Genomic DNA, 72,089 nt, shown 5'->3' with positions numbered 1-72,089 from the left:
CAACGCTAAGTGTCATCTTGATGCTGCAGTCCTATCTAAAAATTTGCCATGCTTCACTAAAGTGCTTTATGCCAATATTATTACACACTGGTTGTATCCATGATTTCCTTGGCCTGTCATAAGCCGGGCAGAAGAAGAGCAAACGCTGCACATCCTCTGAGCGATAATTGCAAAGGGGACAATTGTGCATGCCTAGGTTGGTAGAAGACAACTTGTATGTGAATTCTTTTAATAGCAAGGTACCAACCCTCATTTTTATCAGTAGGTTGCGGGCTAGGGGTGGAACAAAGGCATCCATATAAGGTTCTAAAGTGGGACAACTTTGAATAGCACTCCTGGCTTCGCGTTAAGATGATATGAATTTAGCATTTGAGCCAAAACTGCCCTTTGACTATGGTTTTGGAAATCATATTGATTTGGGAAGGGTAGAGGAGAGGCCTAATTCTAGCTTGGTCTGTAATTCTTTTTAGCCCAGTGTTAAAGAACAAAAGGGCTCTTGGGGTGCTACTTGGAAGGCTAAACAGAGATGTAATTAGTTTGTTTTCGCTTGAGACCAGCCCACTAAGGTTTTCAATTCCCCACTCACAGTTCTGCACCATACAATGCCGCTGAATGAACCTTCACCCTATATTCCTTAATGGCCAGGGACAATGATTACGGTGGGGCTGCTAGTATGATTAGTGGCTAGTATGACTTTTGAAGGATTTTATTAAGACTATTGCCAGATTGATTTTGTATTTATGTATCATAATGCTGATTATAATGTTCTGTATGCATCTTTTATGGTTTTAGGTAATCAAATAAAGATTATTTTGACAGACTGACTGTCTTCCATTGCAGATTCCGCATCTGAAGATAAAACTGTTCACTGGAACAAACCTGGTTCTTTGTTCGGACCCGCTCTCCATCATGGTTGGCCTTAAACCTTAACATTGTCTCTGTCAAGTACAACCAGATGACCGCTGTTGGTGCATGACTGTATTTGGCACTATTTTGACCCTCAAAGTATAAAAATTCATAACTCCAGTTCTACTTCCTGCACTTTTGTTTCTGTCATTTTATTTTTTTAAATGTACTCTATGCTTCTAAATTATTTTACAATTTGTCTTCTGTTGTGTTTTGACTTTATTTCTTTTTCAGTACTGCCTCAATACTTTACACATTACCTCTAAGTTAAGCCTGTTTGCTCTGTGCCATAGCTACCCGGTGGTTGGGCTCATATTTATTTAGTTATTTTAGGGGTTAATCCTGACAAGGATTTTGAATATGACTTGGGGTGTGTACTTACCTTCCTCAACCAATAACCCAGTTTCTTACAGATATCAAGATTAGTTAATTTGCATTTTTCAATGAAAGCCCTTCTTGCACTTGACAATGAGACTGGGGAATTGATTACAAGTGTGTACCAGGTGTGTCTCTCATTATGCAGGTTTGTGTAAAGCAATGTGCAATATCATGTATCTAAATACAGAGTGTGCGACTGACGTTTCATTTGCTCTGTCCCGCTTAAGTTTGTAATTTTTGCCACAGTCTGGACAATATTTCTCACTTCATGTATGAAAGAGAAAGCCATTGGCCTTTACTAGTAACAATCTGTTTTTGATACATGCTGAAGCATCTGCTCTCTATTATGATTTCCAAAATGCAGTGAACATCAGTTTTAGGAAAGGTGCTAAGTATTGCCCCTATATCTCCACTACTTTCTCTTTTAAAAAGGAGGAATATCCGAAGAAATGTAATTTGCATCTATTTTTGCAAACTCATTTCTAAACAGAGTTTACGAAAAATATTCTTTGTGATTGTGCACTGTTACTATGATTTAAGTTCACGCTTACGACGTTTAGCTTTAGGTCAGATGAATTTTCATTATCCTGGACTCTGTTGTATTTTTCCGTGTTGTAATATTTGTTCATAACATTTATATTAAGCAGATCATTGTATTAAAGGACAAAACGCATCTCTTAGACGATCAAATACATTGTTTTGCAAGCTAAGGTAACACGTTTGTTTTTACAGCTTTCCTCGGTTTTATTAGGCTGGGAAACGTTCTGAGGGAAGCGACATCTGGTTCTATACTTTCAACACTTGAACAGGAGTCTCTGTTTCACGTTCCTTCCGTGGTTTATGTGAGATGTGAGAAAGTGAAGGGTAATAACTGAAGAGAAATTTGCTTCTCAGAAGTCTGCACTGAATGCTGCATAGTGAGTTTCATTCAGGAGGCTTATTCTTTTATCTCATCTTTTTATTTACCTATTGTATTCGTAATGCTTGTCAGGTAGTTGCAAGGTGCCCCATAGGATTTGAGCGGTGATAGAGCGTTCCGTCCTAATAAATTACTTGTATTTGGACGCTCTTGGGTCGATGAATCTTTTGACCAAGTGGGGCTCTCTTCACCCGAGATTAGTCAATTTAATCAAATCAATAATCAATAACGAACATAAGCAATGCCCTGATCAACATAACACTTCACAATTAATCCAGAAAACATTTCGGCGAACCATGTCCTTTCGGCCATGAATAACCACACCAGTTCATTCAAAGTTAATGAATTTATTTCCCTATATTAACAAAGTTAGCACGATATAAATGTGTCTCAACACCAAATGATATATGTAAATGAACATTAATAGCTGTCCATAACGGCGAAAAGATGCAATCTATGCAGCATTTGAATAACAATGCATTCGATAATAGCAACGCAAACCACTAAAACTATAATCTGTAATGGGCTAATTGCATACATTAGTCAGCATAACAAGGTCTCAAATTGCATCGTGCAACAAATGAATCCTCATCTAACCTCAAATTAGCATCTGCATGTGGGACTTCATGCAAAAAAACAATTTAGCAACATTGATTTGGAAAACTCCTAACTAGGGCTCTTATCAAAAATCAGCAGTTGGTTACCTAAAAAGAAACACAATGCAATTGTACATTTTCCTTTCATATTTACCAAATTCAATCAGCATTCAAGGAAGTCTTCGTCTCACAGGTACCGGTTTCGATCAGCATGGGACGGGGCAAAGGGGGCAGGGTGGACGGGGCAATTGCCTCACAGCGGCAAGATAAAAGGACAAAACTACTACTTTATGCAAAGGGGCAGATCAAAGTTAAAGTCTCTAGAGCGAGAATTACTTAAAGTCTCTTTCTCTCGATTAGAGAAAGCATCAAAGTCTCATTCAAATGGCGTCGAACATCAATTGGCATCGTAGAAGATGGCAAAATGACGAGGTCGGCAAGATGGGCCATAATGGCTGCAATGGGCAATAATGTCCTCAATGGGTGCAGTGGGTAATGGCCGCTTTCTTCTTGTGCACCAGGTTTAAATAATCAACAGTTCAAATCCAGTAGGGTCTTCCATTGGAGGGTTCATAGGTTGGCTTCAAATTGTCCAATCAAAAACAACAATTTACAAGCTTCTACCTAGGCCTACATTATCCTTGGAGTCGGGAACGTAAGTTGCAACATATTTTACCAATTAACTCACTTTCAGAGCTTCCATTGTCTGCACCTGCAGATTGACCTTGGAGCAAAGAAGAAGATGCCAGGCTGGCACGAAACCTTAAAGATAAGCATGTGAACCGATCTCACTGGAAAAGTACAGCTTCAAGCAGGAATACACGTTTTATTAGCACATTAGAAAAACACGAGCATCTAAACCGTGAGACAAGGCAACTAGGCCGAAGCCTCCACTAAAGTTATGCTAAGTTAAAACATTTCAAACAAGCAAATCATGGCACACGTTTACGGTTATGTCAGATTAGTACAATTCTAATACATCACGTTATATAAAGCACGCTTATAAATGTTGGCGAACTACTCTGAGGGCACATTTGTCCCCGTACAATCTTTATTAGTTCGGTTAAAGTCACACTTGATTATTGCGGCACTACGTTTATGCGCTAATAAATGTAAAACCTTCGTTTCTGCGTCATCTGCGGGAAGGCATGAAGCCACACGAATAATACTTGAGGATAACACAGGAAACTAACAGGTGAATGTGATTCTCCAAGGGACAGCTACACACATAAATATAAAACCTCACGAAAAACAATTAAGGCAGTTACCAGCCTTTGATTGTTTATGTAGTAGGACTCAATTCAGGAACTGATTACAAGTTGAGTGGTGTGAAATTACTATGTGGACCTCTGCTTCACCCAATCGTGAGTGGGACATTGTTCCTGCACCCAGACGTACAGGGTATTACAATGAGAAACTCTATTTTACCAACGGGAAAGTCCGCCCGGTTAAATCTACTTGACAATGGGTTGAAATTAGGTTGTTCCCTGGTCCCTGTTGAACTTGAAGTATTCAGTGTCGCTCATAATTAACAACATCCTCTCCCTCTCTTTGTCACCCCCAACCCCGCCTCGGACAACATTTACTACCATCTTGGAGCACGTAGTACATCTAAAGATTAATCATCGTGGGAAAGGGAATCCCATGAACAGCTATTTTCCCTTCTATGAGAATTAATTCATAATTGCAAGGTACTGATGTGGTGTTAGTACCCAGTACTAGTATTTACTGCTGCAAAGTTACAGCCGCACCAATACCGTGCAGCTCGCAACTGACGAGATTTGTTATGTCCTCCATTAAGATATATATTACACTCTTGCTAATATGATGTAGTGTTGGAAACGTGGATTAACAGGGGGGCAGAATTTGAGCAAGCAGCGACTCCATCGTCCCTACAATTCTGTCTCAAACTGTTCTACCTCAGGCACTGAGCCTATTTTGTGTAATGCACATATGGATTGTTATTTTCTAAATTTGGGAAAGCATGAGTTTATGTATTACCATATGGTGCAAAAAAGCATGAATACTGTCAATCCTCAGATGTTGCTTTATCAGATGAGGGTATAAGAAATGTCAAATGTTTGATCCATAACATGACCGTGATAGGCCATGCCATGTAAAAAACAACAATGTCTTTAAATAAAAAGATTTAATGCTCCTTTCTGGGTTTGAACAAGCTTGTGCATGAGATCATGAGAAAGCCCTTCAATATTTGTGCATTTAAATTCTGTTAGTGCAATTTTCAAGAGTTGTTTCTTTTTTGTGATGCAATTTGTTATTGAACATGTTGAGTGTTGGACCTGGCCCATTTTTACAGGGTCATCCCCAAACTTTTTGCCCTCCTCCTTCTATTTTTTTCTGACCCTTTTTGTTGACGTTAGGACTCTGGGCACTTTACCACTGCTTCTCAGTTGTAAAGTGCATGTGTTCTCCCTTTTATACTTCGTATGGTTGGCTTACACTTGATTGGCATATTTAATTTACCTGTAAGTCCCTTGGACACAGGTATCTCTATACCCAGGGCCTATAAATTAAATGCTAATAGTGGGCCTGCAGCGCAGCTTGCGCTACCCACAGAAGTAGCCTTTCAAACCAGTCTCAGGTGCAGTTTACAGCCATAGGAACCTGGCATCTAAATTTACTTTCCAGGGCAGGGCTGAAACTCCCCTTTTACTACATATAAGTCAACCCTAAGGTAGGCAGGGTGCTATGTATGTAAAAGGCAGGACAATAGCCTAGTTCTGTGACCTGTCCTGTTAATGACAAACAGCCTATTTGGTTTCTCACTACTGTGGATGCTGCCCTTCTCATAGGATTGCATTGGAAATGCCCTAACATATGTCTAAGTGGTATTGTCTGATCAATGAGGGGTAGCGTAGGCGTGTTTGGTATGGTTGCAATGGTAGTGAAAGAAGCTGCTTACTGGTGTAGGTGGATTTTTTTATTACCCTTATAGAAATGCAACTTCTAGAAAGTGGGCATTTCTATGTGCGTATGACTCCGGTGTTTTGCACTTCGACTCTAACCCATGTCTAGGGACAAAGTGACAGCTCTGCTTGTGCTTACTTTTCAGACAGCCTGTACACAGGGAGGGTGGAGGTGTCACAGAGGTGCTTCTGCATTCTGAATGGTCTTCGTGGGCAGAGAGAATCAAAGGTGGGGCACACCCTCATTTGTAAAGGCTGTGCCCTGGCCTGACACAAAGGGCTCATTTACCCTCAACTGATGTCTGGAGCCTGTGCTGGAGGAGAGAGGGGACACTCCTACAACCAGTTGGAACTGGTTGGAACCTCTCTCCACCTTTTGTGTAAAACATGAGGCGGAGACTGAGAATGAGTGAAGGGGATTTTTCCCCATAAGGTGAGACACTCTTGAACAACTGAAATGAACACAGAATGTTGCTCGAGGGACTCACCAGGAACCGCCTTGGATTGCTGTTGTTGGGCTGACCTGTGACCTGCTGGGTCACTAGGAGGACCTGTCTGACTGCAACTCTTTGTGCTGGCCTGCTTGTTGGGCCCTACCACCCTGTGCTCCCCTTTTACTCTCTCTGGGAGCTAGGTGCTGAGGCCCCTGTTCCCCTGCCATCTTACTGTTTCAAGCATGAGGACAGCACTAGATTGGAATTCTTCTGTGTTGGAACGTAGTGCGTGAGGAACGCTTTGCTTTATATGTTTAAGCACATTTGGACTGCTTTCTGACATCTCCTCGAGGGGGGATTCACTGCCGCAACCTGGGCGAGCTGCCAGGAGCTAGCGCGTCCAAAATTCACTTCGTGACATGCCCCGGGGCACGAGCAAACAAAGGCCGAAGGGTTCATCCTTTGCCTGGTGCCCCCGGAGCAAGGAGCTCTGAGTAAAGTTGCCCCAGGGGCACAGGCAGGCACAAACTATTGCCCAGAATTCACCACGGCGGCCCAGGGATTTGAAAAGCACTCGCACACCAGATTGGGTGTGGGCGAGTGTGTGTGTCAGGGCAAGGCCCCCAGGAGGGAGGGAGACCTCGTCAGAAGTCTCTCCTGCTCCCTGGGCCACCCTCGGGCCTGTGATGACGCCATAGTGCCCTCTGTGGAGACGCGTGGTCCCCGAAGGTGCAAGAGGCTGCAAGAACCTATCTCCTCTACTGGGCGGCAAAGAAGCCTCATAGGAGACTACACCCAGCAGAGAGGGTGTCCGCAGTGCCCCCAAGGGGGGAGGGGGCACCCGAGTGGCAGGACTCAGGGAGGCAAGAGTAAGTCCCTCTTGCCAGGTCACTGCAACAGGAGCATGAATGCTCCAAAAAGTTAATTGATCCTTCCTGCCCCCGCATGAGCCAGTCGTGGCCTACAGGGGCCATTAGGGCGATTTGCTCTCCTTTTTGGCATACATTTCTGTGTGGGGAGAGGCCTCTCTAGAGTATAGGAGGGGGTTCGTGCCACTCCACTCCCTCGCCCGTCATCAGACGGCCTAATGAGTAGGAGGGAGACCCCCACGTAGGCCCCATCCCTGCAAAGACAGTTTTGGGACCCCCCCCTGTGTGCTAAAGAAGCACAGGAGTCTCCCCATGTGGCCCCAGGCACTTGGCCTATGAAAGGTAAGGAATGCGTCATGGTTCTGGGCATTCCTGAGGATTAAGACATTTGCTCAGTGAAATGTTTCCTGTACAAGTAATGATAATGTTTTGACCTTGGTGGTAACGTGGTTGCCATGACATGTGCAGCGCTACTGTTATTTTTGCACAATATGATTCTGCCTGTACACATTCCTGATGCTGTGTGACTCAGTAAGTGACATTGGTTTATTATGACGTGTGCATTTATGATGATGACTTGCCATGTATTCTCCAATGTTCCTTTTATGGGTGTTTATGATGGTATGTTCATTATGACATTTACATTCTTTTAGCAATGTTTACCTGACAACTGCTTATGTTGCAGCATATACCAGTAACCTGGTATACTGGATGTGACTACTCCTGGGTTTTGCAGAGTAATAGTACTGCGTAATGTTCTGACAACTGCTTGGGTAGCAGGGTATTACTGACATGTTGTCTTTGGTCTAACGATGTTTTGTACAATACAGTTTATTTTTATATAACTTGGGGTTGGGTTTCCTTTGTGATGGGGCTAGTGCATCATGCGTGTGTTGTGTGTGTTGTGCAGTATAGCTTTACACATTGCCTCTGGTATAGGCCTGACTGCTCATGCCAAGCTACCAAGGGGGTGAGCAGGGGTTATCTTGGGTGGTTTCTCCCTCGTCCTGACTAGAGTGGGTGGGTTCTGCCTGGCTTAGGTACCTACCCTAACCAACCAAAAACCCCATTTCTAACATTGGGGCGTTTTTACAAAGAGTTAGCGTAACGCAGCTCAAGAAGTAAAGTTGCTGTGTTGCATTACATGAACATGAGAGAGAAGAGCTGCACCATATCTGTTTAGAAATGACACAATTCTGCTCTCTTCCTGCGGTGATGTATTTGTGGCTTCCATGCACAAATGGAGGCCTTCTCTCAACATAGTGCAAGTTTGTCTACATTGTACTCAGCTTAGTTTTTGGGAAAGACAGGGTCCCTTCCTGCACAAAAACTATGCTTTAAGGCATTTTCCTCTATGTATGTGTGCTGCTGAATTTCAGTACGAACGCAGAAAGGAAAGAAACAAAGAAAATGTAAACATTTCTCCTTGTTACACCTGCCTTCCGGGTGTGCAGGATTTTGTTTCTGATCCCTGCCTATGGCTCTTTGTAGATTGGAATTTTCAACAAAACCCATGTGTGGTTACATGGGAGCACTCATGCATAACCCCTGGAATGACTCCTTGATGCAAAGTGAAGAAAGGCAGTGTGTTGTGCTGTATTTTTTTCACTTTGGGTTACTGTAGTAAATTTGGTCATTAGTTGTGTGGCCTCCACAAGTAATAGGTCCACAATTGTCCTTACTGGGAATGAAGCACCCCATTGTAGCGATTGAGTCTCTCAGGGTCGCGAAGCAGAGCAGTCCAAGGCCTACTCAGGGCATGTGTTATGGGCTTGTAATCACCGTTCACAGGCATGGAATAATAACACTCAATAAATGATTGTCCAGTCAGTACTTTTGCTTTAGAAAAAAGAGAAAAGCATATATTACACACACGATGCTAAACACTAAACAATAATTTACAAATATGTACATTGGTAGATGGAAAACGCCATATATGACATTGTGTAGCCCTATAGGGCTCACACAACAGACCACATGTTAAAATCACCATTTTGTACTTAAATGCAATTATCACACATAATACACCAGCGTGGATGCACTTATTAATACTGATAAAACATATATACTGTGAGCACAAATCATTGACATTATTATAGTGAACCAATAAAACATTTAGAATGAGTAAACCCTGTGTCCCTGTATTCTTTATACATTTCTCACCATCTAACTACACTTAGAAAAACAGCACTAGAGAGCATCACATTGATATAACACTGCCTTGCAACTACACACTTGGCCCCTAGGGTGCACATCAATACAAGCACTGCTTTTAACCACCTTTAAGCCCTTCAGGCCATTATGATTAAAACCATACACATGGCCCCTCGAGGGTGCAGCTCTCCTACTCCTAGCTGTACAGAGAAAGCTCCAGCATTGGCAGTGTTTGAAATCCTAAGGAGAATCCAAGGGTGGTGAATGTTTTGGGGTACCCTGCCATCTTAGGTTGGGGACTCCTGAGATCCCAAATGTCCTCTCACTGAAAATGAAATGACAGCTCCTTTGCGCCAGGCCCTTGTTCACCCTGGGGGAAATTACAGGCTGGGTGGCAGAGGCAGAAAAAGATCAAATGTTTGCAAATTTTGAAATGCATTAACTCAGGCCCCGTTTGGCCATTTTGATGATCCTGGGCTAATTTTACTCAAGGTCATGATTTCTATCCACAAGGGACAGTTGCAGCACCCTCCTGGCCTCCTAAGCATTGCAGTCCTCAAGGAGCTGATTCTCTGGGCTCCCTACGAAAGCTCTCCTCCTGATCTTGGTTTCTGGGTGCAGAAAAGTCCAGGACTTCCCCAATGGGCCCTCGGGCTGTAACAGGGCCAGCCTCCATGGACCTTGGGAAGACCTAGTGGTCCCATGGTCTACTGGACATCAATCCTCCTTCCACTTCTAGGTGGCGGTCCCAGGATCCATCCGAGAAGTGTAGAAAAATCCACCAGCTAGCGAGAGTCTTCCCCTTGTGCAAGAGTTTTTAAAGGGCAGGGGAAGGTTTCAGAAGTTAGACACCACTGACCAATCCTAGGGTTCCACGTCACCTCTCAACCATGCCCAACCGTCCTGCACAGCAAGCTGGAACAGTCCAAAATGGCATCATCCAGGAGCCACTGGTCACATCAGCTCCTAAGGTCTCATCTCGCCCCATCACTGACATCACTGCCAGGGACTTGCACACTAGGATTTCAAAGAGAGACCCACTGTGGGGTACCTCCAATTGTCTAGGCACTCTCCTTTGCTCAGTGGTCTTGGGCAGCCCATACCTAGTGTAGTCTGATAGCTGAATGATGGATGCAGATCCTTTTACTCCACCTCTTTCCTCCCCAGGAGCTGGGAGAAGTACTATTAATTGCTTCTTTTGTGTGGGCAGCCTTAGTTCCTGCTGCTGGACAGAAATGTAATTAAGTGGGCACTGCAGGGTGACAAAAGGAATGGGCTCTAGTCCTGATATGAGCCAAGGAAATATGACCCACATAACCCACAAGGTGAACAGATATAATTTGGGAAGTTACATAATTGATTTTCCCAAAAAAGATATAATCCAATTCAAGAAATCAAGGCTCTTTGTAAGCCAAAGGGGAGTGAAACTGCACTCTAAGGTAGTTCTCTCCCTATGTGTATAATAGAGTATCACCATAGACAAAGCAGTAAATTACACTGACTTTTCATATTAGTGTACCCTCATTCCATAAGGCCTATCCCAAGTCAATATTTAATCATGCAGACTCCCCACTGTGCCAATCTCTCTGTGCGCAGTTATCAGGATGTGCACAACAGTAGTTTCCCCTGTGCAGCCCAAAGACATGTTCACACGTGTTCACATCACAGCAGCCTTATATAAAGGGCAGTGTTGGACCAGGCCCTTTTTGCATTGCCTTTTCTGCAAGGAAAGAATAGATCCATCACTTTCATTGCCAGTAAGGAACTGATGCATCGCTTTGCTTTTACGGCACCTCACCTCTCCTGTGGCGGCATCATCTTTGTTTTAGATGCATCCAGTGCTTAATTGAGCCAATGTTTTCCGGGGCACCAGCACTCCTTTTTGAGGGCCAACACTTATTTTTCTGCCTCAAGCATTTACTGCAAGTGAAAGACACACATGGGAAAGACATAGAAAAGAAAAATGAAAAAGCCTCACAAAGGGAGAAAGCAGAAAGCTGCAAGAGTGAGTTGAAGGGGTGGGGAGCGTATGAAAATGGATTAAAGAGGCCCACAACGACTTCATATTTCCACTACCTCTGTATTTATTCTGTAATCATTTAATTGCAGCAGCAGCATGTTTCAGAGGAAAGCTTTGGGCACCGGTACATTTGTTTTTACAAATTAAGCACTGGATGCATCCCAGGTACTTTGTGCTAAAGAGATGTATTAATTGCTTTCTATTGATTAGGACTTGCTTAAACGTATAAAAAGAGCTATTTTGACTTGTGTTTGTTGGATTTTTGCCGCTTTGGTCTTGTTTTACAAGAATAAATATGGCTAGTTTTCTAAACTGGTGTGGAGTTCCTTTGCAGTCTTTTCACTGTTTTCTGTGTGTGTGTGTGTACAAATATTTTGCATATTTCCTTTGAGATAAGTCAAACTTGTCGTGCTAGGCTACTAAGGGGTGGAGCAGGGGTTATATTAGCTGTGACTTCCTTACCCTGACTAGAGTCAACGGTCCATAGGTGAACAGGGTGCAAACCACTGCCAATTAGAGACCCCATTTCTAACAGGCAGACAGTGGCGGTAAAGATGAGAAGTTCATTTGCCATGTGATTAACATTGGAGAGACGTTGGTAGTAAGAGTAAAAAGTCCAAAACCAGGAGATCAAAAAAATGCAAATAAATCCTGGTGTACTGAATGGGAAGAACCCAATTGCAAGAGCTACTAACCAACATAAAGTTGTGTTTGTACTTCCCAGCAGATATCTTTCCATCGGGTTGCATTAAAATCAAGTGCAAACTCTTTGGAAATCTGGACCAGCATAGATCATAGACAATGACTGTAAGCATAAATAACAGGATATTGTCACCCAGTTAAATGACTAGAGTTGCTTACAAGAAATTAATATGGAAGTTGTAAGAAATTGGGTTATTGTTTGAGGATGTTGAAAGTCCCACTCAGGCAACAACCACAGTGTTGGAAAGTTAAGGGCAGGTAAGTACCTACACTTAGCAATAGGCAATTAACCTCCACTAGGTTCAGTAAGGTCTCAATAAATGAAACCCAGCTCAACCCTTGGTAGCTTGGCAACAAGCAACAAGGCTTAACTCAGGAGATAAAGTGTGTAAAGCATTCAAGTATCACAAAACAGTAATAAAATAAAACACTGGAAACAGTTCAAAAATCCAAAACCAATTAAGGAATATTTTTATCTTTAATTAACCAATATGAAATATTTCTATCTTTGATTTGACACCAAAATGAATAAGATCGGATAAGGGTAACCGGAGGTATGAATTTTTAAAGAATTAATGTTTTTTAACGCTTAGAAACTAAAAGTACCACTCTGGACATCTGGTCAAACCTCGACTGGGGCTAAGTCAAAGTTTAAGGCCAACCACAATGGAGCCCTGCTCAGCTACAATAAGCTCGAGGCCTTGGTCAAAGGTTTACTTTCAGACTTAGGGGGTCATTACGACCTTGAATGCGGCCGCACTCCTGCGGCCCCCATTACAACATCCCCGCTGGGCCGGCGGGCGCAAACCAAGTTTGCGCCCGCCGGCCCAGGGGGATGAGGCCGCAACATAGGAGCCGGCTCCTAATGGAGCCGGCGGTGTTGCGGCCGTGCGACGGATGCAGTTGCACCCTTCGCGCTTTTCACTGTCTGCTATGCAGACAGTGAAAAGCTGGCCGGGGCCCTGTTAGGGGGCCCCAGGACACCCCTTACGCCAGCCTCTTCACCGGGGCTAAAACGGCGGGAAACCGCCGGCCCCGGCCGTAATAAGGGCCTCCGTACCGCCAGCCTGTTGGCGGTACGGACGCCACATTACCCCTTCCGGTCTCTGACTGCCAGGGTCGTAATGACCACCTTAGTCTTTTTCTTGAAGATTTTCTTCAGCGGGATGAAGTAACCAATCTGATCTTACCGACCTGAAGCCCTCTTCGGTTACGTGTCGCAGGAGACCGCAGTGAAGAATTCTACATTCAGACTTAGATGATTGTTCGGGATGAAGATCTTCGTACGGGCCAAAGCTGAATCTTGATGTGACATCCCTAGAGCCCTCCTCCGATAAAGTGTGCGGGAAGTCCCAGTCAACTTTTTATGTTCGGACTTAGTCACTTTTTTGGAGCTTTTTCTGTCTGACGTCAGATGACCCTCCACAGCAAGCCGATTTCGAGTCAATATCGTTGCCTTTCCAGGAGCCCCTGGTGAAATCCTGGAAGTCTGGGGCTCTGGAGCTTTTCAGCGGGACGAATCTGCAGGTCAGGCCGGGTCACGGTCGATGTAAGCTGGCTTGACTCTCGACGGCTCGGTCCATTTATGGAGCTTTTTACCAAAAAATCATCAAACTCTGGATCTTCTTCCAGAAGGTCATTGAAGGTCCTTTAGGAGTACATAGTTCACCTCAAGGTTCCAGAAGATGTAAGTTGCTCCTTGAGGACTAGGACTCCAACTGCCAGAATGCACCAGGCTCAAAGTCCAAAATGGCCACTAGACAGTGGTCAGCTGCTCAGTTTCTTCAGGATTTGATGCAGGGGACTCTGGATAGCTATTTTTCACCAGTAGCAAGCAGGGAGTCCCCTCTTGAACCAGTTAAAGCCAGGCAAAGTCCTTCTTGTGGTGAAGCCCAAGTGTGCAGCTGGTGCAGTCCTTCAGGGTCCAGTGTCCCGGGGCAGGGCAGAGGTCCAGCAGAGCAGTCCTTCATTCTTCTGATGTTGTGCCTTGTAGGGATCTGAGGTGTGGGTGCGGCTCTGCCATATTTATCCTTGCTCCTGTGGTGCAAAGCAAGTGGGTTGACTGTCCAATCAAAGCCAGGCCACTTCCCCCTTGGTGACCACTTCTTGGGAAGTGTGGCAAAAATCAATCCCAGTGAGCAGCATTCTTTAAGAATCCAACATGTTTGAAACTGAATTTTGGAGGTTGGGTTAGGCTGAGGCCAACCAATGGTGTGGCTAAAAATCCTTAACACACCCTTCTCCTGCTCTCTCCTAATCTAGTCAAGAGGGCACCTAATTGTCTGGGGTTGCAGGAAATGGGTGAGGTCTTGATATGCTCCAAATGTCCTTTCCTCCTTTGAAGACCAGTTTGGCTGCTCTCTTCCCATCCTGTTTCACCATTTTCTGAGGCAGATCTCCTCCCCCGGCACATCCTTTGTGTTCAGCCCAGGCCACTTCACACCTTATCAAGGGAGCCTGACCAGGCTGTCAGAGGCTAGCCAATCAGAGACGGGCACTACAGAGCTAAAGTTGACAACTTTCAGGTAGAGTTTTAAAACTCTTTACCTGAACTAGTTATATTAAATGACAATTTGAGGGATTTATTCAAACAATTAATTTGATACCAAACTCGAAATATCTGGCTCCTATGGGGACTTTACTAATTAAAATAAAGTTTCCTCATTTTAGCCTATGGAGCCCTTTCACTACAGTGAGGGAAAAATGAACTTGGCTATTTTACCTCCTCAGGGCTTATAAAACAATGTTTAAGGTCCCTGCCTATAGCTAGGTTGAACCCAACCCTAGGGACACTTATGTTACACCTTAGGGATGACATATATGTAAAAATAAGGTAGTTTAAGGCTTTGTAAGTACTTTTAATTCCAAGGTCGAATTTGCACATAACTTTAGTTTAAAAGCAGCCAGCAAGGCAGGGCTGGCTTCATAATGACACTGGGCACCTCAGCTGTGCACCTATGGGTGCACTGCATATGTTGAGGTCCCTAAACCTACATGCCCTACCATATACTAGGGACTCATAGGTAGGTTGATATTGCTAATTATAGTTAGCCTAATTTGCACCTTCACTTTGCACAGAGCCCTGGCCCTGGGACTGGTAAGCAGTAGCCAGGGCACAGCCAAGAATCAGTAACCACCAGTATCGGTCCAAAATGTTCGGGGTGACCAGGGCAAAAAGGAAGACTTTCCTACACACAATACTTATCAGGGTGAACCACAAAGTCACTAAATTAACCTATGCTTAACCCTGTGGTAGCTTGGCACAAAGCAGGAAAGCTTAACTTAGAGGCAATGTGTACAGGGTTTTGCAGCACACAAACAGTGACAAAGTGAAAACACAACTCAAGAAAAATCCCAAATCAATTTAGTAACAGAGAGTAACATAGAGTAACATAGAGTACACCTTCATGAATGATACCAGAACCACAAAAGTCCATTTGATAGAACTGGATATAATCAATTTCATATATTTAGTTAGATATAGCATATAAAAGCACAAAGCACTTCTTCTGTTGGAAAAATCAGATACAACATAAGCAACAATAAGAGACATCCTACATGTTCCATGGGGGTGTAGGAGGAGGTAAGTCTGCAGAAGGTATGATAAAGTTTACTTACATTGATGCACATTTTTGCATCATTCACTCATCTGAATTTTCCATTAAGTGGAAAATCCACACGTACTCTCCCCAAACTTTAAACCCGAAAAAACATGACTGTAATCGATCCCCAGGAGTTCTTATGGTATTCTGTTTGCATGTCAGAAAAGATAGAACAAACTACAAACTAGAGTAGTAGATTTCTGACTTTTCCAACTAAAGTATTCAGGCCCAATGGGCTTTTGAACTGGCAGTCATCATGGAGACTGAAGTGATGTGGTCCAGTTTAATGAAGTTCAGTTGAAATCTGACTGTGTGCGGGGCAAACTTCTAGCATGGGATAGCATAACTGAGATATCCATGGTAAATCACATTCCTATGGTGAAGCAAAGAGGAATTAAATGTGTTTTGTACTGAAACAGATAGCAAACGAGGGACAAGAAAGAATATGTCGCAGGTTGCCAAAGTGAAACAAACAGGCCTTAATAAAAACCACTGACCTTTGAACAGTTTCAGTTGGAGAAGTACTCCTGTGTGTAGAAAATGTCCAAAAGATTGAGCCCCGGGGAGGTGAACTAGTGCAAATCAATAAATTCTCTGACTTAAGGCCTGGTTTAGAAATTGGTGAACAAGTTACTCTGTTATAACAGTGATGGATATCCTGTCTGCCAATATCTAAATCCCAATTATATCCCTTGGGATTTAGATGTTGGCGGACCAGATCTCTGGCAATGTTGTGATGGACTAACCCATCGGCCAATATCTATACGAGGCCCTTAGTCAATTTAAATTTTAGAAAGTTTTGCTGTCCCATCTTCTGCCTGGCTTGGCGCGATCCTTCGTGAGCGCAGCTGAGTGCCTCCCTTGTGGTCGGGAACGGATGTGCACAAACATCTACAAATGTCAAAGATTGTGACCTGCAGATCAAAGGGGTTTTGTAAACCTCCAAAAGACTAACTTTACCAAACTCCTGGGCATAAGATAACGCCTCAAATATGTACTAGTTTGTGAATATCTTCCTAAATAATGTCACAGTATGAGCAAATACTTGTAAACTTTTATCTTGGAAATCTTCTTCCATGTTGTAGGATTACAAGGCACACGCTGTTTATTATGACTTTCAATTAAAGCAGCGTAATTCTCATTGAAGCTTGTTCCTGACTTTCTCTGTTAACTGAATGAGAAGCAGAAACTTGTAATTACGTCTTTGAAAGTGTATGGGTTACTTTAAAGCAGCTTTTTCCTCTTTATAATTACATTTCATTAAACGAATTCACTTTAAACACAATTATGTCAAGTACGGACCTGCTCCAGTCGGTAATAAGGCCACACATCTCAACGAAAACTCATCTGTATGTATAATTCCAAAAACGTTTGAGACCATAGACATGTCATTAATCTTTTCAAGTTAATTTGTATGTTTAAACAGAGAAACTGTATTAGCTTTTGATGTGTACATCACGTGTAATTCCTCACTGGGCCAGCATCAGGTTTCAGCACCTTCCTTTGTTATGCACCCTTTTGTCTTCATAACTGTCTGTAATATGACAATCCTTTCTGAAGGTGTTCTAGTACACCACACCTTGATATACTGGGTTTATGCTTATATGGGACTGGGTATTAATGCGTTTAAGGAACTGAACCAAAAGAGTAAAGAAAAAAGTAAAGTAAAACAATAGCAGGCATTTACCACACCATTTACCTATCTATAGACTGCGGTAAATACCTTATCACCAACCATCCCTTTTCGAATCATGCCCAAAGGGTTTTTGCATGAGTCTAAAAAATACAGGAAACTTAATTTGTGCTTTAATTTTGCTGCGCTTCTATGTCACGAATGGAAGAAACACATTTCCATCTTTTTTTAATGGAAGTTATGAACTTTAGCTTGAAGCAAAATGGAGTTTCCCTGTTTCAAATTAGTAGTGACCTTAGTAGTTCAAAAGCAGTGACTTTATTTTATTTTTTAACAGAAGCCATATAAGGGATGTCTCTTATTTTGCCAATGGTTTTAGTATCCCTTTTTCCCTTTTGGCCCTGGTGCAAGAATGCTTGTGTAACAATTTGAAGGTTTATGCTTTATTGCGTAATTACTTAAAATGATTGCAACCGTACAAGCGGCGACGTTAAAAAACATCGTAAAACAATTAATACAATCTTGCTTTCTTTCTGGTTTTTATTCCAGTTAACCCCTGTTCAGGTGTTGATCATTGTGAGATGCATAGCCTTACATACTGGACAACATGAGTTACTGACTATTAAATTAGACATTTCTCAAAAAGACCTAGGTGAAAAACATCCAAAATCAATGTCAAACTGATAAAATATAAGTAGTTCAGTCCACAGTTGGAGTATGCAGAGTGCCTTTGGTGTGGAGACTGTGGTCATTACTCATAAGCCTGGGGCTGCCATGGTTCATTTCCTATGCCAGTTGAGGGTTTGTTTTCTCATCTTGGTTTTTGGTGGCATGTTTTAAGGAAAGTTCTGTTTTCAAAATACGTTTTGCGAAACAGGCCATGTGTTGTGGAGTCAATCCTTTCAGACTAAACAGAATAGACTGCTGGCATGTTCTGATACCATTGGTGTTGAAAATGTTTTTTAGATGCAGCTTTCTCTGGGGTAGTAGAGCAGGGCAAAAACAAAGGATGTGTATGAAGTCTTCCCGGTGGTGCGCACAAAGTCTGCATCATCTGTTGTTTGTGGGTCTAAGCCATTTTGGTTCGGTCTTTAATGCAGGCAGTAGTCTGAGTCTGGCGTGTAGCACCTTTATTTTTAGGGATGTTTTTAATATTTCTGCCATATAAGGTTGTGCTGTTGGAGCCTTATATGTGTAAATTGTCATCCAAGTGTGAGATTGATTTCTGAACTTATCTTTGACCTTTCTCCAGGAGAGCATCTTGATTTGTTTGTTTAGAAGTTGCTTGAAATTTTTATGGGGTAAAGACTTTTGCCATAACTCCTCTGCCTGCAGATGCTTCATAGTGAAAGCGATTCTCTTTAGACATGGACTTGGGACTTCTGCCTGGTTTGTGTTGATATCCTCCCAGATCAGTGCCTTTAGTGTGTTTGGTTGGGCCAGTCTTAGCATGGATGCATATTTGAGTAATGCCCCATCTTGTACTAATGTTTGGCCTTGTAATCTGAATTCCAACCTAATCTGCGTTGGTGAGGAGCTGTGTGGAAGACAGAAGGGAAGGCAAAAGACCTTGCTTTGTGCAATGTTCATGAAGTCGTTCAGTTTGCTTGGATACATTTCCAAACCGTATGTTAGGGCTGGCATGAATTTTGCTTTTATCACTGTAAGGAGTGGACACCAGATTGGGGTTTGTAGTTTTGAGGCCAGGGCTTGGACTGATGCAAGTAGCGATGCCAACCTCGCTTTCAGGGTGTTTAGGTGCAAGTGATGTGACCAGCGCTCCTGTAGCCAGATGCCAAGGTATTTATAGCTTCTTTCCACAGATTGATTCCCACGTAACCATTTATTTTTCTTAATTATCAGTTTGCCAAAGATGATTACCTTGGTTTTCTCCGTATTTACCGCCAGCTTATTAGTCGTACAATATTGAATGAAGGTTCTTAGCACTTTTTGGAGTCCCGTACCTGAGAGATTCAGTAAGACGATGTCATCTGCGTAACAATGTATTATCAGTGTGAGTTATATTTAATCCACCCTGTGTTAACCAAGAACCAAAATGATGCAAACAAACATTTACTGCATGGTTGCATCAGTGCAACATTTATGTAATCAAGTGACAGTGTTTTAAACCTTATAAAATTCAAGGGCCTGAATTACTAATGTTCCCCTAGATCAAGATATTATTAAGATGTTCTTAAGACAGACAATATAGGAGCTCGTTTATAGGATGGCAGTGACCTGTCAGCCTTCCAGGAAAGCAGTAGGTCAGCTGCTTCCCTGATAGAGAACGACCTGCCATCTGTAGCGACCCTGGCTAGGCAGGCTGGAACCTCTGTGCCTTCAGTGGAGCCACTGCTTCAGGGCCTAATAACTGAAGAATTGCTTAGTACAGAACATAGTTCCCCATTAGTACTATTTCTAGTATTCATTAATCTTATGTACACATTTGTGGCCTGAGATATCTGCCTGTACGACCTCTTTTATGCAGACATCTCTGTCATGAGTTTATTTAATGACTGTAAAAGAGGCAAGGGGGAACTTTTGCAAAATGGGAAATATACACTACTAAACACACAAAAGAATAAATCAAGTCCTACTCAAAAAAGGGATACCAAACTTCACTATAGGAATACTAAAGACAAAAGAGGCTAGCAGCCCTCCCAGCTAAACCTTGTTGTAAATTAAGCACCACACATGGCCAATCACTGGCACTGCAATACACACTCATAGAAGTCAATGGAGCCATGGCATAACGCTAACAACAGATAGGGTGAGTAAGAAAATTAGGTAACACATAATTTTGAATGTCTAAAACATGGATGTGCTATATTTCTATGGACTAATATCATTTTTAAATTGCAGAATATTGTTTGGTAGAAGTAATAATAAATTGTACATCCCAACAAAGCCTAAAAAGTGCAACACATGCTACTGCAAAGGGCAAGGCGGGGAGTGAACAGTCAGGACTCTGCCACACACATCGACAGGCGAAACTCATTACAAAAGCTGCCAATAACAAACAGGCTGCTCGGATAAAAAAAAAAAAAAATCACACACCAAAAAAATGTTAGCTCACCATTTTGGTGAATATATTTGTTGCTTTGCTCCTCATTTTGTATGCAAGCGTGTATGAAAAATCTGCAGCTTTTTCAATAAACCTACATTTTACAAAAAATATTACATGCCTTTGTTGAAGGTGATGCCGCTTATGCCTTCTCTCGCCATCTCCTCACCTTTTCTTACATATAGCCATACAGCTGCAACAGAAGTACAACAGGTCACACACATGTATATGAGTCATTGTTGAGAGTACTTTTGGCATCATCAAACTCTGCTTTAAATTGCTTGTTCTTGCTCGGGGATGCCTTTGTACTCCTCTGAATTTGTATGCAAGACAATGTTAGTCTGATGAGTGTTGCCCTACATCACCATGAAGTGAGGCTTATATGTAGACCTAACCCCTGAACTACAGTCCCATCTATAGTCCCAGGGATGGACACACAGTTAACAGAGGTCAAGGTTTGCAGGCAGTAGGCCAATTTTTCACCTAAGCTGCTACTTTGGTTGTAGCATCACAGTTGTTGGACAGCATCAAGTCAATGATAAATTATAAACTTTGACACTGTCTATATCTACAACCCAGAGACAACCTTATTGCACTACCATGATGCCATAATCAAATAAGCAAATCTCATTGTAACATGAATACACTAACACATCACTATCTCACTCTTGCATTTGTTCACTATTTTATGAATGTAAATATGATTCACATATAATACACATGTTTTCATTCAAAAATGTTTTAGCCTTTAAAATGTATTCCTTTTTATGCATATTTCAAGCCCATAACAGATTTCCCACTCTGCAGCAACACACAGGAAATGATATACAGCAAGTGGAAATTGATAGGCTATTCCTAAGCCACTCATCTATCACAACATAATCCCCCTCAATCATGCTGCTTCTTTGGTCTAATATCCCCACAGAATATATGAGGAGCATGAAGCTAGGGCCCTCACCCAGCTTTATGTGCAGACATTGGAGAATATTATTAGGAAGTTGGCTCTATATATACTATCTCAAAGTGAGAGATAGCGTGCACAGAGTCCAAGGGTTCCCCTTAGAAGTTGATAGTGGCAAAATTACTAATGCTTTATTTTTGTGGTAGTGTGGTCGAGCATTAGGCTTATCAGAGGGTAGTGTTAAGCATTTGTTGAACACACACAGGCAATAAATGAGGAACACATACTCAAAGACTTAATTCCAGGCCATTAGTTTTTATATAGAAAAATATATTTTCTTAATTTATTTTAGAACCAAAAGCTTCAAGAATTGAGGTAAGTACATAAGATACAAGGTACTTCACACAGGTAAGTATAGAACTTTGATTTAAAACAGTAGTACACACAGTTTAGGATAAAATGGCAATAAGCTATTTCAAAAGTGGACAAAGTGCAAAAATCAACAGTTCCTGGGGGAGGGAAGTTTAGTTAGGTTTCTTAGGTAAGTAAAACACTTACACAGTCAGTCTCCTGGGCATATGGAGTCCACCGTTGGGGGTTCAAGGCAACCCCAAAGTCACTGCACCAGCAACACAGGGCCGGTCAGGTGCAGGGGTCAAAGGAGGGCCCAAAACACATAGGCGCCTATGGAGAACAGGGGTGCTCCGGTTCCAATCTGCTAGCAGGTAAGTACCTGTGTCCTCGGAGAGCAGACCAGGGGGGTTTTGTAGAACACTGGGGGGGACACAAACAGGCACAGAAAACACACCCTCAGCGGCACAGGGGCGGCCGGGTGCTGTGTGCAAGTAGGCATCGGGTTTGCTATTGAAATCAATGGAGGGACCCGGGGTTTACTTAGGCGCTGCAGGCAGGGCACAGGGGGGCTTCTTGGGCCACCCACCAACTGGGCTAGGAAGAGAGCCGCCTGCTGGCCACTCCTGCACTGGAAGGTGGTTCCTTTCGGTCCTGGGGGCTGCGGGTGCAGTGCTTGGTCCAGGCGTCGGGTTCCTTGTTACCAGGCGGTCTGGGTCCTCTCTGCAGGCGTCGCAGTGGTGGTGCAGGGGGGTCATCTCAGGTTACCCATGTCATTGTAGTCACCTGGGAGTCCTCTCTGTAGTGTTGGTTCTCTGGAGCTCGGGCCGGGGGCATTGGGTGCAGAGTGTGAAGTCTCACTCTGCCGGCGGGAAGAGGAAGTTGCTTTAAAGTTGCAAAGTTGTTGCAGTTTTTCAACAGTGCTGCTGTTCTCTGGAGTTTCTTGGTCCTTCGGGTTCAGGGCAGTCCTCTGAGTGTTCAGAGGTTACTGGTCCCTCTCGGATGCGTCGCTGTGCAGGGTCTTTGAGTCTGGAGACAGGCCGGTAGTGCTGGGGCCAAGTCAGTTGGCTTTCAGGTCAGCAGTCCTTCTTCTTGTTGTAGATTGCAGGAATCTGATTTTCTGGGTTCAGGGTCACCACTAAATACTAAATTTAGGTCTGGGAGCAGTAGCCAATGGCTACTGTCCAGGAGGGTGGCTACACCCTCTTTGTGACTCCTCCCTGAGGGGAGGGGGCACATCCCTATTCCTATTGGGGGAATCCTCCAATCTCAAGATGGAGGATTTCTAAAGGCAGGAGTCACCTCAGCTCAGGGCACCTTAGGGGCTGTCCTAATTGGTGGGTGGCTCCTCCTTGTTTTCCTCATTACCTCCTCCAGCCTTGCCGCCAAAAGTGGGGGCAGTGGACGGAGGGGTGGGCATCTTCACTAGCTGGGATGCCCTGGGGTGTTGTAACACGAAGCCTGAGCCTTTGAGGCTCACTGCTAGGTGTTACAGTTCCTGCAGGGGGGATGTGTTAAGCACCTCCACCCAGTGCAGGCTTTGTTTCTGGCCTCAGAGAGCACAAAGGCTCTCACCCCATGGGGCCATAAACTCATCTCAGTGGCAGGCTGTTGCAGGCCAGTCAGTCCTGCACTGAAGGATTGGGTAAAATACAGGGGGCATCTTCTAAGATGCCCTCTATGTGCATTTGTAATAAATCCAGCACTGGCATCAGTGTGGGTTTACTATTCTGAGAAGTTTGATACCAAACTTCCCAGTATTCAGTGTAGACATTATGGAGCTGTGGAGTTTGTTTTGACAACTCCCAGACCATTTCATTAAATGGCCACACTGTACTTACAATGTATAAGAATGGGCTTAGACACTGCGGGAGCATATTGCTCATGCAGCTATGCCCTCACCTGTGGTATAGTGCACCCTGCCTTAGAGCTGTAAGGCCTGCTAGAGGGTGACTTTCCTATGCCACAGGCAGTATTTTGTGTGCATGGCATCCTGAGGGGGGTGCCATGTCCACTTTGCCTTTTTCTCCCCACCAACATACATAATCTGCAATGGCAGTGCGCATGTGTTAGGTGAGGGGTCCCTTAGGGTGGCACAACACATACCGCTGCCCTTAGGAACCTTCCCTGGTCACAGGGCCCTTGGTACCCTGGTACCTTTTACAAGGTACTTATCTGTGTGCCAGGAATGTGCCAATTGTGGAACAATAGTAAATTTTTGAGTTAAAGAACTCTGGTGCTGGGGCCTGGTTAGCAGGGTCTAAGCACACTGCTCAGTCAAGTCAGCATCAATATCAGGCACAAAATGGGGGGTAACTGCAACAGGGAGCCATTTTCCTACAATATTTATGGGAGAGTCCTCTACCATTTTACTCAACTAGATGAGGTACAGATAAATTGACGAGTAATGAAGTATGAGCATGGCTATAGATCTTCATTACCAAGTGCTGAGGAGCAGTGGGTGTATATATATTCAAAGGAAAGGAGTCACACATATGTTTTGAGGACCTTTGGCACTGGGCACAACTGAAGGCATATGATGTGCTGGGGGTATACTCCCAGCCCATTTGTGGCACTACAGGCTGATAATACTGCATCGGAAGGTTCTTAAAGCAACCTGGCTTATATTCCATGCTCAGATGGAGGCACATGAGCACCAGAAAGGGATTAAGTCTAATCTACATGAAAAAATAACAGTGCATATATGTTTTGAAAATGCTATTTACAGTGTTTTGGGTATGTCCATGTTGGCTGCACCATATGTTGTCTGGCGAAATGTGTTGTTAAATAAACATAGATAACTTGAACTTAAGGTAAACTTTCCAAATTACATGTTAAAAATTGGGCATACATATGTTACCATACCGGAACTTTCAATGGCATAGGTTTTGTGATATAAAACGATCTTTCAATAACCAGCTTCAAATGGCCTCTTTGCAAAAGTGTAAAGCTTGTTCTGTGTGATTTCCTCATAAATCTTGTGATAATTTTCCTTTATGTCATATTAGAAAGAGATCTTACATGATGGACTAACTAATCTTGAGTTTATCCTTAAGACACAAAGAGAAAACTTTGCTTCTCATTGATACATCTTCCTGGCTAAATAAAAGAGTATCTCATTTAATTTAGTCGGGCAAAGCACCATTATATCATTTACTGTTTATCAATTAATGGCAGTAGTTTGTGTCTCGGCGGGTGCTTATGTACCGCCTGCCACTTCAGTGAGTCGATGTTGCAGTGTATAATGTCTTAATTCGCTGTGTATATTTCTGATACCTGCTAGAGGAGTTAGAGCTGGAAATGCCTACCCTGGCAGTGTTATTATTCTAAGTGCCCATTCTGTATTGCATATGGTAATTTACTCTGAAAAAAGTTTGTGTTCAATGAAAGACAACAACAATTCAATATAAACATAATGATCAAATTGAGATGAAGGATTCATCTTTGTATATCTTGCGATTAGCCCTGCTGCATCAGCAGCCTCTTTTTAATATAATAAGAAAATACTCCAGTACTCTGACCAGTAGTATACATTTGCCTGCAATTAGTGGGGATCCCCTCACTGGCTTATGGCCAGAAGGGTTGGGAAAACACTTTCTGGTATCTAAACCACCTCTAGATCAAACTCCAGTTCACCCACTATTGCTAATAAACACCCAGTCACAATACAATACTAAAAATTAGTGCTGATCCTTTGTATCTATTAAACACTTAATGCACCCCAATAGGAGGAAGGGACACCTCTCATATCTTCTTAGGAGGATCATAAAATACCTTTGACTTCTCTGGTTAAGACTAAGGCCCAGATTTACAAGAATATGTTGCCTTAGTACTGATGTGCCAGATTTCTTGCACCACCCCCCCCCCCCCACCGCCACTTAACAACGCAATGGGGGCACTGAATTTACAATACGGTGCACCATAGCATAGGTTATGCTGTTGTGGAGCTTTGCTGCACTAGCATCACAAATGTTGACGCTAGTGTGGCAAAGTGCAAAGAGGCCCATTGACTTTAATGGATGTGTTCTTTTAACGCCTGCTTTGAGCAGGAGTTGAAAATTATGCAAAAAATGGTGCAGTGAAATCTTGTAGATTTCATTGCGCCATTGTTGCAGGCCTCCTAATGCCGGAATGCCCCCTTGCATACACTATGCCTGGCGCAGGAATAATGTGGGGCAAGGGGTCACAAAGTGGCTATATGCATGCATTGCCCCACTTTGTAAATATGGCGCAGCAATTTTTGCCTCGTTGACCCAAATTAGCGTTAAAAAAAAGACGCCAATGTGGCGCAAGGAGGCGCTACGGACTTGTAAATCTGGCTGTATATGTGTTATCATATCTCCAGGAACCTTGGACCTCATGGCTCTCAAGGGTCGAGTCCCACTTATATATCATGTCTTGAACCCTACTTCTTGAGAGGGGCCCAGATAAGTAGATCTCTTAAGCCCAAGAGAAATAAAATCAAGCATACCCTCTTCAGACAAATTGAGAATAGGCATGTGTCTCTCACTCCTCACCACAAGTTGTGTTCACATAGACGAGGAATGTTAGTACTCAGAAAACTCCGTCAGAATAACTTTCATATGCAGGGGCAGTATTGTATATACATCTAGATCCCCACCCTGGTTGTTGGAAACAGCAGACACACACAGCTGTTGATATTTTACAATAACAGATTTTTGCTATATGCTATTCAAACACAAGCTTTAGGTACCGTGTTGATGATATTTATGATGGTAATCTTAGCAGTCATAATAAAAAACAAAGGGCCATATTTATACTTTTTGACGCAAAACTGCGCTAACGCAGTTTTGCGCCAAAAAAATTAGCGCCGGCTAACGCCATTCTGAAGCGCCATGCGGGCGCCGTATTTATTCAATGACGTTAGTCGGCGTTAGCCGCCGGCGCTGTCTGGTGTGCGTTGAAAAAGACGACGTACACCAGGCAGCGCCGGCGTAGGGGGAAAATGGCGTATGGGCGTCCACAAATGGTGCAAGACAGGCTGAGGCAAAAAAATCGCCACAACTCGATTTGCGCCATTTTTTTACGACGCCCATCCCCCATTGAAATGACTCCTGTCTTAGCAAAGACAGGAGTCTTGCCCCCTTGCCCAATGGCCATGCCCAGGGGACTTCTGTCCCCTGGGCATGGTTATTGGGCATAGTGGCATGTAGGGGGGCACAAATCAGGCCCCCCTATGCCACAAAAAAAAATTAAAAAAAATACTTACCTGGACTTACCTTAATGTCCCTGGGGTGGGTCCCTCCATCCTTGGGTGTCCTCCTGGGGTGGGCAAGGGTGGCAGGGGGTGTCCCTGGGGGCAGGGGAGGGCATCTCTGGGCTCATTCTGAGCCCACAGGTCCCTTAACGCCTGCCCTGACCCAGGCGCTAAAATCCGGCGCAAATGCGGGTTTTTTAGTCCCGCCCACTCCCGGGCGTCATTTTTGCCCGGGAGTATAAATCCGACGCAATAGCATCGGAGTCATTTTTTAAGACGGGAACGCCTACCTTGCATATCATTAACGCAAGGAAGGTGTTCACGCAAAAAAATGACGCTAATTCCATGAACTGTGGCGCTAGACGCGTCTAACGCCAAAGTATAAATATGGAGTTAGTTTTGCGTCTAATTTGCGTCGAAAAAAACGACGCAAATTCGGCGCAAACGGAGTATAAATATGCCCCCAAGTGAATATCAGAAGTAACTCAAACATTTTACATCTCAACTTCTACTCTCCCTGTTTGGTTAGTCTAGTCCCTACCTAATATCTATTATTTGTTATCAGCCTCCTGGTTATTGTATTGGCTGAATTCTTATAATTCCCTTACTATTTATAGGTCAAGCCATATAAGTATGCACACATATGTCAGGAAGCCATCAATTCTACAGTCAAATAGTAGCACTTCAGAATGAACTTCTAACAATCAGTCCTTGTGTTTGCCCACCTGTTAGACCTGACAGCCTTAGGGTGGTCACCCCTAACTTTTTGCCTGCCTCCCTGCACTTTTTGGACACTGTTTTTGCTGGTTCTTAGACTCTGCACACTTTACCGCTGCTAACCAGTGCTAAAGTGCATATGCTCTCTCCCTTTAAACATGGTAACCTTGTATCACACCAAATTGGACTATTTGATTTGCGTATAAGTCCCTAGTAGAGTGCACTATATGTGCCCAGGGCCTGTAGATGAAATGCTACTAGTGGGCCTGCAGCACTGGTTGTGCCACCCACTTTAGTAGCCCCTTTACCTTGTCTCCGGCCTGCCATTGCAAGGCCTGTGCGAGCAGTTTCACTGACACTTCAACTTGGCATTTAAAAGTACTTGCCAAGCCTAAAACTCCCCTTTTTCTACATATAAGTCACCCTAATGTGTGCCCTAGGTAACCCCTAGAGCAGGGTGTTGTGTGGGTAAAAGGCAGGACATTTACCTGCGTAGTTTACATGTCCTGGTAGTGTAAAACTCCTAAATTCATTTTTACACTACTGTGAGGCCTGCTCCCTTCATAGGCTAACATTGGGGCTGCCCTCATACATTGTTGAAGTGGTAGCTGCTGATCTGAAAGGAGTAGGAAGGTCATATTTAATATAGCTAGAGTGGTAATACAAAATCCTGCTGACTGGTGAAGTTGGATTTAATATTACTATTTTAGAAATACCGCTTTTAGAAAGTGAGCATTTCTCTGCGCTTAAATCTTTCTGTGCCTTACAATCCACGTCTGGCTGGGTTTAGTTGACAGCTCCTTGTGCATTCACTCAGACACACCCCAAACACAGGGTACTCAACCTCACTTGCATACATCTGCATTTTTAATGGGTCTTCCTGGGCTGGGAGGGTGGAGGGCCTGCCCTCACACAAAGGACTGCCACGCCCGCTACTGGGACCCTGGCAGACAGGATTGATCTGAAAGGGGACCTGGTTCACTTCTAAGCCACTATTTGAAGTCTCCCCCCACTTCAAAGGCACATTTGAGTATACAACAGGACCTCTGCCCTACCACCTCAGACACTTCCTGGAGAAGAAACCTGAACCAGAACCTGCACCCTGACAAGAAGAACTGCCTGGCTGCCTAAAGGACTAACCTGACTGCTTTCTACAAAGGACTGCTGCCTTGCTGTTGCCCTGCTGTCTTGCTGCTCTCGTGGTTTGCTGCAGAAGTGCTCTCCAAGGGCTTGGATAGAGCTTGCCTCCTGTTCCCTGAAGTCTCAGAACTAAAAAGACTTCTCTCTTGCAACTGGACTCCTTGTGCGGTGAAAAATTAGACACACATCTTATTCAACGGTGAAAAATTCACTGCACGCCGAACCGGAAAGACGCTGCTCGACTTCGCGAGGAAAAGATCGACGCGGCTCCTGCGGTGCGACTGGAACTTCGATGCACGGCCCGCCTGGACAACGCCGCCCGACTTCCAGAGGGGAAATCAACGCATTGCCTGCTGTGAGGGAGAAAATTCCACGCATCGCCCACCGGAACGACGCACAACCGGTCAACAAGCCCAGGATTCCACGCACAGACCCCGGGGCGTCTGAAAACCCTGCAACCCGAAGAGGAGACCCGTCCGCGCACCGGAAATCGATGCAACGTCTTCCCCGCATGGAAAATAATGATGCAAGTCCGTGTGTGAAGGGGCGAAACCGACGCACACACCATTTTTCCACGCATCTCCTCCTCTGCGGCCCTTTGCGGAGATTTTTCACTCAAACCCGGTACTTTGTGCTTGAAAGAGACTTTGTTTGCTTTTAAAAGACTTAAGACACTTTATATCACTTCCCAGTGATATCTTTGCATTTTCTTATTGCATCTTTTATCGTTTTGACCTGCAAATATCCAGATAAATAATATATATTTTTCTAAACACTGTGTGGTGTATTTTTGTGGTGCTATATTGTGTTATTGTATGATTTGTTGCACAAATACTCTACACATTGCCTTCTAAGTTAAGCCTGACTGCTCAGTGCCAAGCTACCAGAGGCTGGGCACAGGATAATTTGGATTGTGTGTGGCTTACCCTGACTAGAGTGAGGGTCCTTGCTTGGACAGGGGGTAACCTGACTGCCAACCAAAGACCCCATTTCTAACATTGGTGATCAGCAGTGAGGATAGGACTTGTATTTGTGCAGTGACATACAGTAGCTAAGTATTTCACTACCTACCCACAGTTGAAGGTCAACTTGATTTTTATCTCTTTTGCAAATTAGTTTTTTTTCCTGACAATTTTCTAAACCTAAATCCTCCCTCAACATGTCTCTGGCTGGGTCTCAAGCAGGAGATTTTGACCTAGCCCTGTTGGAGACATATACTTTGAAACAGCTAAAGGGTTCTGCAGGGAGATGAGTGTACCCACCCAAGGGGCCTCCAGAAAGGAGGACTTTCAAGTGGCGCTGGGGGCCTGGGCAGAAGCCCATTTAGAGGAGGATGCTGAGGAAGAGGAGCCAGAAGATGGCCCCTCAGAGGATTTTTTGCCATCAGTGAGTGATGTTACCACTGCAATTGTGCCCCCTTCCAGACCAGGGAGCAGTGTCTCTGACACAAGGCCTGACCGCAGAGGAAAGGAGAGAGGAGAGGGAGTTCCAATTGCAAATGGCAAGACTGAAAATGGAGGCTCAACAGGAGGAAAGAAGGGCAGAGAGAGCCTTGGCTGAAAATAAACTTTTGTTGGCTCATGAACTGAGTCTCAAGGAGCTGGATCTCAAGGAAAAGCAGTCTGAATCCAGCAGTAATGGTGGCAGCATACAGACAGGACCTGCTGGAGAAAAGAAGGTTTGTATACCCAAAAATGTGGTGCCCAGTTTTGTGGTGGTAGATGACATTGATAAATGGCTAGCTGCTTATGAAGTTGCACTAAGGGCTCATGAGGTTCCTGAAGGGCAATGTGGTACAGCTATGTGGAGTTATGTGCCACCATTGGGGAGGGACACACTTCTCACATTGGACAGACCGGATCAAAACACATACCCACTTCAGAAAGCCATTTTACTTGTCAAGTTTGGGCTAACCTCTGAGAAATACCGTCAGAGGTTCAGGGACAGCACCAAACTGTCCACACAAACATGGGTAGATTTCTTTGACTTTTTCAGTAAGGCACTGAATGGATGGGTGCGGGGCTGCAAAGTAGATGATTACACAGGATTGTATAGTTTGATTCTGAGAGAGCATATGCTCAGTACTTGTTTTACAGAGTTGCGCCAGCACTTAGTAGACAGTAAGCTGACTGATCCCAGGAAGCTTGTTTAGGAGGCGGACCTTTGGACTAGTACCAGAGTGTCCAAAAAGGTATCTGGGGGGGACACCCACAAAGGTGGTCAGGGTTCCCATCAGAAGAAAGAGGGGGGAGAAAAACTCAAAAACAAGGAGTTCTCAAAAGGCCCCCAAAATAGTTCCAAGGGAGTAGTGGTAAGCAGTCCCGGTCTGATTCTCAAAAGAGAGGTTTTACTGACCATAAGACAGGGAGTTTTGTACCCCACTGTGCAGAGTGCAGTAAGTATGGGCACTCTGAGGGCGACTTCAAGTGCCCCAAGAGGGCACAGCCCCCAAAGGAGGGCAGACACCTGGGTTGGCTAGCGTAGCACTCGGGGAAGAGATGGTCCCAGTCAGTTTTGGGGAGCAGACAGAGGTAACCCTAGTGTCCCTGGGGAATGCAGAGATGGTGCCAACAAACCCACATGCCTGCCAATACTTCCAAGAATAGGCAGTGGGTCACCATCAATGGGCAAAGGGTGGAGGCTCTGCGTAACACAGGAGCCAGCATGACTACTGTCAAGGGTCAGCTGGTGTCAGCAGAGCAGGTCATCCCAAATACATTTCACCAAGTCATAGTCGCCGACAATCGTGGGAGTCACCTACCTGTAGCTCTGTTTCCCTTTGAGTGGGGGGGTCTCTGGTACTCTAAAAGTAGCTGTGAGTCCTGCCATGCCTGTAGATTGTCTGTTAGGCAACGACCTTGAGCACACTACCTGGAAGGAGGTAGAGCTAAGGTCTCACTTAGAGATGTTAGGATTGCCTGAGTGGGTCTGCATGACCACAGGGTCCATGGCTGCCCGAGAGGGAAGTCAAGGGCGCCTGGAGCCTGGAACAATGGCCCAGACAACTGCCAAGAGGAGGGGCAAGGGGCGCGGGAAACCGGTCCCAGAAGTTCCCGCAGTGGTTGACGGGGTTCCTGAGGAAGAGGCCCCCGAGCCAACTGGGGAAGACATTGCCGCCCTAGGTGACCTACCTGAGCTTACTGGCTGGCAAGTTGAGGGTGGGCCCACCAGGGAGGAATTATGCAAGGCGCAGAAAGAATGTCCCACTCTAGAGGGCATGAGGAAGCAAGCCTTAGCCCAGGCAGCTGGTGAAGCCTCTGGCGATCACCACATATATTGGGAGAATGATCTCCTCTACAGTGAGCCTAAAGTTCCCTCCATTGGGGCATCGCGTGCGCTGGTGGTCCCCCAGTGTTACCGGACCGTCCAACTGGGACTGGCTCACGACATTCCCCTGGCAGGACATTTGGGGCAAGACAAGACCTTTGCCAGGCTTGTCACCCACTTCTATTGGCCCAGAATGAGGAGAAACTCAGATACGTTCTATAGATCCTGTCCTACCTGCCAGGCCAGTGGTAAAACAGGAAAAGGGGTTAAGGCCCCCCTGATTCCACTTCCCGTCGTTGGCACCCCCTTTGAAAGGCTGGTCATCCACATTGTTGCTCCATTGGACCTCAAAACTGCCCTAGCAACAGGTTCATCCTGGTTTTGGTGGACCATGCCACCCGTTACCCAGAAGCAATCCCTCTGAGGACTGTAACTGCACTGGTGGTGACCAGAAATCTGATGGGGATATTTACCCGTGTGGGATTCCCAAAGGAGATAGTGTCTGACAGAGGCACTAACTTCATGTCTGCATACATCAAGTCTATGTGGGATGCGTGTGGTGTAAGCTTCAAGTTCACCACACCCTATCACCCCCAATCTAATGGTCTTGTGGAGAGATTCAACAAGACCTTGAAAGGCATGATCGCAGGCCTCCCTGAGGCCCTGAGGTGTAAGTGGGACGAACTCTTACCATGCTTTCTCTTTGCTTACAGAGAGGTACCCCAGAAGGGGGTAGGGTTCAGTCCCTTTGAGCTCCTCTATGGGTACCCTGTCAGGGGACCCTTAAGCGTTGTCAAGGAGGGGTTGGAGAAAGCTCCAAAGGCACCCCCTCAGGATTTGGTCAGCTACATGATGGCCCTCTGCAACCAGATGAACCACTTCTGGACGGTGGCCAAGAGTAACCTTGAGACCAGTCAAGAGGTAATGAAACACTTGTATGACCAGAAGGCCACCCTGGTAGAGTTTCAACCTGGAGACAAAGGTGGTCATTCTGACCCTGGCGGTCTTTGACCGCCAGGGCGGAGGACCGCGGGAGCACCGCCGACAGGCCGGCGGTGCTCCAATGGGGATTCCGACCGCGGCGGTAAAGCCGCGGTCGGACCGGCACCACTGGCGGGCTCCCGCCAGTGTACCGCCGCCCCATTGAATCCTCCACGGCGGCGCAGCTTGCTGCACCGCCGCGGGGATTCCGACCCCCCCTACCGCCATCCAGATCCCGGCGGTCCGACCGCCGGGATCCGGATGGCGGTAGGGGGGGTCGCGGGGCCCCTGGGGGCCCCTGCAGTGCCCATGCCACTGGCATGGGCATTGCAGGGGCCCCCGTAAGAGGGCCCCTACATGTATTTCACTGTCTGCTGCGCAGACAGTGAAATACGCGACGGGTGCAACTGCACCCGTCGCACAGCTTCCACTCCGCCGGCTCGATTCCGAGCCGGCTTCATCGTGGAAGCCTCTTTCCCGCTGGGCTGGCGGGCGGTCTGAAGGCGACCGCCCGCCAGCCCAGCGGGAAAGTCAGAATTACCGCGGCGGTCTTTCGACCGCGGAACGGTAATCTGACGGCGGGACTTTGGCGGGCGGCCTCCGCCGCCCGCCAAGGTCAGAATGAGGGCCAAAGTGTGGGTAATGGAGCCAGTAGAGCCTAGAGCTCTCCTGGACCGCTGGTCTGGCCCATTTGAAGTGAAGGAGCGGAAAGGGGAGGCCACTTACCTAGTGGACCTCCAATCCCCTAGGAACCCCCTAAGGGTGCTCCATGTCAACCGACTGAAGCCTCATTTTGAGAGGACTGAAATCAACATGCTTCTGGTGACAGATGAGGGGGCGGAATAGGAGAGTGAATCTCTCCCCGACCTCCTCGCTGCCAAGGAAGATGATGGGTCAGTGGAGGGTGTCATTCTCTCTGACTCCCTGACCCTAGACCAGAGAGGGGTATGCTACCAGTTACTGGAACAGTACTCCTCCCTGTTTTCTCTCACCCCTGGACGCACACACTTGTGTGTCCATGATGTTAACATGGGAGACAGTCCCCCTGTACAGAACCAAATTTACAGGTTGTCAGACAAGGTGAAGGCCAGCATCAAAGAGGAAGTCTCCAAGATGTTGGCTCTAGGGGTTATTGAGAAGTCTAGCAGTCCCTGGGCCAGCCCTGTGGTGCTGGTACCCAAGGCTGCTGCCCACGGTGCCAAGCCAGAACTTAGGTTCTGCGTGGACTACCGGTGTCTCAGTTCAGTCACCTGGACTGACGCTCACCCCATCCCCTGAGCTGATGAGCTCGTAGACAGGCTAGGCACTGCCAAATTCCTCAGTACTTTTGATCTCACATCAGGGTACTGGCAGATCGCCCTGACTGAGGGGGCTAAAGAGAGATCAGCATTTTCCACACCTGAGGGCCATTACCAATTCCAGGTGATACCCTTTGGGTTGAAAAATGCCCCCGCTACCTTCCAACGGTTGGTTAACGGGATCCTACCTGGCAAGGATGCCTTCTGCGCAGCCTACCTGGACGACATTGCTGTCTACAGTGACAGCTGGGAGGAACACCTGCTCCACCTCAAGGAGGTGCTTCAGGCCCTGCAACAGGCAGTAATCACACTACCAGAGAGTTGTGAGGGAGATTAGAAATATATATTTAGTGGGAAACTCTCTGAAAGACTAGTTGTCTACGTATAGACAGGTCCTGTCTGTCGATAAGAGTGTTTCTCAGTACATGAGTCTGATCTCTCAGAGACTACCTGAAAAAAGGACTAGAAACTCTCGCAGCTTTGGGCTGCTCAAACTATAATCACACTACCAGAGAGTTGTGAGGGAGATTAGAAATATATATAGTTAGTGGGAAACATCCCATACTAGCTCCCTCTCTGAAAGACTAGTTACCACAAGAAAGTGGGGTTCACCAATGATGTAGAGCTCTGTACACGGGGGACTATCCGTGGGCTCATGGACCTCGTTGGGTTCAGAGAATGCGTGGTGTGGGTGCTGTAACAGGAGTACGAGGGGGGGGAATTTCCTTTTATGGACTAAGGGGTCTCACACACTATATAGTCCCCCGTGTACAGAGCTCTACATCATTGGTGAACCCCATACTTTCAGTTGTTCCGACAGACACAGGGAACCTCAATGGGAAGTACCTTTGCCCCGAGTCTGGCCTGTCTATACGTAGAAAACTTTGAGAAACAGGTGGTACTCCACAAAGACAACCCATACCTGGAACATATCAGACTTTGGAAACGGTTCATTGATGATATCCTGCTCATCTGGGCAGGATCCAGGGATGAAGCACACACTTTCGTGACTTGGCTCAATGTGGCAAATCCTTTTTTTAAATTTACAATGACCATAGGGAATGACCAACTGCCCTTCCTCGACCTCCTAATTCATGAAAGTAATGGCTTTTTAGTCACAGAGGTCTACCACAAACCAACGGACCGGAACAACCTCCTACAATTTAAGAGTTTTCACCCAAGATCCCTGAGGGAGAATCTACCTGTGGGGCAATTTTTACGCCTACTACGCAATTGTTCTAACATCTCAGACTATCATAAGCATGCTGACGTTGTATTCACTAAACTACTAGAAAGAGAGTTCCCCAACCATGTGATAAGGAGAGCTTATAAAAGAGCATACAATAACAATAGAGACCAGCTGCTGCTACCCAGAATCAACAAACCAAACACAGAGCAGATAGTTTGCGTGACTACGTTTAATCCACTGTCCAACAAAATCCAAAAGATCATCAGAGAAGGGTGGAAGATCCTGACATCAGGTGGTCTCCCCCTTGAACAACCCCTGCACGCATTCAAAAGAGCTACTAACATTCGGGACATGGTAGTCCACACCAGGCCCGTGATTAAACCCTCAATAAGACAAACCACCCTGTGGCATTTACCAGCACCTACTGGTTACCACCCGTGCGGGAACTGCAGCGTGTGTAAATTCACACAGAAATCCACCACTGTAGAACTTGGTCTACAAACCCCGTGGCGTCAAAAGACACTCACAAACTGTAACATAAAAAATGTGGTTTACTTGATTGTATGTCCTTGCGAACTCAAGTACATTGGTATGACAACAAGAAAGGTCAGCACTCACATCTGTGAGCACAGAAGTACGATTAGAAGCAACCGGGACGCTACTAAACTTACAAGCCACTACGTGGCAAACAACCACTCCCCAGACGACATACAATGGACAGTAATAGAACAACTGCCACCCTCAACCAAGAACATGCCACAGAAGCTACTCTACTATGAGCAGCACTGGGTCTGGAGATTACATACAGACACCAGTGGGCTGAATTATGACATACCATGGCCCTCACTCAACAAATGACCCCTCTCCCCTCCCCTGTTCCCCCTTTTTTTTTTCTTCCGCACCCCCTGCCTTTTTTCCAGCAAACTCCTCTTCCACATCCTATCCTCTGTTCACTGTCTTTCACTCTTTTGTCCCTTGCTCAATCCTTCTCTCTTAACCTTGCTTAGCTTTCGTTCTTCATCTATCCCCACGTTTCTCTTCCCCTTCACTTTCCTTCCCCTTTGTCACCCTTCTAGTAACCCCGCCCCCCCTTCATGAGTCCCCTCAACTCCCCTACCCGTCCTGTCCTTCCTTTTTTCACTATACATCTGGGGACTACAATCCCCAGACGACGTTGCGCATATACGCATGCGCACCACTTTGAGATGACGCTGGACTCAGGGCACCTCCTCGCCGCCCTGCGCTACGTCTGGGGACTACGGCCCCCAGACTCCTTAGCGCACCCACGCATGTGCACGGCTTCCGTCTCCAGACGGCACTGGACATCATCAACCCAGCGCCCTAACCCTCGAGACCGGCTCCTACCGGCTCAAGTAATTGCTTGCAGGTGCGCTGGATCACTCACTGTACATATAATCCGCCCCTCCGCTGGACTCCACACCACAAGCTGTCCAGTGAGGGGTCGGGATAGGTGCACAGCGAGCACCTCCTTTGATGCAGTAAGGGCTGCTGCACTTACTATACGGTGGATCTCCAGCAACACCTCAGATAAGGCTGGATGTCTGTATGATTGAATACAAGTTTCTAACCTCTCCATTTAATTTTGTATGGATGAGAGCTTGTGGTTTACCTTACCATTTGCTTTTAGGAATGGCTTTTCATTTCTACCTTCTTTAAATGAACCGTGGTCCATATCTTACAGTCAGTGAACTTTAGATCCTCCACAGGAGGCACCCCCACAGCCACCAACTAGCATCAAGGGCATGGCACTTCCTACACCTATTTCAATGGACACCTACTGTGTATACAAAGATAGATCTTGCTGACCTTTTTTTGACATATGGCATCTACGTCTTTATTCCTTTATTTCCCCTCTCCCCCCCCTCAGAGTGAGACTATAAGGGGACACTCCCCCTCCTGGAATCAGAGGCTAGTTGCCTCAATCATTAGGGTAAGGATAATCGTTTCTTTTCTGAACCTTATTTTCACTGTGTGCTCCGCATGACTTTGGCTTGCCGTGGCACTTGTTTATATGTATATGTGTTTTCAATTCTGATATAGAGTGTGTTGTGCTGTGTTGTGCATATGAATTTTAAAAACAATTCTCCTTCAGGCCTCCGCGAGGTAGTGCCTTGCTTAAGGTAGACCCTATCTATAAATATATCATTATTGTGTCCCCCCCCTCCTTTTGAAGGGAGGCTTATCTATCTACACTAGGCATGATAGTTAGGGATCCTAGGCCCTGAAGAATGCCCCAAGACCTCTCATGGCTCCCACTAGAGGGCAGAAACATGTCAGCCAACTTTTAGTGAGGTGACCCAGTGAGTCCTTGTTCTCACCGTGGTGTCTCACCCTGTTTTTAGTCGTACCAGCAGTTACCACTATTAAAGTGTAGACTACACACAGGCAACTGCCTAGGTGCTTTTATATCCTCCTAGCTTAGCTGGATCCCATTATCTCCAGATAAAATGTATTTACGCACTCCCTCCCGTTCCTTTAACGGTGAGGTTGAGTCCGCCCAGTTGGTACTATCCTACGTGGGTGGGGCTAGGTGGTCAAATGATGAAGCATGACACTATATAGTGTGTGAGACCACCTTGCCCGTAAAAGGACATTCCCCCCCCTCGTATTCCTGTTACAGTACCCACACCACACATTCTCTGAACCCAACGAGGTCCATGAGCCCACGGATAGTCCCCAGTGTACAGAGCTCTACATCATTGGTGAACCCCATACTTTCTTGTGGTAACCTGCAACAGGCAGGCCTGACCATCAAGGCCAGTAAGTGCCAGATTGGCAGGGTTCTGTGGTGTACTTGGGACACCTAGTAGGTGGTGGCAAGGTGCAGCCACTCCAGGCCAAGATTGAAACTATCAAGACCTGGCAACCACCTAGAACCCATACAGAGGTGAGGGCCTTCTTGGGCCTCACCGGATATTACCACAGATTTGTCAAGGGCTATGGAACCATGGTGACACCCTCGACAGAATTCACATCCAAAAAGCAACCAAGGTTGGTGACTTGGACAGAGGCTTGTCAGAAAGCCTTTGACTCCCTGAAAGAAGCCATGTGCACGGCCCCCGTGCTCAAGGCCCCTGACTACTCCAAGAAATGTATTGAGCAGACAGACCCTTCAGTGCATGGCATAGGGGCGGTCCTAGCACAGCTAAACAAGAAGGGCCTAGACCAACCAGTAGCCTTTATTAGCAGAAGACTATTACCACGGGAACAGAGGTGGAGTGCTATTGAAAGAGAAGCCTTTGCTGTGGTCTGGGCACTGAAGAAGTTGAGACCATACCTGTTTGGGACTCACTTCCGGGTTCAGACAGACCACAGGCCCCTCAGATGGCTCATGCAGATGAGAGGTGAGAATCCAAAACTCTTGAGGTGGTCCATTTCCCTACAGGGGATGAACATTACGGTGGAGCATCGCCCAGGTGTTGACCACACCAATGCTGATGGTCTCTCCAGATACTTCCGCCTTAGCGATGAGAGCTCCCAGGAGGTTGGGTAGCTCTCCCCACTTTCAGCTGGGGAGGACACATGTTAGACCCGACAGCCTTAGGGTGGTCACCCCTAACTTTTTGCCTGCCTCCCTCCACTTTTTGCACACTGTTTTTGCTGGTTTTTAGACTCTGCGCACTTTACCACTGCTAACCAGTGCTAAAGTGCATATGCTCTCTCCCTTTAAACATGGAAACCTTGTATCACACCAAATTGGACTATTTGATTTACTTATAAGTCCCTAGTAGAGTGCACTATATGTGCCCAGGGCCTGTAGATTAAATGCTACTAGTGGGCCTGCAGCACTGGTTGTGCCACCCACTTTAGTAGCCCCTTTACCTTGTCTCAGGCCTGCCATTGCAAGGCCTGTACGTGCAGTTTCACTGTCACTTCGACTTGGCATTTAAAAGAACTTGCCAAGCCTAAAACTCCCCTTTTTCTACATATAAGTCACCCCTAGTGTGTGCCCTAGGTACCCCTAGAGCAGGGTGATGTGTGGGTAAACGGCAGGACATTTTCCTGTGTAGTTTACATGTCCTGGTAGTGTAAAACTCCTAAATTCATTTTTACACTACTGTGAGGCCTGCTCCCTTCATAGGCTAACATTGGGGCTGCCCTCATACATTGTTGAAGTGGTAGCTGCTGGTCTGAAAGGAGTAGGAAGGTCATATTTAGTATGGCTAGAAGGGTAATACAAAATCCTGCTGACTGGTGAAGTTGAATTTAATATTACTATTTTAGAAATGCCACTTTTAGAAAGTGAGCATTTCTCTGCGCTTAAATCTTTCTGTGCCTTCCAATCCACGTCTGGCTGGGTTTGGTTGACAGCTCCTTGTTCATTCACTCAGACACACCCCAAACACAGGGTACTCAACCTCACTTGCATACATCTGCATTTTGAATGTGTCTTCCTGGGCTGGGAGGGTGGAAGTCTGCCCTCACACAAAGGACTGCCACACCCCCTACAGGGACCCTGGCAGGCAGGATTGAACTGAAAGGGGACCTGGTGCACTTCTAAACCACTCTTTGAAGTCTCCCCCCACTTCAAAGGTACATTTGAGTATAAAACAGGGCCTCTGCCCTACCACCTCAGACACTTCCTGGAGAAGAAACCTGAACCAGAACCTGCACCCTGACAAGAAGAACTGCCTGGCTGCCTGAAGGACTAACCTGACTGCTTTCTACAAAGGACTGCTGCCTTGCTGTTGCCCTGCTGTCTTGCTGCTCGCTTGCTTTGCTGCAGAAGTGCTCTCCGAGGGCTTGGATAGAGCTTACCTCCTGTTCCCTGAAGTCTCAGGACCAAAAAGACTTCTCTGTTGCAACTGGACTCCTTGTGCAGTGAAAAATTCGACTCAGAGCTTGTTCCGCGGTGAAAGATTCACCGCACGCCGAACCTGAAAGACGCCGCTCGACTTCACGTGGAAAAGATCGACGCGGCACCTGCGGTGCGACTGGAACTTCGAGGCACGGCCCGTCTGGACAACGCCGCCCGACTACCAGAGTGGAAATCGATGCAGCGTCTTCCCCGCGTGGAAAATAACGACGTAAGTCCGTGTGGGAAGGGGCGAAACCGACGCGCACACCATTTTTCCACGCATCTCCTCCTCTGCGGCCCTTTGCAGAGATTTTTCACTCAAACCAGGTACTTTGTGCTTGAAAGAGACTTTGTTTGCTTTTCAAAGACTTAAGACATTTTATATCACTTTTACAGTGATATCACAACATCTACTTATTGCATCTTTTATCGTTTTGACCTGCAATATCTAGATAAATATTATATATGGTGTATTTTTGTGGTGCTATATTGTGTTATTGTATGATTTATTGCACAAATACTTCACACATTGCCTTCTAAGTTAAGCCTGACTGCTCAGTGCCAAACTACTAGAGGGTGGGCACAGCATAATTTGGATTGTGTGTGACTTACCCTGACTAGAGTGAGGGTCCTTGCTTGGACAGGGGGTAACCTGACTGCCAACCAAAGACCCCATTTCTAACACCACCCAAATCCTCAGTTCTCTTGGTACTTCTCAATACCTCCTACTTCAATCTTTGTCTACGGAATGGGGAGTGCAATTCATGCACAGCTTCTCATATAGTCACTTCAGAACACTAGGAGGGCTTCCATAGCTGCCAAGCTTAGTGTTCCTTATGTGTGACATTTCCATATTTTCTGTGTGTTTATGTGTAACATTTCAAATCTTATGTGTGACGCATCTCTTTTTCTTTCCAACAACACCATGGTCCATAAGCGATAGGATACTAAATTAATTTACATAATCGTTCATCTATACTACCTTTGCATCTTTTACTGCGGAACTTGGCATTCACATCATATTTTACTGTGTTGCCTTTGTATGTTTCCTCTATTTTGTATCCTATATTTTACAAACTTGTACTGCATTTCAGGATATTTTCATATAAAATAAAATAAAAGCACATATTTAACACCTCAAGTGGTTGCATAGCGATCAACGCCTAATTGAAACGGCCTTATTGCTGACGCGCCCCACAATTAATAAAAAAAGATAACAGACAAATAATGTGCATTTAAAATAGCGCTACGCCCATGGATGTCGTTTAGTGGTTGCCAGGGGTCGCAGCTGTGACACCTGGCTTGCCCCTTGAGATCCCTGGCACTGCCTTTGCGACACCTGGCCTCAGAGTTGGCAAAATCGGTGCCAGAAACACAGGTGCAGCTCGGTTGGAGCTCCACTCTCCTTGTTTTCCAGCAATGTTTGTATTACACTTACAGTGAATAAGATCACATTATTCACTATTAGTGTAAGGAAAATGAAGTACAATGAACTAGAATATGACCTTCTCTAGTAAAAAAAAAATACTTTTGAATGTATATTGTGTGCGTGCTTGCCGGTGAAAGTGTGTTTATGTGAGAGAGATTGTGTGTATGCGTGAATGTGTAAGCATGTGGGTATATGTGTGACTGAAAAGGAAGGTTAAAGGGCTTGCGATGTCAGTTTCTGCTACCTCTTGCATTTTGGTGAATTGAAGTCCATGGTCACCCTCATGTGTTTGTCAAGAACCCTACAGCTTGTCCAGTCTGCTCACACATAGGCTGAACAGACTGTGCTTACCCACCCACTGCCCCCAGAACAGTCAGGACTGCCGTAGTATTAACAAAATACGAGCCAGACCCATTGTGGTTGCTGTCCACCTCCAATCCTGGCACCGCACACTACATTTTTCTTGGAAAAGACGTCTTTACATCCACCTTCAATTACCACAGCTTAACTCCTAACGCTTGAACGTGTGTATTTACTGGTGCCATGCAACCATAAAAGGTGTGAACCTTTTATTCTTTCCAAATGTATAGATTTAGGAAGGGTAAAAAATTAGCAAAACAAACTGACAGAAATAGAGAACGACATTCGATCATAGGAGACTTTTGCCTTTCTTAAAGCTCGCAGCACCACACTTTCAACCTTCCCTTTTTAATGGGATCCAGCACGACAAGTACACTTTCCTTATGACAAATATAGACAGAAAAAGTAGTTTTCTGCTGTATTGCTCAAACTGGTGCTCTAACTTTAAGATCACTAAACCCCATTTAAGGCACCTAATTAAAAAGCTGCGTTGGCACAGTCTTCTCCCCTAAGCACTGCACACTGCCCTGTTTGGAATGGAGTCGTAAGGCCACCAGAGTCTGCTGCTAACCAATGCATGGGGCGGTATTTGTACTTAGTTCTATGGTGTCATCTGCAGTAATTGATTGCCCAATCGGCCCCCAGCCCTCATTCTCGCATGGGACCTGTAATGTCAACGGTGGGCTGACGTTGAGGATAAAAAATGACTGTGGACTGTGAGGGTCTGCAGAGCGACCCTCACAGGCAGGGTGAGATGACTGATAAATACATTTACAATGCAGTACCACTTGTTAGAAGCACATTGCATATTTAGAAAGGAACAGGATGACGTCGTGCTTGGTTTATCCATTATTGCTACCTGATTGACGCTTTCAGTCATGCTTCACAGGTGCGTGGTGTCCCGTCTGCAGACATCTGACTTGGCAGGGGGCTCGCAGGAAAATAAGCTGAGAGACTGAGGTCACATAATGGCATAGCATATAGACTATGAAGCCTGGTATGGAGTCAGAAAAGATGCTTTTAGTAATAAATAAAGTCTATAAAATGAACACAATGTTGATCGGTGTAGCCACTCACAGAAGTGTGGGAAGAGTTCCGGATACCAAGAAGTATTGCTGTTGGCACCAACTGGCATAATCTTGACTTGTGCTGTGAAAGTGTCCAGCGCCCCTTGATCCTGGTTCAAGGGGCACTGGAGTGAATGGAGGGTCTGTATGTCCAAAGGCAGCTCAGGGTTAATGTGCCAAGATCACTTGTTTCATGAGTCTGGTAAAACACAAGGAGGTGTTGGGATCCATGTAAGACTGGACCAGGTGCTTGCTATTTGTTTTTGAAGGCTCCTCCGAGCAGCCCGCGAGTGATCCAGTGTCCAATGTGATAGTGTGGCTCCCAGAGAGGCAGGTAGCCTGATGCAAAGCGCCAAGGCAGCACACAGTGAGCGGTGCGCATGGCCCTTTCTATGACAACAGACCGCCTCATTGATGCCCACAGTGTGGAGAAGCTCTATACATGCATGGCCAATGCATTTCAGTACGGTGATATGACACCAGCCCTGAAACGTATTAGTCTAATCCATGATGCATGGTACTTGGCAGAGCTTCACTTCTGTAACTGAAGCACACAGAAGGCGGGAAAATGTTGTAATTTTATTTCCTTCCAAGCCTGATTTATGTGAGGTCAGGTGGCCTTGCAACTCTTATCATTACATGTAGTTCTGCAGTTTTTCAGAAAAGTGAAAATTTCAGATCTCAGTTTTGTTAGTTTGACTGTTAACTTGCAGACCTTATAATAATGCCTGAAAATAATAAGGCATTTTCGCACACAGTTTTAACTTTACAATGTCAAACATTCGTTTTCCAGGCCCTAACCACAGACACTAAAGAGTTAAAGCTCTTACACTAGCATACAACCAGGCCTGGTTTGCATGCAACATATGAATTAACAGGAAAGCCCTGCCACACATGACATCACCTCAGCTTTCATCTCATTCACTATCTGCTAACACTTATGTGAATGGGTCACTGCACTGCTGCCTTCTCCCCTCCCATGCCCTTGGGTCCTTGTCCTTAATGAAGATCCAGGACTTATTACTGTGAGGTTTTCCAAAAAGAAAGCAGAAAACAAGTCAGAGAGTACTGACAAGATATCAAGTCAGGTACAGGAGGCTCATCAAAGATATGACTGATATTCTTGTGAACATTGTCAGAACCTCTGGCTATATACAGTATGTTTGGCAGGACCTTTAGCCATACATCTCCCTGCCCTGTCACATGCCTGCCCAATCCTGGCTCGATAACGGAGAGCACATACAGTGGTGTAGAAAAAAACAAGGCTGAAGATGCCGCAGCAGGCCAACAGCAAACACTGCAGCGTCAGGCCCCATAATCCTGCTGCAGGTAATCATGAGAAGGGAATAGATGCAACAATCCCAGCACAGTCACAAGAGCCAGAACTGTCAACAGAACTCTGCGTTTGGCAGACATAGATGAACCCTATGTAGTCCCTCCAAATCAGCAAACAGAAAGCTGGCAGCGTTGTTAAGGTGCGTAATGGTGTGAAGCTCCGGCCCAATTTAGGGGCAAATTTATACTCTGTTTGCGCCGGAATTGCGTCGTTTTTTTTTACGCAAATCCGACGCAAAGCTAACTCCATATTTATACTTTGGCGTTAGACCCGTCTAGCGCCAAAGATCTTGGAGTTTGCGTCATTTTTTAGCGTGGACACCTACCTTGCGTTAAGGATATCCAAGGTAGGCGTTCCCGTCTAAAAAATGACTCCAAGGCATGTGCGCCTTATTTAAACTCCCGTGCAAAAATGACGCACGGGAGGGGGCGGGTTAAAAAAAATGACGTCCAGGCGCTTTTGCGTCATTTTTTAACGCCTGGTCAGGGCAGGCGTTAAGGGACCTGTGGGCTCGGAAGGAGCCCAGAGGTGCCCTACCATGCCCCCAGGGACACTCCCTGCCACCCTTGCCCACCCCAGGAGGACGCCCAAGGATGGAGGGACCCATCCCAGGGAACTTAAGGTAAGTATATATATATTTTTCTTTGTGGCATAGGGGGGCCTGATGTGTGCCCCCCTACATGCCACTATGCCCAATGACCATGCCCAGGGGACATAAGTCCCCTGGGCATGGCCATTGGGCAAGGGGGCATGGCTCCTGTCTTTGCTAAGACAGGAGTCATGTCAATGGAGGGTGGGAGTAAAAAAAAAATGGCGCAAATCGGGTTGAGGCAGATTTTTTGCCTCAGACCGACTTGCCCCATTTTTTGACGCCCAAGCTCCATTTCCCCCTACGCCGGCGCTGCCTGGTGTGGGTCATTTTTTTTTACGCACACCAGTCAGCTCCGCCGGCTAACGTCATTCCATAAATAAGGCGCCCGCATGGCGCTTTGGAATGGCGTTAGCCGGCGTTAACATTTTTGACGCACAACTGCGTTGGCGCAGTTGTGCGTCAAAAAGTATAAATATGGCCCCTACTATTTTGTGCATCAGCCCCTCCTCTGGATTCCATCATAGTGACACCACTAGCAGTGATACTATTTAACAGACCAGTCATCTACTAGTAGAAAGACATTGCTGATGAACCCACTGATGGGGGTCTCACAGGCCGGAAGGAACTTGGCAGGGAGTGGGAAGGAGGCTAAGAGGAAGTGGAAACCAAACTCAGCAATTCAGTGATCCAGTGATCCAACAATAAAACTGTTGAGATGCACAGTGCAGTGAGTGGGAGGAGTGTTAGATATTTTTTGGTTTAAAAGCATTTTGAATTTTTTTTTTACTTTGAGACTTCTTGCTTACTTGTGTATGATCTTCCTTTAAACGTTGTAGTTTGTCTCATAATAATGGTGAATTAATAATAGTGAACATTTTCGTTTTATTTTATTTCATCCTGTTAAATGTGAATTGTGCCTTATGCCTAATATGTTATGACTATAGGGGGAGGAGGTGCAGCTTTTTAATTACGAATTGGAATGAAAATTCAACCAGCACTAGCAAAGGCAACGGGTATGGCCTTAGAAAGCTACTGTGATGGTTACCTTTTATTTATTTTCTATTGCATGCATATGCCACAAAAATAACAAGTAGAAAATGTTGCAGCCTATATATGTCTGCCATGTGTTTGCAATACAAAATTCACATTAAAAAAAGCATAACCATTAAATATCATCTCAGTAGAAAAGTTCAAGTGCATCCTACCAGGCAGGTGTATTTAGTTCTAACATGTACCACTGATAAGATACTATTTTTATTGATCCAAAGAAAATGCACTCTTGGTATTGAATTACTTTAAACTGAAGATAACGGTCCTACTTATGACATTGGTAGTCTTTTCCAAAGACCGCTGTGCTGGTGGCCATCAAAAGACTGCTGTGGTGTCGGTAATCCGCCGGCCCAATTATGCCACACAATAAAACGCCAGAACACAGCCACAAAACTAACACCATCAGGCCGAACGACAGCGGCAGAAAGGCGGTCCTACCACCCACACCGGCACAGCAAGAAAAAACCGTACCCCCCAATACGACCCACAAATCAGCACATCACTCATAGCGTGGCGGTAACCCATTGGCGGTCAGGACCGAGGAGGCTGAAATGGAACCTCCATTACAACACAACACCATATAGGCCAATTTGAATACCCCACACCTGAATCACAGACACACACCACACCTTCCCCCCTATAAAACACATACACGCACACCACACAACCCCTTGCTATGACAAATAACTGACATACATTGCATGACCACGCTGATGATCACACTGCACACAGACATCACAGACACCTGCACACCTCTCACGCATCACACTTCACTGAAAATATTTTACACTCACACACATATCACACTCACCATGTCCCAACAAAAGCACCCCCGTTTCATTGATGATGAAGTAGGGACCATGGTGGACGTAATCATCAGGGTAGAGCCACAGCTGTTTGGGGCACGAGTCCAGCAAACGTTAATGGCAAAGAAGATGGAGTTATGGCAGAGGATCATCGACAAGGCGAACTCAATGGGAAGCCACCCATGCACAAAGGACGACATACGGAAGAGGTGGAACGACCTAAGGGGGAAGGTCCGGTGCATGGCGTTCAGACACCAAAGCACCTTCATGAAGGCTGGCGGTGGGCCCCCACCTCCTCCCTTTGGTCTGACATCATGGGAGGAGAAGGTCTTGGCGATCCTGCACCCTGAGGGTCTCAGTGGAATCCCAGGAGGACTGGAAATTGGTAAGTCACCTATAATCCCCTTGTATGAAGTATACCTGTAATGCATGCATCCCCATCCCCTGCATGCCCCCCCTACCCCACTAACCCCAAAGTCCACACTCGGAAATGCACCCAATGCATGTACAGCATGAAGCACTACAACTCCGACAATACATCACCCTTTAGCCACCTAACGATGCACATTTCCCTTGCCTAACTACTCCTGAGTCTTGAGTCATGATACATAGCACTCACCTCACAACCTCTGTAAAGTACATCAGGCAGATGTGAATAACAATCCCTGTCATCCACAGGTGCCACTAAGAATGTCATCAGACAACCAGTGCCACGTACAGCCAGTCTACCACCTGATGGAGACCCCAGTGATGACAGTGACACAGAATGTCTGGAACTGGAAGACCTACCTGGCCCATCCAAGCTCTTTGGGCAGGCCTCCTCCACCAACCTCATCCAGGACACCATAGAGCTCTTAACCAATCTCTGCCACCACAACACCTGTTGCCCAACGCTCCCATACCAGTGTCTCAAGGCCACGTCAATCCATAGTGTGCCCAACTGTACAGAGACCTGAGTCAGCACCCACCACACAAGACGATGATGGTCCTGGTGTAAGTGGGACTGGGCACACCATGCTGGAGACCCAGGAACAGGGGGCTAGGGCCAGTGGGAGGGCACCTAGGGGGCACAGGGCGGGGCAACCTAGGGAGCCACCTGCTCATGAGGCTATAGCACAAGTCCTGGGAGCATACAACCTATCCCAGGACTAGATGGGCCAGATATTAGACCTGTTGGGGGAAAACCTGAGCCACCAGTGCGAGTATCACAAGGAGGCCATGCAGGAGTGCATGCCATCAATGCCACCATGGCCTTCATGAAAGGCTGGATGCAGGAGCTCGTCACAGTCCTGTGTGAGTCCTCCACCCACCACCGGGCCCCTTCCACTAGCCAACCTACTGACCAGCCCTCTATATCTGCTGCAGCTAGTGGGATGGTGGTCATGCCTGAGGACTCACAAGCCCCTATTGAGCCACCCCTTGTTACTGAGGAACCCCACGCAAACGTGGTTGCAGACCCAGACATCCTGCAGGGACAGAAGCCAAGACCAACCCCACTGCCAGGAAATGAGCCTCTTAAGAACTGTCTCCCTTGTGTGCCACTGAGACACATTGATGACTTCCTTCTGCCATGGCCCCATTTCAAAATACTACATGGATACTGGACCTATGCTACCAACTGCATGGCCTTGCAGACTGATGGAATTGAACACCATGGTCTCACCGCTTTGCACCCTATCCGCCCTTTGGTTTACACAATGAATATATAAATACACTTACACACAAGTTATGGTGTTATATGTTTACTCATTGTAATAGTGCAACAAATGTGTGACATGTCACAGAAATTGAGCCATAACACACAGTGAAGATGTATATGTATCATGTTGTCATCCAGTTGCCTGCAGCAAAGTCAGTGTCCATACATCTCTGGGTCCTCAGGTAGCAGACTGGGAAGAGTAGTGAAACATCATCCATAGTACATCTGCAATTAATAGCACAGAATGTACATCACATAATATTTTCACTGTTGCCAAACAGTATGTACCTGCACATCATGATGGTTAAACAATCTGCACTGTACGTTTCCACATTGATAAACAATGCAATGCTGTGCGTACACATGACCACAACCCTGTGTAGGGACTATGAGACAAGATAATTGTTGCATCTAACAGTAATAACCTGCGTAATAGACATTCATTGTAGTTGTACTTCACAGCTCACACCCTTGCATGCCAAATATTTACATCACTTGAAGTCACAAGAAGCAGCAAACTATGCCAATGAACATGTGATACCAGAATGTAGATGTCACAAATGTGTGAAGAAGTAGATAGGATGTCTGAACTATATTCAACACAGATAGATGAAGTAGCTAACATTACAGTGGGACTGTCGACCTACTTGTCAGACCACTCTTGTATACACTCATCTGATACCCAAATGGGGTCAATACCTACTCATGGAATGGATAAGGAAGTACACCCAAACTGTACACCAACATGTGACATGTTAACATAGAGAAGTACCTACCAGAAGCTTAGCAGAAGTACTGCTGGATGAGATCTGTCCTTGTGCCTACATCTAATTCATCCCCGTCTTCCTCACTCATATTTCTTCCCTCTTCTGCCACCGGATTGTCCCCTACTCCTACCTCCTCTAGCAATGGGATATTCCTCCTTAGTGCCAGATTGTGGAGCATGTAGCAGGCCACCACAAATGGGCACACCTTCTGTGGTGAGTGCTGCAGGTAACCCCCAGAGATGTGCAGACATCTGAGCCTTGCTTTCAACAGACCGAATGTCCTTTCGATCACCCTTCTTGTCCTCCCATGAGCCTCATTGTATTGTTCATCAGCTCTGGTCCTTGGATTCCTCACAGGTGTCAGTAGCCAGGAGAGATTGGGATAACCTGAATCACCTGTGGATAGGGTAAATTAACATTTACAATCCACTATGTCACATACAGATCGAGTAGGAAGGCTGAGGTAACAGTAATTACATATACACCCATCATATTCACTAATGAGGTAGGCCCTTACTCTTTGTAGAGGCGCCATCAACTGTGGGACAGTGCTATTCCTGCGGATGTATAAATAATGGACAGACCCTGGAAACCATGCAGTCACCTGGGTGATGTACTGGTCAGCTAAGCAGACCATCTGCACATTAATGGAGTGAAAGCCCTCACTGTTCTGGTACACTTGTTCATCAGCCTGGGTGGTAATAATGGAATGTGGGTGCCATCTATGGCCCCAATCACACGAGGGATATGTCCCATTGCTTATAAACCGCCCTTCACACTGGCCAAAAGTACAGGTTTGGGAAACTGAATGTAGCTGTCCATATGTTTGACTAAGGCAGACAAGACATTCCTCAACAAAATGATGAGCATAGGTTGAGACATGCCTATTGCCATTCCCACTTTCCCCTGGAATGAGCCAGTGGCCAAGAATTGGAGGATGGATAGCACCTGCACAGTTGGAAGAATGGCCGTAGGTTGCCAAATAGCTGGCAGGAGAACAGACTCCCTGATTTTAGCACAGCTCCCTGATTGTAGCATGGTTATGTCGATAGTGGGCGATGATGTGGTGTTCTTCCATCGTTGCCAAGTCAACCAGGGGCCGGTACGCAGGTGCATGCCTCACCCTCCACAGTGGTCGGCATCTACACATGGCAAACAACACAAGTGTGTCAACAATTACAAATCATGCATCCTGCTGCAGGGTCACAAATTAAGAATTAACATCACATCTGCTACCACTTGTTGCATGCAAAGCAGACTTCAATGGGCAGAGCTGTTGAAATTCCCATGTTAGTTTCACATACATCTGAGATTTTCAATGGATGACATCAGTGAGATGCTTGTCTGTCACTGCTAGTGTACAGTCACTATCAATAAGTAAGTTTATTCCCACACTGTCATGGTGTCATTTTCTGAATATGTGCACACTCCAAGTTTATACTGCCTGATTATAATTTACACTCTACCAGGGCGTAACTCATCACATGTCCATGATGGAAATGAGTAGTGACGCTATGAAGTTATGTATTCGTAACAGTTGCAGTACAAAATGGCTGCTGCCTCTCCCGCATGCAGGGGACAGATGTCAGTGAGCTCATTCTGCCAGCGTATGCCGTCATGGTTGTAGGTGGTCGGAACCGCCCTGCTACACCTCATTGGTTAACATTGACATCTATGGCATACAGGGACCAATGACGACTACCGCCGGCGGTGACGGTGCAGACTGCTGCGGCCATCACCTTCATTTTCTACAGTGTATCTCACTTGACTCCTGACTATTTAGCCATCAAGACCTCCATTGAGTGTGTTGCTGTGTCGTGTTCCTGGGAGCCACAGTGGTACATGTTAAAGGGGATAGGGGCCCCGCCTGCACATCAAAAGAACTGAACTTTTCAGTGGGGTCCTATCCCTGTACACAAAGCTGTATGGGGCTCCAGAACAGCAGGTAGGTCACATTATGTTCTTTTTTAGTTGCTACATGGGAATGTAAGTGTGTCACTATGTGTATGCAGGATGTTCCAGTAGAGGGTGTACCTATTGATATGACTGCTAGGAATATTGTGGAAGTGTGAAGTCATGTACAATGCTGATATATGTAGTGTCAGTAGGCCTATGAATGTTGTAGGTTGTTGGGTCTACAATAATGTGCCTTTCCTTCTGTGTCTTTCTTGCAGGTCAGCACCCATCAGAAAAAGTCCTTCTGGAAAGCCATCGCCAAGGAAGTGCGGTCCCTAGTGGTCCATATCTGGCGGTGCACTCACTGCAGGAAGCAGTGGGAGGACCTGAGACGCTGGGCCCGGAAGACCTCAGAGGCCCAGTTGGGGAAGGCCTCCCAACGAGGAAGGGGTGCCCATTGGACCCTGACCCCCCGATGGCCTGCTTACTGGCAGTGGCCTACCTGGAGTTGGATGGCCGCTTGAGGGCAACACAGCATCCACAAGGGGATAAGTCACAGGATATATTTCCTGTACAGTTTGCTTTAGACTGGAAAGGGTGTGTTAGCCATGGGATGAAGGATCTTTACTGTAGCTATGGCAGTTAATGTAGGTAGGATACTATTGTGCTGAGAACATAAGTAGCTCTGATAGATGAGCATCTGTGCAACAGGTTGCCATGGCATTTGTTCAGTGCCAATTGTGGGATATGACATGGACATACAGGATCTTAAGTTGGTACAAGTACATGTTTATTCATGTCCATTATGGGTGACACGGGTAAGTATGACGATGTACAAATGTCAGTAATGGACTGACTCCTCACTGTAATTATCCTGTATACAAGAGCCCTTACAATGTAGAGTAGTGCCTGAGTGTACTTGTAGTGGTTCCATGATTGTGTATGCACATCAGAGTGTATGCACAGTGGGTTTGGGGAAGTGTCTATTGACGTTGTGGATAGTGCATTCAGGAATTTTCAATGAGTCATGTTGTTGGAATGTACAAATGTACAATGGGGATTGATATTGACCCTATGCTCCATCTTTTTTCACCCCTTCCCTCCTATTTGTACTATCCTGTCCTTGTTTGTATTACCATCAGCAGACGAAGGAGTAGGGGCACCGACGAGTGAGGCGCCTGCAGCCCAGGGGACCCAGGAGGCAGAGACCACCGAAGCCAAGGGGACCAGTGGGTTGGAGGGTGAGGTTAGCACCATGGGGGAGACTGGAGCAGATACCACTGATACTGATTCCTCCTCCGAAGGAAGCTCCCTGGCGGTGGTGGCACCTTCTGGGACCACCCAAGGACCATCCTCGTCTGCCACCCCCTTATCTGGACTTCCCGTCCCGTAGCTCTGCACCCAGTTGCCTGTGCCTGCTGACCCAGGAAGGTGGGTGTCTCCTTCGCTGCAGGCACCTCGGCCCCAGTTAGCCCTGCTGCCCTCAATGCTGAGGCTATTGACCTCCTGAGGTCCATCTCTGTAGGGCAGTCAACTATCATGAATGCCTTACACCACCTGGTATCTTAGAAGAAGTAGACTACCTGAGGGCATTCATGATGCCTTGACTGGCCTACAGAGATCATTTCAGGCTCTGGCCTCTTCATTGATGGCAATCAGTGTTCCTAGTATTTCCGACCTACCTCCTGCTACATGTTCTCCATCCCAAAACCCTCTTCCCTCACCCAGCCAAGCCACAGATACAGATAAGCACTCATCCAAATCAACAGACAAGGTATGGGAAGGCAAACGCATGCATCACAAACCACATCACAAGCATGCACACACTCAACACACAAAAGCAGACACAAAATCAGCTACTACCTCCCCTGTCTCCCCCAGCACCACCTCCCTTACAGTCACATCACCACTCACACTCACACAGCATTGCAACCTCACATCCAGTTCCTGTCACAACTTTCCCTCAGTCCCCACAACAGCAGGCACTCATACATGCACCCCATGCACCAAATCGGCACTCACCACAACCACAATCACTGACACATGCAGCACACCCACCTTACATGCAGACACCACCCCAACATACATCCACACGACCTGTCTGTCCTCTGCCAGCCTGTCTTCCCCACCTCCCAAAACACATAAACACCTGCACTCAGACACTCAAAATTCCTCCACCTCACACATACATACTCTGCATACATTTGCACCCATATCCAGCACACCTACATGTCCTACTATCACTCCCTCTAACTCCACTCCCAAACCAATGTCCCAATCTATACCTCTTATTCCTAAGAAGCTTTTCCTTGCCCACTGTGACTTGTTCACCGAGCCTGTCCCATCCCGTGTTGCCCCTCGCCATCATGGTTCCCTCCCCAAGCCAAGTCCCTCGACCTCCAAGTCCTCCCATGACCTCCCTTCAACCTCTGCTGCCCCTCCACCCGCAAAAAAAGCCTTCCTCTGTCCCCCCCAAAAAACCTGCCCCAAAACTTGGATCCAAACCCATTGCCCCACCATCCAGAGCAAAACTGACACCCCTACCCCCTCCCAGACCAAAGCCAAAGGAGCCCTCTCCCAAGCCAAAGCCCAAGGACCCCCCTGCCAAACCCAAACCCCCACCCCTAGACCCTTGAGTTGCCTCCCTGCCCCATTGATGTCCCTACCTTGTGGAGGTCATTGGACTGTCAGGAGTCAAGCTGGGGCCTTTGACAGGTACAGTTGCACCAATTGGACATTGGACTGGCCTACGGGTCATGGTGGTTTTTATTGCACATTTACATTGTATTTGTTATTAATATATTTACACAACAGGATTCCTGTTTGTTTCCTTACCATACAGTTGCTGAGTCTTTGCTTACTGATGAATTTCCATCCATCTATCATGTGCTGTACAATGTGCATTTCTAGGATTTGTTTTCATTCAGATACATTATTCTTTCTTGTATTTGGGCATTGTATGTAGTGGTGTGTCTTTGTATTGGTTTGTGTGTCTCTGCTTGTTGGTGCTATTGGTGCTGTTGTGTAGTTGTGATCCTGGGTGTGTGTATGTGATGTGTGTGTTTGGTACGGCTGTGTTTTGTGTGTGTGTGTGTCTCGCGGTATGGGTGTTCTGCTACATGTGCGAGTGTGTGTGCTTGTTGGAGTTCGTTCATGGTCTGTTTGTTGTGTGTGGGTGTGTCACTTTCAACTTCCCCCTTCTGTGTTCTGCAGGTGTACTCACCAATGGCATTGGTGTCGGTGGTCATAGAGGAGGAAGGCGAGGAAGAGCGCTGGGAAGATTTCAAGGTGGCATTAAATGGCTTTCACAGAGTCGTCTGTGTCCCTGAAGATGAGTGGGTCCTTTTCTACTTGTTGTTTTCGCCATGCTTTGGGTGGCGCACGTCCTGCCCCGAAAATCATGGCGGTCTGCAGTGTCATATTAGGGTGGGTGGTGCAGTGGCTACCGCCAGCCTGGGGATGGCAACCGCCATCAGCGGTGGTCTGCCACACTGGTGGTATTGTCGGCAAACTGGCTTTGTTTCGGTAGGTTGACCACCATGGTCGCAATATGGTGGTCTGCACCATTGGCTTGGGGGTGGTCCGACCACCATGGCAGGACGTTACCACCAATGTCGTAATGAGAACTATAGTTTAAACACAAAATTATGTCTAAAAGTAAAAAAGGCAAAGAATGGACAGAAAGAACATTGGCAAATTAAATATCGGCTTACTTGTAAGGATAAGCATCAGTTATCAGCAAAACGCTGTCACTCACAGTGCCAATGACTGAAGCGGGCTGGCCGATTGCACCGTGGTGTATACTATGATGGGTGAAAGCCAAATGTAAATGACAGTCAATCGAAAACACTAAAGAATGAAGAGGGCTAACCTTAAACACCTCCATGTATGTACATATGCATCTATTTTGTTATGCATTTTCTGTTTAAAAGTTGCCTGCTGTGCCAGTTAAAACTGTTTCTAGGCCATACCTAAAAACGTGACAATTCATCAAACAGCGACTACAATATATTTTCTCGACCAGATACGGCATTGTTAGCTTCATCTGCATTTACAAATCATTAACATCTTTGTAACCAGTTGTTTATTCCATGAATTAGGATGATTCTGTTTTTTCAACAATCAATTGCTTAGTGCATTTTCTTAACGGGGACGTAGGCAATTTGACTTGAAGTTAATTTAGAGCCCAACTTTCCCTAGTTCGCTTGTGTGCAATTTGAGTTTGCCCAATAGTTAAAAACCTAAATGCAAAATACTATTTGTGTTTGTGATAGATGTACAATATGGTGTATTACGTATTAATGAAAATTCCTGGAGGAGGGTACATTGGACCACGTTTCACATTTTCTGGTAATCCTAAATGTATTACTGGCCAAGTTTTATAGCCAATAGTATGTTTGCACAGCATCTGCAATATGGTTTAGACAACACTGCACTGCATTGAATGTATCAATCAAACATAGCACAGTGTATGGACTGCAGAATTCATAGAAACCCCACTGCTTCAATATTTGCTAGGCAGAATTGCAACTAGGTGAACACACGAAAGTGGAGCCCTGCAAGGAGTCTGCATCCATGGCTACATTCACATTTGATGAATCCCTTGTGCAAATTACATTATTGTAACCCTCTTAGCCAGTATGTGGTATTGTGTTGAAGAGACAGCAGGGGAAGTATGATGTGATGCATGAGATTGCTGTCTTGTCCTCCCAATGCAGGCAGTTGTCATTCACAAAGTTAAATCTGCCATTCACAAACAGATCCACTTTGCCAATGAATGTCCCATGACTAGAGCAGTCAGAAACTTTTTGGAACTTGTCAACCACAAGATTTGCCACGAAGCATTGATATAGACATCATTGCTAATCACAAGGAAGTGGATAAATGCCTAATTGTCGCTGTTAGTCACGCCCTTTTCTCACCAATTCACATTGAAGAGTGGCATTATCAGACACTTGAGACTTGCAAAGCCATAGCAGTACACCGTGGATCTTCATGGACACATTTGTCCTTGTTTGTCCTTTCAACTCCTGACTCATTGCATGAAGCTGGCTTTGAAAGTGTGAAATTAGTTCAGTATATTCCACCCCACATTTCTTCACTAACCTTAAATTAACTCAGTAAAAATTGTTATGTACAAGAAATCAGTTGCTGGTAGAGATGCACAAATTAATAAATATCGCTTTTCAAATGACCCATTTTAATTTTCTGAGCCAAAGAAATTTGTGGTGTATTCAAACAATAAAATGGTCTTGGCTAACACAGACTTAAAAACAGCTTATTGATCTGGCCTTGGCTATCAGTCTCTTTTGTGAAAGAAAGAAAAACAGACAAAGGATGCAAAGCTGGAGTACACTCATGAGCTTGTATTTAGGTTTCATGTGATTTACTAGTTTGGTGTGAAAAACAGCAGTCAGATAAAGAAAAAATACACTGCAAAAGGAATCTACAACAGCATTAGCAGAAGACAGGAATTGATAAAGCTGAAATGTGCTCTGTGCTCTCATCTGGTAGAAAGTGGCCTGCTGGCACATCAGCCTCTGCAAACAAAGGCAACACTAAAGTAATGATAAAGTAAAAATAGAAACCTGGCACCGACGGGAACTACCTTGTGTGTAGAAGTGCTCCTTGTGAAACGGCTAATTGCAGTCACTAAAATAGAAGTTAGCCAGTGGCTGAAGTAAGCTCACCCATTGCCCCTTGCTGTGTGCTGTACTGCACAGAAGCAAAGTGTGAATGACACAGGAACATACCAATGGATGAAGAAAGGTGGCCGAAAGTTCCTCGATGTAAGTATATTATACATATAATTTTAGAAAAATCGAAAGATCTTGCTAGTGCCAGACATACAAATCATTGACAGTTGCTGAATGGTCATTTTGCTAAATTGGTCTTTTTTTAACTCAATGACAAAAGGTAAATAGATTATTAGCATAGGGGTACAGTTTGTTTTTTAAAATTGTTTTGAAAAAAATACTTTTTTAACTGCAAACTGGAAAGAAAATCCAACAAACGCTGAAAAACCAAAAAGAGGTTTTTTTATTGCAAGCATATGCCAAAAAAAAAAAAAGAAGAAAATGTTGCAGCCTATGTGTGTCTGCCATATGCTTGCAATAACAAATGTACATTAAATAGAATGAACCACTGCATATCATTTTAGTAGAAAAGCAGAAGTGCACCCCAGCAGGCAGGTGTATTTAGTTTTAACATGGATCACTGATCAGATACAATTCTTATTGATGCAAAGAAAATGCACTACTGGTGTTGAATTACTTTAAGATGAAGACATAGTTTAGACACATAATGATGACTAAAAGTAGAACGAAAGGATAAAGAATGGAAAGAATGAAAAGAAAAAACATTGGCAAATTAGATACTGGCCCAGCAGCCCCGGCACTGGAGAGTGCTTATCTTAGGTGGGTGAGGCATGTAATCAGACACAATGCTGTCACTCACAGTGCCAGTGGCTGAAGTAGGTTGGCCCATTGCCTTGTGCTGCATGCTATGGTGGGTGAAAGAAAAATGTGACTGACAGCTAAACGATCTAGAGAACGAAGAGGACTGGCACAAAACCAGACCATGTGTGTATACATGCATCAATTTTTTAACTGTGCATTTCTTTGTTTACAATAGGCTAGTGTACCAGTTAAAGCTGTTTGTACCCAGAATAGACTTTCTACACCAGATATGACATTGTTAGCTTTAGCTGTGTTTATAATTTAGTGACATTTTTGTAAACAGTTGTTTAATCCATGAATACGGATGATTCTGTTTTTTCCAAAAATCGATTTCTATGTATAACAAAGCCTTTTGCATTTTCCTGAAGGCAAATTTGACATAGGCAATTCTCTTTGAAGCTAATTTGGAGCCTAGATTTGCCTAGTTTGCTTGTAGTATCTGAATTTGCCCACTGGTTACAAAGCTAAGTACAACAGCATACCTGTATTTATGATGGATGTACAGTATGGTGTATTATAGAAAGGTACATTGGACCATGCTTCACATTTTCTTTGGTGATGCCAGGTGTACCATTGGCTAAGTTCCACAGCCAACGATGTGTTTGGACAGCATTTGCAAAAGATCTGCACAAAACTGAATTACATTGAATGTATCAATCAAGTGCAGCGCAGGGTAAGGCTTCTAGCATTCACAAAAATCCTGCTGCATCAATTTTCATGTGGCAGAATTCCCTCTGTGGAGCAATGCAAACAGGTGCAGACACAGAAATAGAGACTGGCAAGAAATCTGCATCCATGTTTGCATTCATATTTGAAAAATTCCTTGTGCAAATTACATTTTTGTAACGCCTTTCGCTTGCACGTGTCATTTTGTTCGAGGCATCAGGGGAAGTATGCAGTGATTCGTGGGATTGCTGCCTTGTCCTGTCAGTGTACACAATTGGTGTTCACAATGTTAAAGCGGTCCTTCACAAACCGATCCACTGTGTAAACGATTATCAAATGCCTACAGAAGTCAGGAAATGTCCATAGCTTGGCACTCATAAGATGTGCCACAAAGCATGAATATACATCATTGCAAATCACAAGAAAGTGAAGAAATGCCTTGTTGTCGCTCTTTGACACTAATTTTTCCCTGAAATCCGCAAGGAATAGTAGCGTTGGCACACACTTGAGACTTACAATGCCATAGTAATACATTGAAGGGCAGAATGATCATTATTAAAAGCAGCAAGGCAAACAACCTTGCTGCTCTGCATGAAAGGGAAATGGCAGGAATGTGAAAAATGTAACCTGATATGGCACATTCCTGTCCTTTCCTTGCACTGGTACACAATGCGTTGCCTTATGCGAACACAATCACTCCCGCACAATGGTGAAAGGGTGCCTGAGCTGCAGGCATGGTTGGTTTTGTGCAGGAAGGGGTACCTTCTTGCACAAAAACCATCCTCAGAGGCATTTTCCTCTTTCCAATTGTGCTGCACAATGCAACACACCTAGAAAGAGCAAACAATGAGGAAACATATAGATATTTCTCCTTGTTGCCCCTCCACTGGGCAGGTGTAGCAGTATGACACCTTCGCAGGTTTACCTGTGTTGGTTAATCTGGAAATGCAACAAAATGCTTGTGTGGATGCATGAGAATACATATGCTCCACCCATGGAATGCCTCGCTGGGGAAGAGTAACGCAAGGCAGCGATTTGTGCTGCCTTGCGTTACTCCAGATTTATCAAGTCACTCAGGGCCACACATGGTGGCCTTGTGTGGCTTGATAAACCTGACTTAGGTGTTGCGTCTCCCTTGCGGTGCACAAGAGTGATGCAAAAACATAATAAATATGCTCTTCAATCTTTATTCACACATTGGTCTTTATTCACACGTGCAAAGCCTGACTCTTTGCACAGCTCACTGTGCAATGGTGAAAAGCCTTTAGTACATTAAAACTCACATTTCTACACTGACTAATTTTAAATTATTTCAGTGGAAACGCATGTGTACAAGAAACCCGTTGGTGCTAGTTACACAAACCAACAAATATGTCCTTACGAATAATCAATTTCAAATTTTTAAGTCAATGAAATTTGGTGCTGAGAAAGCTTCTTGCCCGCTTTCAAATTTCACTTCTTCTGACAGACCTTTTTAGGAGTGTCGAAAGATAAAGGGAGTTAAAATCAACATTTAAATTAAATTAAAAGTGTAACCTATTTGGTCACACATTAAATCTCAGAGTTGGAAATTAAAGTTCAAAGGTGCATTACAAATTTAAGGCCAAGCTTATGTAACTGAGTCTCAAGAGTATATCATATAAATACAGAATCATCAAAGGTGAAGTAAAGTGTTGAACCAAATTAAATCGTACAAGCATAAGGCATACATGTGTCTCAGTAGCAACAAATACTAAAGATGAGGAACAGAATCCGATGGTCAGTATATAAATTGCATTCTTTTTGTCTAATCATTTGAAAACTAATTTAATTTTAATGCCCTAGCTAAGCTATAAGGAAACTCCTAATTATCTTTCAGGAAATTGGAAATAATTGAAAAGGCTCAGCAGAACAGAAACCTCAGTAGACGTTCTGATAGAGAGGCAGGCATAGCATAAAGTTACTCAATCAGATTACAAATAGAGAGGTCTGAGTCTCTTTAAGCCTCAGGAAAAGTAGTCAAAGGGTAAAAGGGGTCTTCTCCTGTCTAACTAACTGAATACCAATTTAGACCTTGTAGAACCTTTGAGAATTCCCTTAATCAACACCAGTAGTTTTCCATCTGTTGTGCTGAAGTGGAATTTGTAACTCCTATCAGTCTTTCATCCCCCAAAACAAGCATCAAGATGACCTTGAGTGTCTCCCAGATCTTGGTGCACACAGGGAAGTCTTTCTTTTTCCAGTTTGTTGGAGCTCCTTGTCCTTGCCAAGATATCCTCCTGTACCCCGCTATCTCAAAACCACAACTTGTCTTTCATTAAGTGTAGACTCGTGCAGATGCACCTGCAAGTCAAGAATAATACAACACAAGTAAAACACCACGTTGAAGGTTAAGCACAGAAAAACTACATTTTAGGCCTTCACTTGAGCTAACTTACGAAAAAGGTTTCAATACACATTTGAGATACATAGGTATATGTGCATTTCTCTTCATAGATACAACATAATTATGAATAACTGCGATATACATCTTTCAATTATAATACCACAATCCACATCCATGAATATCAATGCATACACACTATATTTTAACTGAATTAAGTAATTTTCAAAGCATACATATACAATTGCTCGCTTGCTTCTTATGAATGCACCTTGAATATTATGATTTTGATGCATCACTCGACATTAGTAATGTTAAAGCACACTATATATCTTTGTTGATTACAATGTATGTGACACTCGTAGAGCCCACAGAGGCACGGACAAGTTATGCATTTCAGTGCACATTCAAACAAACCTTGTTACCCCATTTGGCTTTGGTATGTGTGAACAAGCGTGTGAAGCTGCGAATTCCATAAATAACAAGAAATTAACATAGTAATTACATATTTGGTGAGAATAGCGCTCAAGGGCATGGGCTCATGTGATTTATGAAGGCTGTAAAGATAATGTCAGACTCCTGGAAATGTCTAAAATCTTCGCGATAGCTTTTTGCGCGCTAAACGGTATTGACTGGCGGCACCAGGGCACGCTCATTGTACAATAAATATGAATTACAGTGTAACTAACACTGCTAGCACCCTTTTTTGTGCCAAAACAGAATTCTTCAAAATCTTTCGAAAGTGGATCCCCAGGTGACTATATCTGTAAAACATCTGGTTACAAGCCCCATCTTGACTCAGAAACAAAAATGAGTAAAGCTAGTTTAACAAATTGCAATCCACAAACAGCGAGTACGCCACTGACGTTTCCAGACAAAAACACACACACATATGAACTGAAAATAAGGCTTCGATTATATATTAAACATAAGCAAACCGCTTTGTTCAATTATCTCATGCATAATCCACAGATAAAGTGTACATGTTTCTGATACAGGCATTCTACCATGGAGACCCCTATGCATTTTTCTCATGGTTTCACTTTTCATATTCTGGCCAAGGTGAACATATTTGTAGGGTAATGGGTCAAAGGTCATTGTTAGCATTCACAGCCTTGAGTCCCACCTTGCATTTTCGTGGTTGTCAAACAATCTAATACAACATGACTTTATACATTTCAGTTTCTCTCAAACGTCATAGCACTTTAAAAACGAATACTCAAAGAGTGCTTTAGGGTTACATAGTCCTGAAAATGTAACACGCACTAAATTATTACTGAGGTGCGAAAGAGTGCTGAGAGGTCTTGGGAACTCATATGCTCATGCAGTGCACGACCCACTCACGGAGGCAGCTTTCAACAGTACTGTAGGTGCACTGGCAACCGGGCCCAGGGGTGTTAAGGGCCCATTGCACGCCAATGACAGCTGTGTGTTTTTTACCACCAACTCAGGTGATGGTGGCAATTTCTTTACGCGTATTAAGCACGGCGCATTGCACCATTGCTAGGCTACTGGTCCCACTGCTTGCTTTCTTTGAAGCCATCTCCTGTGTTTGGGGGGTCCGTGGATGCACGTGGTAGGGTCAATATAATGGGACATCTAAAAAGCCTCCCGACATTCAGGTGGAAGTGACAACGTAGCCCCTCGTTCTTTTGAGTAACTCTGCTGCTCTGCCCACTGCCCTGGCAGCTTGTGATGACCAATGTTTCCAGGGTCCCCACAATGGCCCACATCAGTCTTTGATGGTTTTGGAAAGTTCGTGGACAGTGCATCCCAGACCCTTCATCCTATCCACTTACGTCACCAGGACAGCTGCTCTCAGGGCGGAACTACCCGGAGACCATTGCTTCTCAGACCACGTACATATGCACCTAAGCCCTGCACCTCCCAGTTTAGAATGTGCCTGGGCAACTCTCTTCTCGAGTGAGAGAGGTTTACCAATTCAGAAGCAACTTGTGATAACATGCAGCTGTTGCCACATTTCAAAAATACATTCCAGCTCTTCTCTTTCTCGATTTATAAAATGAATCAATTGTTATCAGCCCCACTTTTTTCATTTATTTTTTGTTATGTTTTCTATATGTATAAAGAGGGAAAAATAACTGACTTTGAAGTGCTCATTAATTAGACATTTTTTCCATGGCTTCGTAGAAAATATATCTCACACCGAAGCCGATAAGCATGTTTATCTATGCTTCCATCGATCACTTTTATCAGTGATTAACTTATGTGACTTTAGCAAGACTGTAATGTCACAGGTGTCAGAATGCCGACCTATTTGTGCACAGAGCCCGTTGCAAGATGTCGAATGGCTCCGTGCGTTTCCTTTTCACATATTCAGCGCATCCATTGTCTCGAAAAATCTTCGAGTCAGCGCAGCGGCTGCAGACAGCAGAGTTTGAAAAAAATAAGGCAATAATTGTCTATTTGTGCTTCGATCTCTGTCAACAAAACATACACTAGCTCACGGACTTATACAGCAAATGGTATATCATGTGGCAAGGGTGGTTATAATAATTATACGGAAATTCCGCGGCTGCAGAATCACATAATTCGAGTAGCTCTGTCTACAGATCTGCCTATTTACATACCCATTTATCCCAGTCTCACGGCAGCCACTAGCCTCCCCTTGCTGTGGAAAGTTACATTTCTTTAGTAGTACTTATTCCTTTAGAACTCCACTTTCCACCGCTATCACGTTCAGATTACTAAAATAGAATGAAATTGTGCATCTCACGGTTGTGTGTGATTGGAATATAATGGCACAGGTTCCCATTTTACACTTATATTTCTGGATAGTGTCATGAACAGGTGGATCAGCTAAGTGCTGAGAGCCTGTTTTATGAATCTGCAGTGTCAATAGTGCATACATATAATTCGGAATTTCTCTACGTCGTTGCATGGACTGCAGACAGCACACACATCGGAGTCACTGAGCAGGATTTGCCTCTCTCTGTCTCCAATCTCTGCTGTTTTCAACACATACCCCAACTCGGAGAAATTAAATGTTTGCACCGGCGGACACTACAACCATATTAAGACTGGAACTCAGCGCTGCTTGAGCCAGCACAGCTGTTCATGATAAAACCACTGGTTTACTTTTTAACCACTGAGCCAAACAATTGTGTGTTTACAACAAGGAGTAATAACACAGATTGCGCTGGTATGTTTTTTTAGTTCATTGTATTAAAAATTACGCCATTAGTGTTGTGCAAGTCTTTATCTTTAACATTTTGTCTGTTCCTGTATAGGAAAGTATACCGCGTGCAAAGGTATCTCCAGGACGCCATCATGACAAACATATATGACATGTATTTCTTTTGCCTCCGATGTCAGCACCAGTAGTTTTTTTTTAAATATTCCCCTTGTTGGACTTTTGGCCATACGCATGGTCATCCCTAGTCTTTTTGCCTCCTTCCTCCTGGTTTTTCTGACCTCTCGCTGTTGGCTCTAGGACTCTGAGCACTTTATCCCTGCTGACCAGTGCTAAAGTGCAGGTGCTCTCCCATCTAAAGTTGGTATGATTGGCTTATACCTAATTGGCATATTTAATTTACCTATAAGTCCCTTGTACAGTGGTATCTCTATATCCAGGGCCTGTAAATTAAATACTACTAGTGGGCCTGCAGCGCTGCTTGCGCCACCCACTGGAGTAGACTTTCGAACCTGTCTCAGGCCTGCTAGCGCAGGGCCTGTGTGCGCAGTTTTCTGCCACAGGGACCTGGCATCTAAATTTACTTGCCAGGCCCAGAACTCCCCTTTTACTACATGTAAGTCACCCCTAAAGTACGCCCTAGCTAGCCCTATGGGCAGGGTGCCATGTATGTAGAAAGGCAGGACATGTGCCATATTGCATGGCCTGTCCTAGTAGTGACAAACAGCCTAACTTGGTGTCTCACTGCTGTGAGTGCTGCCTTCTCATAGGATTGCATTAGAAATGCCCTGCCTTATGTGTAAGGGGTATTGTCTGATTTATGAGGGGTAGCGTAGGCGTGTTTGGTATGGTTGTGATGGTGATAATAAATACTGCTTACTGGTGTGGGTGTTTTTTTTATTCCTATCACAGAAATGCCACTTCTAGAAAGTGCACATTTATCTGTGCTTATGACTCTGGTGTTTTGCAGCTTGACTCCAATCCACGTCTGGGCAGAGTGACAGTTGGGGCTTTGTGCATACTTTTCAGACAGCCTGTACACAGGGAGGGTGGAGGTGTCACAGAGGTGCATCTACATACTGAATAGTCTTCCTGGGCTGAGAGAAGGGAGAGGCGGGGCACACCTGCATTTGTAAAGACTGTGCCCTGGCCTCACACAATAGGGTCGTTAACCCCCCACTGATGTTTGGAGCCTGTGCTGAAAGAAGAGAGGGGGCACTCCCAGAACCAGTTGTAACTGTCTGGAACCTCCTCTCCCTACCACTGTAAAACACTGTAAGAACTGACTATAAGTACAGGGGAATTTTCCCCACAATTTGGAGACTCTTTGTAAGACTTTGGAACTGGACACAATGCTGCTAGAGGGACTCACCAGGAACCGCCATGGATTACTGCTGCTGTGCTGACCTGTGAACTGCTTGGTTCACTTTGAGGAACTGCCTGTGTTCTCCTTGAGCTGGCCTGCTGCTGGGCTCTGCCATCTGTGCTCCTTTTGTTTCTTTTCACTGCTGTCCCCCAGGGGCAGGGTGCTGTGGCCCCTGACCCCTGCAACTATCACAGGAGGAGTGTTCCCTTTGTGGCTGTATGGTGCCTGGAGCCATTCCTTGAGATGGTGGGTATAGCGCCTGGAGGAGCGCCTTCTGTAGGTAATGGGCCCCCGTTTTGGGAGGCACACGCTGACATTTGCTTTGGCAAAATCACCGCCGCAACCCGGGCTTAAACGAGGACCTTCGCGCCCTTCCAAGTGTGTTTGTGGTTCTGGAGAATCACCGCCGCGGCCCGGGCGCCGCATCGGGACGGTCGCAGGGACCGCGCTGTTCATTGTGCCCCCGGGGCACTTGCTGGAGTGCAGAGAGGAGCGGGGCCGCTCCTGTCGTGCCCCCGGGTGACGCGCGCTCTGCGGAGCGCCCCCGGGGCACACGCCGGCACCCGCTTCCGAAACTGCCTCCCTCGTGGACGAGGGACGGCAGAGGAGCGGTCCGTGCCCCAAACCAGGTGCAGCTGCCACAGGAAGCCGGCGAGGGACCTCAACGGAGGTCCCTGTTTCCGATACTTCCTTTTGGGGCAGCCGCACCGCGGACAAGGGCGGCTGCCCCCTGGCACGCAGGACACGGGGAGGAACGGGAGTTCCCTTCTCCCCGGTCAGTGCCCTAGGGGCGCGATCGCCCCCTCTACCCTTAAAACGTATTGGGCGACCTGGGCCCCCCTCAGGAGGGCCGGTGGAGGCCCGGGGGGCCCCCAGTGATCGCGGGCCCCAGGAGGGGCCCCTCAGCAGTCCAGAGGGGGTGCGTGCCGCCCCCCTCTTCCCCAGGACTTTAAGGAGGCCCCCTCATTGCGCAGAGGAGCGCTGGGGGCCCCTTTCTTCTTTGTCTTCGAGGCACGGAAGGTGCCTGCTTCATCATTCCCAGGTATTCCTTAAAACGGACCAATAGAATCATAATTTAAGTTCTTGCTACAGACTTTGTTAATTATGATATATTGCCTACCTGTACTATGATGCTTCTACATATGTGTGCACATGTTCCTTTTATGGACATGACTTGCTAATATGTTTCCCTAACTTGCCATAGGTTTTCTAATGTTCCTACTATGGGCGTTTTATGATATTCTTATGACAAGTGTTCTAATGTGATAACGTGTTTCCTGACTACTGCTTATGTTGCAGAATACTGAGTAACCTGTGTGTTATGTGTGACTACTGCTAGTTTGCAGAGTAACTAATGTGTAACGTTCTGACAACTGCTAAGGTAGCAGGATAGTACTGTTATGTGATGTTGGTCTAATAATTACGTTGTGTACAATACAGTGTATTTTCATATAATCTGGTGTTGTGTTTCCTTTGTGGTGGGGATATTGCGTCACATGTATGGGTGTGTTGTGCAAACGCTTTACGCATTGCCTCCGGGTTAAGCCTGACTGCTCGTGCCAAGCTACCAAGGGGGTGAGCAGGGGTTATCTTGGACGTGTAACTCCCTTGCCCTGACTAGAGTGGGTAAGTTCGGCCTGGCTGAGGTGCATACCCTAGCCAACCAGAAACCCCATTTCTAACATTGGAAGTCAGCGGTGAGGGTAGGACTTGCGCTTGCACAATACCATTGTGACTCATTATTTCACTACAAGGATTGCGTTTAGACCATCACATGTTTGGCTTCTCTTAACTTTCTCTCTTTGGTCATTTTTCCTGTTTTCAGTTCTCACGCTTGGGTATTGTGGTTGTCACAGTTGAGTTATTTGTACCTTTTCAAGATGGGGCTTACCTTTGATTTAGAGGACCTGCCGTTTTACACGCAGGGGGAATTAGAGGGGTTCTGTAGAGAGAGAGGGCTGCCTGTAGAAGGGGACCTCAGGAGATCTCTGAATTTCTTTGAAAGGTTTGTGACATTTACCCAGGGAGGGAGTGTGCGTAGGGGGTACCCAGAGGATCCTGAGTGTAGCGAGGGTTCCCAATGGGAGGGCTCCCAGACCTCATCCCTAGAGAGTGGTAGAGAGACTGATCAGGAGGGTGAGAATGACCGGTTGGGGACGCCAGTTGACAGGGAAGGCCCCAGTGATAGGGAGTCCCTTGCTGGGTCCAGTGTAAGAAGCAGGGCTACCTCTCATTCCTTGACGCCTAATGAGCTAAGAGATAGGCGGGAAGAGAGGGACCTGAAGTTGCAGTTAGCGCGCCTAGCTGTTGAGGAGAGAAGGGCTGAGGTAGAGAAGGCCTTAGTACAGGAGAGAATGGCAGAGGCAGAGAGGGCCTTTGCCAGAGAAAGACTCGCTCTAGAGCGCAGTCTGAAGGTTCTGGACTCACCAGCGTTGCAGGTGGAGTCCAGTGGTGGCAGCAATGTACAGTGCTGTAGCAAAGATGTTCCTCACATACCCATAGATCTGGTACCTAGGTTCCAAGAGGGGGGTGACATACGTCAGTGGTTAAAGGAATATGAGAAGGCTCTGGTAGAGCGCAGGATCCCTGAGAAGGATTTGGGAACTGGCCTAGGGAGTTTTATTCCTGAGGAGGGGAGGGATGCCCTACTGACTCTAGAAGAGAGTGACAGGGAGGGGTACTCCGCTGTGAAGAACGCACTGATTGTGAAGTATGGTTTTTCCCCTGAGGAATACAGAAAAAGGTTTAGGGGTGGTAAGAAACTGTCCCACCAGTCTTGGGAGGAGTTTGTGGAGGATTGCTGCATTGCACTAGATGGATGGGTGAAGGGTAGCACAGTAAACAATTTTGAAGGGCTGTTTAATCTGATTCTCAGAGAGCACCTGTTTCGTTGTTGTTTTTCAGAGTTACGCCAACACTTGTCAGTGTGTGAGCTCTCTGACCCCAGGGAGCTCGCAAAGGAGGCAGACTTCTGGTTGCGTACCAGAGGGTCTGGTGTGGCATTAGGGGGTGTTCCTAATGAGAGTGGTCTAGGTGTTTCCCAACAAGGTGTGGTGGGAAAGGAATGGAGTGTCCCAGGTAGGTCCCAGTGGACTGGGATGGGTGAGGGACCCCATGTCCCGTCTCTGAGGAGAGGGAATGGGGCTGGGCTGAGGCCCAAGGTGCCCAAGATACCGTCCCAGGCCCCTGAAGGTTCCATGAGTGAACACCAGGAGGTGAGCCTAACCTGTGCCGTAGGGCCAGCTGTTCAGAAGGATCCCATTTTGTCATTAGGACTTAGGCGGGTGGCTGGTGATAGCGTTCCGCCGGTCCTGGTGTCTGGTAGTCTCGCTCTACAGCGGAGGAGGCGGAAATCCAGGCATAGGGTTGAGAGGGGGCTGCGGGCCCCAGTGGAGAACCTGGAGGGTCAGGGGTCAGCTCTGAGAGCAGAGCCCCCCAGGAATGACCTTGGTGAGACCATTTCTGGGCTGGGGGGAATCCAGACTCTGTCCGATGGGCAGAGGTCAGGAGACCTGCGCCAGCCAGACTCTTGTGTGGCCCTTGGGGAAAGTGTTTCCCTGGTGGGGGGTAGGTGTGCCCCCCAGGAAGTCCTGGTGCGCCAGGCAATGATTCAACCGCAGGATGGTGACTCTGGGTTGGATGATCAGGTTCAGGGGGTAAACTCTGACCTGATGGGGAGTACGTGTGCTCCCAAGGAAGTCCTGGTGTGCCAGGCAGTGGTTCAACCGCAGGGTAGTGACTCTGGGTTGGATTGCCAGATTCAGGGGGTAAACTCTGATCTGGTAGGGGGTAGGTGTGCTCCCAAGGAAGTCCTGGTTCGCTGGGCAATGGTCCAGTCTAAGGGTGTCGTCCCTGGACTAGATAGACAGGTTCAGGGGGTAAACTCTGATCTGGTTGGGGGGGCGGTTAGTGTGCTCACCCCCGTGTGAAACTTCTGGTGGCTTCTCCCGAGGTGGGGAGATGCAGGACTCTGGAAGTGGGGTTCAGGGAGGGGGAAGCCCGCCCCGGACCCCGGTGCAACCCAAGGGTGTCGTCCCTAGGTTGGGTGGTCAGTCGCCAGGTAGTGATCCTGGGCTGGCGAGAAAGTTGTCCAGGGCTGCTGTACCCAGCACCCTGGCAAGTGTGGATTCTGGTGATAGCCCTCCTAGGAGAGGAGGGCGGGATCCTAGAAGGAGGGGTAGAGGGAGGAGAGCCTCGCCTCTAGCCCCTGTAGAACCTATGGGTGCGGACCCTAGGTTGGTGGATCAGTGGCAGGGTAGAGCCCTTAAACTGATCGGAAATGGAGTGGAGACAGGTTGCTTTGCACCTGGGGCTACCGCCCCCCACTCATTATGGTTTCAGAGACCAGAGGCTCCTAGATGGCCTGGGGCCTGGTTCTGGCCATTGGCAGCTAGAGAATCCCCGTGGGTTGGTCTAGGCTGCCTGGGACGCATTGACAGAGAGATCCCAGTGGAGTCAGGAAGGCGTAGAACTGGAACATGCCCCTGCTGTTGTGGGCCTGGGTCCTTGTTCTATCGCCCCAATCAGGAAAGTACATCAAGGTATTGATTGTTCTCCCCTGGATTTTGGCTGGTAGGGGGTTGTGTTGGACCTTTGGCCATACGCATGGTCATCCCTAGTCTTTTTGCCTCCTTCCTCCTGGTTTTTCTGACCTCTCGCTGTTGGCTCTAGGACTCTGAGCACTTTATCCCTGCTGACCAGTGCTAAAGTGCAGGTGCTCTCCCATCTAAAGTTGGTATGATTGGCTTACACCTAATTGGCATATTTAATTTACCTATAAGTCCCTTGTACAGTGGTATCTCTATACCCAGGGCCTGTAAATTAAATACTACTAGTGGGCCTGCAGCGCTGCTTGCGCCACCCACTGGAGTAGACTTTCAAACCTGTCTCAGGCCTGCTAGCGCAGGGCCTGTGTGCGCAGTTTTCTGCCACAGGGACCTGGCATCTAAATTTACTTTCCAGGCCCAGAACTCCCCTTTTACTACATGTAAGTCACCCCTAAAGTACGCCCTAGCTAGCCCTATGGGCAGGGTGCCATGTATGTAGAAAAGCAGGACATGTGCCATATTGCATGGCCTGTCCTAGTAGTGACAAACAGCCTAACTTGGTGTCTCACTGCTGTGAGTGCTGCCTTCTCATAGGATTGCATTAGAAATGCCCTACCTTATGTGTAAGGAGTATTGTCTGATTTATGAGGGGTAGCGTAGGCGTGTTTGGTATGGTTGTGATGGTGATAATAAATACTGCTTACTGGTGTGGGTGTATTTTTTATTACTATCACAGAAATGCCACTTCTAGAAAGTGCGCATTTATCTGTGCTTATGACTCTGGTGTTTTGCAGCTTGACTCCAATCCACGTCTGGGCAGAGTGACAGTTGGGGCTTTGTGCATACTTTTCAGACAGCCTGTACACAGGGAGGGTGGAGGTGTCACAGAGGTGCATCTACATACTGAATAGTCTTCCTGGGCTGAGAGAAGGGAGAGGCGGGCACACCTGCATTTGTAAAGACTGTGCCCTGGCCTCACACAATAGGGTCGTTAACCCCCCACTGATGTTTGGAGCCTGTGCTGAAAGGAGAGAGGGGGCACTCCCAGAACCAGTTGTAACTGGCTGGAACCTCCTCTCCCTACCACTGTAAAACACTGTAAGAACTGACTATAAGTACAGGGGAATTTTCCCCACAATTTGGAGACTCTTTGTAAGACTTTGGAACTGGACACAATGCTGCTAGAGGGACTCACCAGGAACCGCCATGGATTACTGCTGCTGTGCTGACCTGTGAACTGCTTGGTTCACTTTGAGGAACTGCCTGTGTTCTCCTTGAGCTGGCCTGCTACTGGGCTCTGCCATCTGTGCTCCTTTTGTTTCTTTTCACTGTTGTCCCCCAGGGGCAGGGTGCTGTGGCCCCTGACCCCTGCAACTATCACAGGAGGAGTGTTCCCTTTGTGGCTGTATGGTGCCTGGAGCCATTCCTTGAGATGGTGGGTATAGCGCCTGGAGGAGCGCCTTCTGTAGGTAATGGGCCCCCGTTTTGGGAGGCACACGCTGACATTTGCTTTGGCAAAATCACCGCCGCAACCCGGGCTTAAACGAGGACCTTCGCGCCCTTCCAAGTGTGTTTGTGGTTCTGGAGAATCACCGCCGCGGCCCGGGCGCCGCATCGGGACGGTCGCAGGCACCGCGCTGTTCATTGTGCCCCCGGGGCACTTGCTGGAGTGCAGAGAGGAGCGGGGCCGCTCCTGTCGTGCCCCCGGGTGACGCGCGCTCTGCGGAGCGCCCCCGGGGCACACGCCGGCACCCGCTTCCGAAACTGCCTCCCTCGCGGACGAGGGACGGCAGAGGAGCGGTCCGTGCCCCAAACCAGGTGCAGCTGCCACAGGAAGCCGGCGAGGGACCTCAACGGAGGTCCCTGTTTCCGATACTTCCTTTTGGGGCAGCCGCACCGCGGACAAGGGCGGCTGCCCCCTGGCACGCAGGACACGGGGAGGAACGGGAGTTCCCTTCTCCCCGGTCACTGCCCTAGGGGCGCGATCGCCCCCTCTACCCTTAAAACGTATTGGGCGACCTGGGCCCCCCTCAGGAGGGCCGGTGGAGGCCCGGGGGGCCCCCAGTGATCGCGGGCCCCAGGAGGGGCCCCTCAGCAGTCCAGAGGGGGTGCGTGCCACCCCCTTCTTCCCCAGGACTTTAAGGAGGCCCCCTCATTGCGCAGAGGAGCGCTGGGGGCCCCTTTCTTCTTTGTCTTCGAGGCACGGAAGGTGTCTGCTTCATCATTCCCAGGTATTCCTTAAAACGGACCAATAGAATCATAATTTAAGTTCTTGCTACAGACTTTGTTAATTATGATATATTGCCTACCTGTACTATGATGCTTCTACATATGTGTGCACATGTTCCTTTTATGGACATGACTTGCTAATATGTTTCCCTAACTTGCCATAGGTTTTCTAATGTTCCTACTATGGGCGTTTTATGATATTCTTATGACAAGTGTTCTA

Source organism: Pleurodeles waltl, chromosome 8 (assembly GCF_031143425.1).
Source record: "Pleurodeles waltl isolate 20211129_DDA chromosome 8, aPleWal1.hap1.20221129, whole genome shotgun sequence".
Taxonomy (NCBI): domain Eukaryota; kingdom Metazoa; phylum Chordata; class Amphibia; order Caudata; family Salamandridae; genus Pleurodeles; species Pleurodeles waltl.
The sequence above is the reverse complement of the archived record's forward strand: the minus strand, read 5'-3'. Positions refer to the sequence as shown.